The 70,309-nt window shown below is 37.0% G+C and overlaps 4 protein-coding genes, 1 long non-coding RNA gene and 1 pseudogene across 5 annotated transcripts; all 6 read right to left on the reverse strand.

Moving 5' to 3' along the window:
* Positions 1-467: 467 nt before the first annotated feature.
* Positions 468-2,076, reverse strand: LOC136071006 (uncharacterized). Its single transcript, XR_010632290.1, has 2 exons — positions 1,654-2,076; positions 468-1,296 (listed from the first exon to the last, which is right to left on the reverse strand). It is a non-coding gene; the product is annotated as an uncharacterized LOC136071006 (long non-coding RNA).
* A 17,565-nt stretch (positions 2,077-19,641) lies between these two features.
* On the reverse strand, positions 19,642-27,317 carry LOC112028826 (uncharacterized). The gene is made up of 19 exons (XM_065782213.1): positions 27,236-27,317; positions 26,570-26,637; positions 26,084-26,156; positions 25,806-25,914; positions 23,637-23,811; positions 23,430-23,548; positions 23,216-23,319; positions 22,952-23,114; positions 22,380-22,494; positions 22,213-22,295; positions 22,007-22,131; positions 21,783-21,912; positions 21,122-21,218; positions 20,884-21,009; positions 20,408-20,500; positions 20,203-20,308; positions 19,980-20,122; positions 19,808-19,894; positions 19,642-19,692 (listed from the first exon to the last, which is right to left on the reverse strand). Exons 1-19 carry the CDS (start codon positions 27,315-27,317, stop codon positions 19,642-19,644), a joined length of 2,049 nt encoding a protein of 682 aa, XP_065638285.1.
* A 5,328-nt stretch (positions 27,318-32,645) lies between these two features.
* On the reverse strand, positions 32,646-34,064 carry LOC136071201 (uncharacterized). The gene has a single exon (XM_065782215.1). It carries the CDS (start codon positions 34,062-34,064, stop codon positions 32,646-32,648), a length of 1,419 nt encoding a protein of 472 aa, XP_065638287.1.
* Positions 34,065-35,519: 1,455 nt separating this feature from the next.
* On the reverse strand, positions 35,520-36,263 carry LOC136071203 (uncharacterized). The gene has a single exon (XM_065782225.1). The coding sequence runs from the start codon at positions 36,261-36,263 to the stop codon at positions 35,520-35,522; it is 744 nt and encodes a 247-aa protein (XP_065638297.1).
* Positions 36,264-41,725: 5,462 nt separating this feature from the next.
* LOC136071206 (plant UBX domain-containing protein 2-like) lies at positions 41,726-42,489 on the reverse strand (annotated as a pseudogene).
* Positions 42,490-59,066: 16,577 nt separating this feature from the next.
* Positions 59,067-59,570, reverse strand: LOC112027076 (uncharacterized). The gene has a single exon (XM_024059743.1). The coding sequence runs from the start codon at positions 59,568-59,570 to the stop codon at positions 59,067-59,069; it is 504 nt and encodes a 167-aa protein (XP_023915511.1).
* Positions 59,571-70,309: the final 10,739 nt, after the last annotated feature.

A 70,309-nucleotide genomic window follows, 5' to 3' on the forward strand; every position in this document is an offset into this window, starting at 1 on the left:
CTTGCTGGTACCCAGAAGCAGGCCCGAGACTAGAGGAGGCGTCTGACTGAGGCGGAGGAGCAATTGGTGATAGCAAAGGAGCTGATTGCAGACCTGAAGAAGAAGGCGGCCGCTGCTAAGGAGGCCAAAAATTTGGCTGAATGGGCCAAGGATGACGTTGTGAGGGCTAAGGCTGAGGCGGACTTCGGAAGGGAGGAGGCTTTGGCTTCTAAGGAGGAAGCCGAGGAGGCTGCTTACGCCGCGGGGGTAGCTGAGACGGAAGCTGCCTACAAAGCCCAAGTCCTTGGGGTATGTAGGCACTACTGTTCCCAGGTTTGGGGTGAGGCCTTCAAACAAGCCAGGGTCGAGGCCTCGTCCGACCTGTGGAAGGCAGAGAGCGTGTACTACTCCCCATCCATCCGCGAGGTTGCTCTAGATAGCTCTGAGGCTGAGGTGGCTACTGAGGAAGATGGTGCCACTCTGGGTGAGGGAACCCAACAAACTCTTATGCTTTTGTCAAGGCTTCCACTATAAAGCAAGAACCCACCACCAATATTACTTGGTGATGCCTGCAAACATTTGACTGGACCTTCATGGCCACTTATGACTCCAACTTTACTAAGCATACCACAAGCCCCTCTTTCCCATATACCAATACTCTTACCAGCAGAGCCACTGCACAAAAACTCCCCCGTTTGACATGTACATAGGACAGCCATTTAATAAGCTTTTGTCTCGCTAACTAATTTCCAACTCTCAAAATTTATGCTCCCCTCCCACCCCATCACAAAACCATCTGACCCTCCTCCATAAACCCATTTTCCATCCTCGGAAACTATAACTGAATTAATTGAAACCTCCTTATGACCCTTCAAAATTCCTTTTGAAGCATGTGAATTCTTCCCCTCCTTGCACCAAGCGTCTCTTTTCCATATACCAATACTCTTACCAGCAGAGCCACTGCACAAAAACTCCCCTGTTTGACACATACATAGGACAACCATTTGATGAGCTTTTGTCTCATTAACTAATTTCCAACTCTCAAAATTCATGCTCCCCTCCCACCCCATCACAAACCCATCTGACCCTCCTCCATAAACCCATCTTCCATCCTCCTTATGACCCTCCAAAATTCCTTTTAAAGCATGTGAATTCTTCCCTTCCCTGCCCCAAGCTTTAATCTTCCCACCAGTTGAAGCAGAATACACATCCCGTTACTTGCCACCAACCCATTAATTGCATCATCATGTGCCTTAATTGATTCCAAGCACTTCAAATCTGATAGCCTCCACACCTTGAGGTTCTTATCCCATGACCCTGAAATTTATATGTCAACTTTATAATTCATGTGCAATTGGAGAACCATCCAAATTAGTGGAAACATTTCACAAGGGATCTCATTAAAAAGAAAACACAAACTCTTTACTAATTTAGTGGCCACCATTCCTTACAGGTATGAGCTTTACAATAAGGGGAACCATTCAAAGAGTGGTAAAGAAAAAGATAGAGACATAGTAACAAATTCAACACCCCAAAAAAAATTATTTAGAAAGTAAATGTAACGTAATAACCATCCACACCACAGCATGAAATAGGCAGAAACAAAAGCAGAAAGGGGAAAAAAACCATCAACCAAAAGAATACAGCACAAAAGGAATTGGGATATAGGAATACCTCAACTGAACCACCCAGCTTACATTAGTATTTATATAGATGTGAAAAGAGGAAGGAAGACAGAGAGGCTGCCATTAGAAGCGAAAATAGATGCTGAAACCATAGAACAGGAAGATGAAACCGTGAGTGAAACAGTAGAACAAAAGCTGAAACCGTGATATGGTGTAGATGAACCAAAACTTGAAACGATAAAACAGAAGCTGAAACAGGTGGGGAAGGAGAAAGAACTAAACTTGAAAAGGAATAGCATAAGTTGTAACTGTGAAAAGCATTCAGGTTTGACAAAAGGAGTTAGCTGAAAAGGCTTTGAGTGTAGGCTGGAATTTAAAGTAGAGATAGGGCTCCATGTAACAGAAGGAAAGGGAATAGCATAAGTTGTAACCGTGAATGACAATCAGGTTTGACAAAGAAAGTTAGCTGAAAAGGTTTTGGGTGTGGGCTTGGGTTTTATTGTGGATTTAAATGTATAAGAAGTGGACTTTAAAGTAAAGATATGGCTGGAAATTGAATTAAAAATTAGCAAAAACTATTTTCAAATTGAATTAAAAATTAAGAAAAGAGGATGAGAATGACATGACCGCTGACGTGGCTTAAGGTGAGCATAGCAACATTAAATGCTACGCTTCAGCTTTTAGTAATATATAGATATAATGAATTGATAAAAGTGGTCATTATTTTGCAAAATAGCACTCAATAGTTGCCCGTTTACCCATTTTAAGAGAGATATTTAATAATAATAATAATAATAATAATAATATCTATTCATTGAATAAATTGGGTCCAAATATGAAAATATAAATTACTTTTATTATGTTCTCATTCTGTCATTACTAGATTAAAAATATTTTTATCAATTTGGTTATCAAACGGGATAAGTTACCACTTCAAATAATTTTATCACATGTTAAGAAGGAAGAAAGAAGGCTAATGAAAATGGTGTTGTTTTCTTTTTCAGCAAAGACAAAGGGTTCAGTTGTGCTACATGATTTCTTCTATTCTAAACATGCATATTAAACTTCTTATCAATCAGATTATTTACCACTCAATCAAATAAATTCTTTTTTTTTTCTTTATAATTTTAAAGTACAAAAAATATTGAAATTTAAAAAGATGAGAGAGTTATTATTTGTTTTAATATTTTGGAAGCATAATAAGATATAAAAAGATAATGCAATCCTGTGGTTAGGGAAAATAATTTAATAAAAAAAAATTTGACAAATAAAAGAACAAAGTTTGGCTACAAATTTAGTGGTGGCTTAAGGCTATAATTCCACTCAATATCGTTTTATTAGATATAAATTTTGACGAATCTACTATTGGACTACATTTTCTTCTTATATCCTTCATGCTTGCAAAATTTCTAGGAGATTAAAAATCAATATTTATATCATCAATCATTTGTTTGAATTGCAAGTTTTTATAGTCTAAATTATACATAAAAAATAATTTTTACATACGGTTAGATTTTCAAAATATGTATTTATATTCATTTTTTTAATAGAAGTTGTAATCTTCGGGTGGGTTTTGAATTTTAGCCAAATAAAAATAATAATAATTATTAAGTTATGCAATATTTAGAGTTAAGTGTAACTTAATCCCTCTGCTCAAAAAAGAAAAAAGTTTAACTTAATCCTGTCATTTATTTTAATGGTTGTATGTTTTCTATGCCAAAATTCCGCACACGTGATTGACTACTACAAGCCAACTACTCTTGTCTTCTTTGTCATCCTAACACTGGTTCAAGCCATTTTTAGTCTTTCTCGATGGCTAAGCAAAGAAAAATGACGGGACCACACGAAGACTTGTCCATCTCAATGGTGCACCAAGTCTTCGGCTGTTTCTAACAATAATGGATTGGTCACGTTGCATTTGATATTGGTGGATTCACTGTGATATCAGAAGAATTGAAAGAAGTAGCTGGGCATGCGCATGTGGTACTGTAGGCAGCACAATGGCCTTGTCTCAAGCCTACTTAAGCAAAAAGCAAAATATCTATTAATGACAGGGAAGGAAAAATAAGTAACATTTTGGATTTTTCCCAGAAAGCAATGGATCACCAATCCTTTAGCTTTCATCAATAAATTTGAAACAGTTGTCGAAATACTGTTTATTATTTAATATAAAAAAAAAAATATTCTCTATCGGTGACTACCTCAAACTACAAAATGACCAATTAGAGCAAAAAGTTTCTATAAACACAGGGATAGATTTTAGATCAGTGTGTGATCTACTTAAAATTCTCCTTACAAACACGAAAAGAACAATTAGAAGATAAACTAAGAACAATTTTAAAGACTAATTTTTCAAAATTTTCTAACATATATTTTAATAGACTTTTTCTGTGCATTTCTAAAATCAACATCAAAATAAAGTAATAAATTATTATGTGTTCGTATGTATACTTTCCCTCTCATACAGGGTAGGTCCTACTGACCCACCCCGTGTGAAGGGGAAGACCAAAATATACAATAATTGTCCTCAACCTAAATAATGCACTGCATCATTGCTCGGATTGATTATCTTTATTGTCCTAGTAATCGTATGGAGATAAGGATGAATCAATAAGGCGGATTCATGCCTTCAAAAGCCATGTGTAATGGAAGAGATATGGAGGGTCCACCAAATATGACTTCCTTTTGTCAAAGACAAAAAAGTCGGACCAAAAAGATTAAACTTCATCAGCCACAAATACTTTGTGAACTGTAGAAAGCCTCACATGAAGGATAATAATCTCAAGAGGAGGTTTTGAGGAAGTATTGAGTAGGTATTGAGATTTACTGAAGGTGACCTATAAGGGCTTTATAGATCGAGAAGATATCAAGAAAGTATAGAGCCAACTATTGAGATATATATATATATATATATGTTAAAAATATACTTTTCTGCTTTTCTTGAGCAGACTGTGTTTTCAACTTCATCTTCAATTACAACTTTAAAACACATCAAAATTTAATAAAAGACACATAATTTGGCATGATTTGAGAATACCTAAACACATAGACCTTACAATTTGCAATTAAATACTTCATGGATTTATTCATTAATTCAATGGGCAGATCTTGAGATAAATTATCATGTGCTTTGTGATATTTGTTTCATTCAAAAAAGTTTTGGGCTTTTGTTGCCCTTCTCGATATTTTTTCAAAATTCCGTTCCATTTTATTCATCTAGTGATTTACACGGTTTCCTGTGCTCTTATAGTAAGAGGTACAAGAAATTTGTAAGTCAATTAGATGGCTGAATAAGGAAAAGATTATTTCTATTTATAATGTCAGAAGTGCAAGAGGTTGAGATGCACCTCTACTTTAATTAAAACAAACCTACAAAATCACAACTTAGATCACCATATGTAGAAATGTTTTCATAAACCTGTTTTAAATACATTGTTAATCAACATACTCAACCACAATCGTTTACAAGTTTCTCAGCAAAAAAAAAAGAACCATTTACATGTTCCTTACTCAAATTATTTCTCGAAGTTATTGCCAAACGAGCTGAAATAGTACAGTGAGACTAAAAAATAGTATAGTGAGATATATAAATAGTATTAAAAAGTGCAATAGAACCAATGAATAATAGCAAAAATAAGCTAAATAGTAAAAAAAGCTGGCAAAAGCCAATGCCAAATGCAACCAAAGTGTCCATTTGGGAACAGCTTATTTAGCTGAAAATGAAATTTTTTTGCTAAAAGTTCTGTAGATAAGATTAAAAGATAGTTGAAATAGTACAGTAAGACCTATGAATAATATCAAAAAATACAATAAAACTTATGAATAATAGCAAAAATAAGCTAAATAGTAAAAAAAATTTGATTTTTTAAGTTAATGCCTCACGCACATGAAATAACTTAAATTTATGAAGTACAAAACTGTTGACAAACCTTGAATATTCTAAAATTTATTTAATCACTTTGTGTTTAGTTTATTTGAGAAATCCTTTACACCACAACATGGGATTTCAATCTAACCGATTATACCATTTTTTTTTTTTTAAAATGTCTTCCGCCTAAGCCATCTCAAATGGAGAATGTAACTGTTTAGAACGCCAGTGTTTGCTCGAATGTGAAATGTAATAAAAGATAACCTTCTAATCTCTTTCCTGTGTTGACTTGAGACAAGGAATAAACCTTTTTTTTTTCCTTTTTTTTTTTTTTAATGAACAGATGGGTCTTGCATACGGGGTGAACTATTTGGCTAGAACGAAGAAGATTAATGAAGGCATATGTGGGCTAAAGATCTCAAGACCACACTAGATTTAAAAAAAAAAAAAATTCAATTAAAAAAACATAATAATTTTTAGGCAAAAATGCACTTTTTGTCCTTCCATTTTGAGCTTATTCCGATTTTGGTATCTATGTTTTAAACACACCTACCTTAGTCCCTGGAAATTGAAAATCATTTCTATTTTGGTCTCTGCCTTCATCTTAGTAACAGAAATATCTTACATTGTAAACGGAGTGCTTTGTTGGCATTTTTTATGCAAATGTGGACGTTAAAATAATATTAAAAAAAATTTGTTGGCATTTAAAGAATACCATGTCAGTATTTTTTTTTTTTTTTTAAATCGCCACGTCAGTATTTATAATCTTTCTCTACTTTATTGTATTCTACTAATATTGATTGGAATGGGATTGATAAAATGGTGTGGAAGCCTGCAAAGAATGGATCTTTCAAAGTTAAAATCTTTTTATAGAGCCCTAACGACCGGAGGAAGTCATGCCTTCCTTTGAAAAAGTATTTGGAGGGTGAAAGTTCCTTTTGGAGTGGCTTATTTTACTTGGACAGGCTAGGGGAAAGATTCTCACTTTGGATAATTTGAGGAGGAATATTTATTTTGTCAACAGATGTTTCATGTGCAAGAACAGTTGGGAATCAGTGGGCCACTTGCTCCTTCGCTGCTCTTATGCATATAATTTGTGGATGTTTGTGTTTAGCCTCTTTGGGGTTTCTTGAGTGATGCCTAAGCAAGTGGTGGATCTACTAACTTGTTGGAATAGAGGGGTGGGCGGTAGGTTTTGGGCAGTAGTTATTTGGGGAGCAATTCCACAATGCATCATGTCGACTATTTTACGAGAATATAATCTTAAAACTTTCAATGGGGAGGAACATTCCATCATTGAACTGAAACAGTTTTTCTTGCTTACTCTATTTGATTGGATGACTGCATTGAGCGGTCCTTATATCCCCTCTTTTTGGGAATTTTTAGATTTGTGTTCTTTTACTTAATATTTTGTTTCCTTTGGTACATGTCCTGTGTACCATAGGAACAATTTGTGTGCTTCTCTTCTTCTATTAAAAAATTTATTTTACCTATCTAAAAAACAAAGAAAGCTTCTCATTGTTTATATGTTTACAACTCTAGGTTGTCTGCTATCACCAGTATTTAGGTGCTAATGGTGCAGCTGAAGTTTGCAACTTTTTTTTCCCTAGATCATTGCTACTTAGTTTTGGGTGCATGAATACTAATGCTTTTAGATGTGGAATAGTTTCATTATTTATTTTTTAAAATGGAGCTTTTCATTTTAAAAAAGGGTAAGATAAGGAAAAAGGTATTGTACTTTGGTTCCACAAGCCAATGCAATGCAAAACATTTTGGCAATATTAGGTGCAGACCACCTTGAACTTTGAATACCAAACTCCCTATGGCACTTCAAAATTGATGTCCATCTTATTACAATTCTGTCCTATATCTAATATGGGACTATCTAAGAACTAGATGCTATCTCTGTGATGGTTTACCCATCAAATTTCAAATTCCACCTGTGGAAGAGCTCTCAGTTGCTTTGGCATAGGGTGACAAATCCTTCAAACTGATTTCCTATAAAGCACGGGTGTGTTTCCGGATTTGGGTGCGGGTGCGGGTGCGGGTGTGGGACTCGGCAATTTTTGAAAAAATAGGGTGCGGGTGTGGAGGGGTGTGGCGATTAAAAAATTATTAAAAATATTTTTATTAATATTTTCAGTACATTTGAAAGGCAAAAATATACTTTTATTCTAGGAAAGCATGCAAATAACATCCTTTGAAAGCATGCAAAACAACATTCTGGGAAAGCATGCAAACAACAAATGATAACAAATATATTTCACTGCTAGGAAAGCATGCAAACAACATCCTTTTCTATATATTTTCTATATGTTATCCTTTTCATTTCAATTATATTTTCAAAGACAAGAAACACAAAACAAAACACAAAACAAAAAAGAAAACACAAAAGAAGTAACAAATATTCAGAAAAAAAATTGAGGAAGGATAGATTTAGGATGTTTCGGCCTCATTCAAAGCTAATCGCCGGTCGATACAACCCATTTGGCCGATAAAACCCAATTCTACCTGGTTCGGCTTGAATCGAAGCCGAGTCGACGCGAATCAGGAAAAAAAAAAAAAAAAAAAAAAAAAAAAAATATATATATATATATATCTAAGAGAGAATGTGTGTATGTTTGATACTAATTGTGTGCATTATTATTATTATTATTATTATTATTATTATTTTGATATAATGTTATTTGTGCGAATTGTAAAGTGTGTGAATGTGTACATGGTATAAATATAGTATAACTTTATATAATTTAATAATCAAGAAAAACAGAGGATTTGTTACATGTGTATATTGTTATCATGTTATAATATTTTTTTGTATATGTGATTTCTTTCTTCATGCTATAACAAAAATATTTATATCTGTGATTTCTTTCTTCATTCTCTCTATCTCTCTTTCTCCAATCTATATTTTCTTAGCTTTTATCTTTTTTTGATCAAGTAGTTTTCTTTGCTTTTATCTCTGTTTGCTCCAATTCTAAGAGAGTGGCCATGTGTATGGTTAAAAAACCATACACTTCAATAGCAAAAATTTATATCAATTTTTTTTTCTTAGTTCACATTTACTCCTAGTCCTACTCCTAGGTTTGTTATTATTCTTCTTTAACATATATTTTTATTTAATTAATATTTCATATAAATATAATAAGTTATTATGCATTCAATGGTTGTTATCTTACTGATCTTTAAACTATTAATAAATTTTTTAGACTATTACACGATATAGTTGTATTGTGTACTAAATTATATTTATTTTAGATTATTGTATATAATATGGAAGTTGTATATACAAAAAATATATATATATATATAATAATAATAATCATCATTTTATTTTTTAATTGCTCCCTTAACAAATTCCTAGCTCTGCCACTATTGACCCCCCTAGAAAAGAAATCCTGGAGCCGCCATTGATGAAGGTTTCTCAAAATTCACATCCAATAAAATTAAAAAAAAAAAAAACATTTAGTAGTGTCACATTACTTTTTTTTTTTTTTTTAACATCAATTGTATAATAAAACCCATCTATAAATTATTTCAAGGAAAAAGTATGGCTCCAATCATATTTGGAGTTATCTTTTTCCGTGGCAATAGAAGATATCATCATTGTGTAATTTTAATATATGACTTAGTTAACAAGTCACGTGACTTGTTTAAATAATATATATGAATAGTCATATAAATTTCAATGTAATGAGTTAGAAAAGATAACTCCAAACATGTTTGAAACTTAGCATCTTTTACAATTTGAGTTAGTCTATAAGATAAACTTATATATATATATATATATATGTTCACACAATATATTTGAAGCTATGGTATCTACTCCTTAATAATTATTTTTTTATGGGATAATTACAGTAAACCCACTTGTGGTTAAGCCCGTTTTCACTTTGCCTACCCGTAGTTCAATCATTTACACTTTACCCACCTGAGGTAACTTCCGTTAAGGGTCTGTTACTCACAACTCCTTTTGCCGTTAGAAAAACACATTTTTAGGGAAAAACAAACATAACAAAAATAAAAAAAAGTTAGGGTTTTGATTGCTTAAGAACTTCTATAAGAACAAAGTGTAGGAATAGCACACAAATCCCACTCTGATCTTGGCTTCTCTCCCCACTATGGCTCGGATTCAAAGTGGGTTTGAAGTTGGAATTGGGGGTGGGTTTGCTACTATGGTTGGGTTTCATTTGAGCTGCTTCAAAAAAATCCCTTCTCTCTCTTCTTCTTCTTCTTCGTCTTCTCTTTCTCTCTCGAAGGCCACAAACTCTTTCTCCCCAAATCCCCCTACTCCCCAAAACCCCACTTTGGTAGAGAAGAGAAGAGAGGCAAAGGAAGCTTACAAAGAAGGAGGGGCTTATTTGTGGTATTGGGTGATTGTTGGAAATGGTTTCAGATTAGAGGAAGCTATTCATAGGTGGGATTTCATGGGAGACCACTGAGGAAAAGCTAAAGGAGTACTTTGAGAACTATGGTGATGTGGTCCAGACTGTGGTCATGAGAGATAAGACCACTGGTAGACCCAGAGGCTTTGGCTTTGTTGTCTTTGCAGATCCTTCAATTCTTGATAGGGTTCGTCAGGACAAGCACAACATTGATGCCAGAACGGTCTAACTCACACCTATAATGGGGTTTTCTTCTTTTTTATTTCCTGGGGTTTTATTGTCTGGTGGTAATTGTAATGATTCGGCTTTTGGGTCTTTTTTGTTTGTTTGTTTGTTTGTTTTTTTATTGGGTTATTGTGGTTCTGCTTCAATTTTTTTTTATGCTTGTTTGTGTGGAATTTTTGAGTTTTTGGGTATTTTGGAAATCTTATGTTCTTGTTGCGAAATTGTGGTTCTATTTAATTTATACTGCCACTGATTTTTGTTCTTGGGATTTTGTTGTTTCTGAGTTTAATTGTGATGGGGTAATGTGGTTTCTCATTTTATTTTGTTCAATAATGTTTTTTTTTTTAACTCAAATTATCCCGTGGTTTGCTATTCCTACACTTTGTTCTTATAGAAGTTCTTAAGCAATCAAAACTCTAACTTTTTGATCTTTGTTATGTTTGTTTTTTCCTAAAAATATGTTTTTCAAACAGTAAAGGGAGAGATGGGTAACAGATCCCTAACAGAAGGTACCTCAGGTGGGCAAAGTGTAAATGATTGAACCACGGGTTGGCAAAGTGAAAACAGGCCTAACCATAGGTGGATTTACTGTAATTATCCCTTTTTTATTATCAAACTAATATACTAATTGGTTTTTAATGTAGGTGAGATTTGAACCCAAATCTATTCAAAAATAAATAATTTTACTACTTCAACTTTTTTTTTTTTTTGAAACAGAATCATTCCATTCAATTAATTAGAAAAATTAGCACCTTGATACAAAGTTTCCCTAGCTATTAGAGGTAAATCTTCCATCCAATACATATCATCAATAATATTTCTTGCAAATTGAGCTAACACATGAGCCACCCTATTTCCCCCTCTCCTAGTACATTCAATGCTCACCCAATGCAAATTTCTAATCAAATGCTAAATATCAACTATCACATTCCCAAGCATTAAGTGATCATCCCTCGAAGCTGAAATAGCTTTCATTGTAGAGCTATTATCCCCTTCAATGACTAACTCGGAGAAGCCAGCATCCACTACGAACTCGATGGCCTTTCTACATGCAAGCAATTCAGCCTCCTCACTACAAAACACCTCGGGTCCCTTGGCAGCCATGGCTGCCATTACCTCTCATTTTCCATTTCATATGACTGCTCCAAAACCTAATCTGTTTAGGCCCGAAAACAAAGCTACATCAAAGTTAAGCTTGAAGATGGAGGAGGCTACTAGGTATCCCGACTAGTCTGCATCTCTGGTTCAGCTCCCATTTGATCTATTGCAATCCGATACTCCTCTAGATAATCCTTTGCACGATTGTTCAACCAACCTTGGTCAAGAAACTTTCCTCCATGAACAAATCGGTTTCTTTGATTCCATATCAACCATGCTTAGACTAACACTAACTCCAATTCCTGTGACTCTACTCGATCCAACAAATACTCCATTAATTGAAGCACATCAGTCATACCCGAAACCCCTTTCTGCAGAATTTTCAAGCTTCCAACCCAAACATCCTGAGCCGCATCACATTCCCATAATACATAGATATCTAACTCCGAGAACCTCATGCATATTGGACACACAGCATCATCAATAATTCTTCTCTTTGTCAGATTCAGCTTTGTTGGCAAAATATCATTTCAAGCTCTCCAACCAAACACTTTAATTTTATTTGGAATTCGAAGCTTCCAAAGTGCAGTCCAAATTACTAATTGAATCCTATTCCTATAGTATAAAACAAATTCTAGTGTGCATTGATTTTGCAAAAACATACTTAAAATTAGATGATTAATGCTGGAAAAAAGCCAAAACCATATGACCCAATCCAAGAGATATTTTAACCAAAATTTACTTAAATGCTATCCTATTTCCTTCATACGCAACCTGATGTCGCGGAAGCCTGAAGAGAAGCACACACGATGCTTTCTTGATGGAACAGAAACTAAACTGTTAGTTTCTGGTAGTAAACCTCAAATCCACGAGGGGTTCCTTGAATCCACAAGGTGATAGGTCTGGAATCCACCAGAGAATACAATAGACACAAGTCTGAATTTTTATTGATAATAAACTATGAAAAACGTTTACAGACTTAGGGGCCTATTTAAGGGCTCCTTAAAACTTGACAGACAAGAAAATATAATCTAAAATAACTCCTAATTGATACCTAACCATAACAGGAATCAAATTTGACCTAAAAAGCATTAAATGCACCTAAAAACAAGAAAATAAATCACCTAAACCTAAAATAACGTTTTTTTACATAAAAATACCAAAAATAATAAATTACAATAATTAAATAGTAAATTGTGTCCTACATTAGACCCCTCCACTTGAAATAAACTCGTCCTCGAGTTCATCTTTGAAATCTGGAATCTCCCATGCCAAGAGAACAAATATGTTGAATACTTCATCTTCTTTGTCTTCTTGCCAAACTTGAAAGTCATTAATTGGGCAACTTGAACTTCTTCTCCCTTGATCTTCATGTAATTGACAATATTCACCAAATAAGAGTCAACGATCAAATCAAATCTTTCCACCCCAATAAAATCAATAAACTTTGTTTCGGTGTCTTCTAATAAAATAATAGGAGTTTGAATGTTGCAATCATCTAACTTGATTTCATCGAGATCGTTGACAACTTCCTCTATAATTTCTTCTTTAATGGTCTCTACTATCTCAACCTCAAGATCTTTCTCTATAATGTGGTCCTTATTAATCTCCTCCACAATCTTGATTTTAAGTTCTTCTTCTATAACAAGGCCTTCATTAATTTCCTCAGAAATATCTATATTTTCTTCTTTGACTTCTCCATATTCTTCAAGAACAATATTTTCTTTAACATGTAATTCTTCCTTTAACGGTGGAATATTTGTCTCTTCAAAATAATTCAAGTATGAACTTCTTGGCCAATAATAATCTTGTATTGTATACGACAAGATTTCTTCTCAATCCAAAGGATAAAATTTGATAGCAAGCATCTTTTTCATCCTTGGCCACGATCGAATTTTGTCTTTACCTTGTCGAATTCTATCAGATTGTACTTGTTCCCACCAACGTAAGGCATACTTACTAAGTTTATACAAAGCAAGTCCAACTTTTCTCTTATAACAAATATTCTCATAGTCAAATAAATCCTCTAGATCAAGTAACCAATCAAGAAAATCTTCTTTTAAAAAATAACCATTAAAACTTGCAATTCTCTTATAAGGTCTATATGAAATTTGCTTACCAATAGGTTGCCCGTTTGTTATGTCTCCACTGCAGTTATCCCTATTGTTTCCATTCTTCAACGGCGCCATTCTAGCATAGATATTTGTGAGTGCTTGTTGTACGTCACGTAATACTCGCTAAGTTATTCGTCGTTGTTGTGGTGGTGGTTACCGTCTCGTCGGTTAGCAATCAGACCAGGGTAAGTCAAGGCTCTGATACCAACTGATGTCGCGGAAGCCTGAAGAGAAGTACACACGATGCTCTCTTGATGGAAAAGAAACTAAACTGTTAGTTTCTGGTAGTAAACCTCGAATCCACGAGGGGTTCCTTGAATCCACAAGGTGATAGGTCTGGAATCCACCAGAGAATACAATAGACACAAGTCTGAATTTTTATTGATAATAAACTATGAAAAACGTTTACAGACTTAGGGGCCTATTTAAGGGCTCCTTAAAACTTGACAGACAAGAAAATATAATCTAAAATAACTCCTAATTGATACCTAACCATAACAGGAATCAAATTTGACCTAAAAAGCATTAAATGCACCTAAAAATAAGGAAATAAATCACCTAAACCTAAAATAACGTTTTTTTACATAAAAATACCAAAACCCTTAAATAGGCTCCTAAGTCTGTAAACGTTTTTCATAGTTTATTATTAATAAAAATTCAGACTTGTGTCTATTGTGTTCTCTGGTGGATTCCAGACCTATCACCTTGTGGATTCAAGGAACCCCTCGTGGATTCGAGGTTTACTACCCAGAAACTAACAGTTTAGTTTCTGTCCATCAAAGAGAGATCGTGTGTGTTTCTCTTCAGGCTTCCGCGACATCAGTTGGTATCAGAGCCTTGACTTACCCTGGTCTGATTGCTAACCGACGAGACGGTAACCACCACCACAACAACGACGAATAACTTAGCGAGTATTACGTGACGTACAACAAGCACTCACAAATATCTATGCTAGGATGGCGCCGTTGAAGAATGGAAACAATAGGGATAACTGCAGCGGAGACATAACTCACGGGCAACTTATTGGTAAGCAAATTTCATATAGACCTTATAAGGAATTGCAAGTTTTAATGGTTATTTTTTAAAAGAAGATTTTCTTGATTGGTTACTTGATCTAGAGGATTTATTTGACTATGAGAATATTTGTTATAAGAGAAAAGTTGGACTTGCTTTGTATAAACTTAGTAAGTATGCCTTACGTTGGTGGGAACAAGTACAATCTGATAGAATTCGACAAGGTAAAGATAAAATTCGATCGTGGCCAAGGATGAAAAAGATGCTTGCTATCAAATTTTATCCTTTGGATTGTGAAGAAATCTTGTCGTATACAATACAAGATTATTATTGGCCAAGAAGTTCATACTTGAATTATTTTGAAGAGCCAAATATTCCACCGTTAAAGGAAGAATTACATGTTAAAGAAAATATTGTTCTTGAAGAATATGGAGAAGTCAAAGAAGAAAATATAGATATTTCTGAGGAAATTAATGAAGGCCTTGTTATAGAAGAAGAACTTAAAATCAAGATTGTGGAGGAGATTAATAAGGACCCGTTATAGAGAAAGATCTTGAGGTTGAGATAGTAGAGACCATTAAAGAAGAAATTATAGAGGAAGTTGTCAACGATCTCGATGAAATCAAGTTAGATGATTGCAACATTCAAACTCCTATTATTTTATTGGAAGACACCGAAACAAAGTTTATTGATTTTATTGGGGTGGAAAGATTTGATTTGATCATTGACTCTTATTTGGTGAATATTGTCAATTACATGAAGATCAAGGGAGAAGAAGTTCAAGTTGCCCAATTAATGACTTTCAAGTTTGGCAAGAAGACAAAGAAGATGAAGTATTCAACGTATTTGTTCTCTTGGCATGGGAGATTCCAGATTTCAAAGATGAACTCGAGGACGAGTTTGTTTCAAGTGGAGGGGTCTGATGTAGGACACAATTTACTATTTAATTATTGTAATTTATTATTTTTTATTTTTATGTAAAAAAACGTTATTTTAGGTTTAGGTGATTTATTTCCTTGTTTTTAGGTGCATTTAATGCTTTTTAGGTCAAATTTGATTCCTGTTATGGTTAGGTATCAATTAGGAGTTATTTTAGATTATATTTTCTTGTCTGTCAAGTTTTAAGGAGCCCTTAAATAGGCCCTTAAGTCTGTAAACGTTTCATAGTTTATTATCAATAAAAATTAGACTGTGTCTATTGTTTCTCTGGTGGATTCCAGACTTATCACCTTGTGGATTCAAGGAACCCCTCGTGGATTCGAGGTTTACTACCAGAACTAACAGTTTAGTTTCTGTTCCATCAAGAGAGCATGTGTGTGCTTCTCTTCAGCTTCCGCGACATCAGTTGGTATCAGAGCCTTGACTTACCCTGGTCTGATGGCTAACCAGCGAGACGGTGACCACCACAATAATGACGACGGTGACGACGTCAACAACCCAGTCCTCACTAGGGCTGAGTTCCTCAAGTTTCGTGAAGAGGCTCGTGATGAGCAACAATTTCATGAAAAGAGTCATAAAATTATGGGTGAAATCCAGCAAAAGATTGCTATTCTTCTTGCTAGGAAATCAACTTGCAACAACAATGTTCGATATATTNATGGGACCAATTGATATTGGTTGATGTTATGGGTTATAGCGGAATCCGGAAAGCTAAAGAAGACAAAGGTTTGGCATAACCTCGTTGAAGCAAGAAGCTTGAAGGGTTTAGGTACACTGGGTAGATTAGGCTTGGATGGTCTTCTGCTATTCATATATCCTAACTTCATTCTCTAGTGGATTATTGACCGCTTGGAGGGCGGCGGAGAGGTTTTACGCAAGGACTTCGGTTTCCTCTTCGATAACACATTGTTGTGTTGCCTTTGTGTTTCCATCTCTCTTTCCTTAATCTTTGCCATTTAATTTCTGCTGCGGTTGTAATTTTATTTGGTTTAAATTGTTTTATCAATTCTATTTTTAGCTTATATTCATATTCCGCACATACATTGTTTGATAATAACCTTGAATTGATAATTTGTAATTTGGGGGTCTAAATGTTCAAGGTGTTTTACACACCATTTGAACATTCAGAATAAATTTGCAATATCTCTTCATCGGCTTGTAAACAACGATGGTAAGAGACGCGATTTTGAAAATTCTTTAGGTATATAAAGCATTTAGCATGCCACTTTGCAAAACAATAATAAATATCAAAATTCACATCTTGATGAGAGAGATGGTGAGACAAAGCTGAAGAGGGGGGGGGGGGGGAAGAAAGCTATGGGAAGGCCATCTGTTTGTAGTACAATTTGGTATAATTAGAATGAACATCATTGTTATCAACACAAGTCTCCTCATACTAATTTCATCCACAACTCCACTCAAATATATATATATATATTTTTTTTTTCATTTTTTTTTGTAATGTGAAAGTTTTTTATTTTTAATTTTTTTTTTGGAGTAAATTTCTTAATGTGAAAGTTGAATACAAAAGGATAGAACTTACATTATGCAACTCAGAAAATCTTTCTTATAGAATTTTCAAAGTAAAGATAGCTCAGTTTAAAACTTAATTTTATAGTTGTCATTTTTTTTTTTATCAAGTTATATTCTTGACATTTTTTTACTCACACAAAATGTTTTATTTAAATGAATAGTTAGATTTGGAGGTTGTGATTAGGACACAATTTACTATTTAATTATTGTAATTTATTATCTCCTTAAAACTTGACTGACAAGAAAATATAATCTAAAATAACTCCTAATTGATACCTAACCATAACAGGAATCAAATTTGACCTAAAAAGCATTAAATGCACCTAAAAATAAGGAAATAAATGCCCTAAACCTAAAATAACGAAAATTACAAAAAAAATACCAAATATAAAAGATTACAGAAATTAATTAGAATATTTTGTCCTACATCAGTTGAGGATTCAAGAGCTGAATTTGTACTGCAAATTTGTATTCATAGTGGATCATTTCTAGCTTAAATGCCGCAAAAAAGTTTTCCTGCCTAGTTCTTGGTTTTTTTTCTTCAATAATAGATCTGGTATTATCTTGTAGTTTTTTCCCCTTGTGGTCGGCTTCTTTTATGTACTTCATATGCTTTTAATTGTTTACCTTGATGTCCATGAACATTGAAATCACTTAAATTCAGCATTAATTTTTAATTTAGCTTAAAAGTAATTAAGGCATAAATTTAAGATTTGGGGTCTAAATCATTACTTAAGTTGGATTAGGTAATTCTCAATCTCAAAAGAGAAAGAGCTGCAAAATCTTTGCTTCGAAAACTAGTTAGACTAGTAAAAGGTAAAGCAAAACATATTTAAAAATATGATGCCAAAGCCAAAGGCTTATTCCTCAAAGAAATATAAAAAATTTCAAAGGCATCTTTACTTAAAAAGTTTGAAAAATCTTGTTCAAAGTATGAAAAAATATGCTAAATGAAAAGCTTCAATCAATGTATATCCTTTTCATGAGGAGTCATATATGTTCATTTATATGCATACTACGGGTCTCTTAACTTCATGTCATTGGTATATGACTTGATTAAATTAATCATTGAAGTCTCGTACCAGACTATAGACTAATTCATACTTGATATTCACACACAACACACAAGTTTAACGTTTAATGAATATCTATTCCACTTGTATGATTGGAAGTGATTAAATCAAAAAGACACTCGCGAATTTGATTTTCATCACTCATGTTTTGAAGTTTTTATAGTTGTTTTTGTGTTTGAAAAACTGTTGTTTGGGTGTTTTCACAAATAATGTTACGAGTGTCTCATGACTCACCCAAGTTGCGTGCTACTAAAACTTTTTCCTAAAAACTTCAAGTTTTGGATAGTAGCCTTCGTGAGTCAGCCGCAATTGTGTCACAAGTAAACCCTAACTCGCGAGATTTTCCAAGTCTGTTGTTTTCGTGAGCAATGTCGCAACTCTGTCGTGAGTTGCCTGACTCACGAAATGCATAGAAATTTAATTTTTAAAGGACACTGTAGTTTCAATTTTTGAAAATTGTCTTTTTCTCTCACTACTCCAACTTCCCAAAACCTTGTTCTTCATCAAAACTCAACCAAAATCATTTGCACTTCACATCTTGGACAACTCTAATCTCTAACACTTTATCTCTTTTAAATCCTTAGAATTAGTTCTAGATTTCTTAAAATTAAAGTTACTCAAGTCGCCACAAACCCACTGAGTTTGACTAAGTTTGATTAGGTCATATGCAAAATTATCCATTTAAATACCTGGACCGATCTAGGTGCCGAGTCATTAAGTTTTCAGTCCAATCGGCTAAGTCGATCTGGGTTTAATAACTATGCTCACAAGTCATAACCCATTGTCTTCTCTTCACTACTGAACCCTTTTTTTCTCCGCTACTTCATAGAATGAATTTGACCTATTCTCAATTCAATTCTTTAGGGTTTTTTTTTATTTATTTTTAGCATTTTTTACATTTCAAAATTACATCATTTTAAAAGACTTAACAATTTAGACAAAGAGCCTACATTGGAAACCAGTCAAAGTTAAAAGGAATGACTTGGTAACATATAAATAAGATGTAATTTATAATTTACCTTTATTTTTTAAGAAATGTTATGTTCATAACATTTTCAAAACAAATTTTAAGTGACAAGTTGTTTTTTACTATTATTGATGGGCAAAAAAAGTAATTTCAACAATGAGTTTAAATCAAAACTAGTAACAACTTAATTATAATTTAAGATTTGTTGTGAAAGTATGATAAAAATGTTGTGAATATAGCATTTATCTTCTTTTTAAAGCTTCAGTACAGAGTTTTGATTGAATCCGTATATTGGTGGAGGTATTTGATCACAGCCCCATAGTAATGCATTCATCAAGATATCTCCATATATTATTTCTAAGAAGATATCGAATAGAGCTTAATACTACAAATCAAATTAGTTCTCTTATGAAGCAAAAGTACACAAATATTGCCGAACGGTTTCCCTTTTTCAACTCCTGCGTGTTGCAGTCACCAGTACATGTAGCATGGAAGGTAACCTAGTACAGTTGTACCCCCTCCCCTCTCTTTCCCCCCTATTTCTTATTTCTCTAACCAACCAAAAACTAGAAACAAGAAACACAAATCACAGCACAATGCTCCTCAAAACTATTTTGTCAATTGGAAAATGGGGAATACTACTCAACTATAAATAAATAAATATTTATATATTAAAAATAAATAATAATAAAAAACTTACAACACGCTATTTGTGATTTCTTTACTATTACTCATTTTAGTACATAGTTAATTCATAAGCCTTGGAGACTTCAGGGAATAAACGCTCCTCACAAATCCTTTACCGAATTGACCAACGGATTTTAATACATCAACTGGATCTTCTCCTTCCTCTCGACCCCGTTTCTAGAAGACTAGAATAATATATAAATTCAGGGCAGAAGATTCAAGTTAATAAGATCAGTACACTATACACATTGCATCTCATCAAGTTTCTCATCAGAACTTAGGAAAGATATTGAACTATACCTTGGAAGAAAATCTGTCCCACGTTATGCCAATAGCATCTCCTCCCAGAGAATCATACCACACCTTGAACATGTTGGAAAACTCTTTCTGCATGTGTCAAAAGAAAATGTAATGTAAATAATAAGGAGAGCAATGATTTCAAGATTAACATCAAACCAGTGAAAATGCTTACCTCTAAGTCTCCAACAAAGAACCTCAGTGGATCAAAGTTCACCAATAGCTTATTTTTCAGTTCCTCTGAGCTACCCTTAAAGTCTCCGGGTGACATGAAGGGTTGGAAAACCTTGCTAGCATTCCCCCGAGCCACATGCTTCCCTGCCCAGGATGTGCATGTTATGGAACTTAATTTACTAAAAAGTTCAGCAATGCTAGTGAAAAAGGCTGCAGAAGTTTACCTTGGTTTAGTTCAGAAGGAAAGAGAAGACGTTGGGGGTATGGTAAATTGTCCCTGTGGAGAAGAATGACAGCATCATAGTTGTTCAAAGGAGTTCGGAGAAGGCACTGCAAGAAAAAAATGATGCTGTAACAACTCATGTACATAGAAATCAAAAAATTAAAAAACCATAACCCTCTAAAACCTGACAAATGTTTCAGACTCACCTCCCATTTATAGGAATCAATCTGGTCCTGCAAGATGAGTTTGTTCAACAAGTTTGCACTGCTTCTAGCATAAGCCACCAACCTTTTAAGTTCCTTTTGAGTAAAACAGTTTCCATGTGTCAATATAGAATAGGACACAATCCATACTAAATCGAACACTATTTGCACATACAAAAACAAGAACTGGATGCAGGCAAGTAGATGTTGAGAGTGTCTCCACTGAGCAAAATCTAGATGATACCAAAGAATGTCTTCTTGGCTAAGTCAATGTTCGCAGGAAAGCTACCAAGATACTCTCACAATACAACTCACAAGAAATGTTTTAATGGAAAAGGAATATCCATTAAAAAGGTAACAATATTGTCAAATAAGCACAAGCAAATTGAATTTAAAGGAACTACCAACTGAGCATATGAGAGGATGCTTCAGCTTTTAAACAATTAGGCAACCAAGTTGAATTTAAAGGAACTACCAACCGATACGTTTGGAGAGAATCTGGTCCAAGCCTCAGATGCCTTGTCATAAGCTGTAGCCAGGAACATTGCTGCACTTACATTTTGTTTGTTTTCTTCGTAACCTTTTCTAGTCAACATAAAGTTATTCTGAAAAAATGACAATGGACATCCAGTGAAAAATAAGATCACAAATTTAAGAAAGAATGAACCAAAATTATTGTATACTATTCAATAATAATTCACTCAATACAGAACTTACGCTTATCTCTTTCTCATCTTTTGTGCTCAAATCTTCGTTTATGTCAACAACCAAAGCAGAAAAGGTCCAATCATATTCTGATAGTAATCGGAGGAACCTATTAATGAAGTTGGAATGCATATGACAGAACACCATCAGGCCCAAGGAGACTAACTAGTTTGCAGATATAATAGTCTGAGCAACCCATATATTAAATAAGCCCACATATGGAGCCATCATAGTTTATATTAACCAAAATTGAATTCAGAAATATTTGTTTAGCTGTTTCTATTTCAATAGAGTTACATGTTATAAAGTCCCTGGAAGAAAAGTTTCTTGAAAATCTATTTCTTCATAATGTTTTAAGTTAATATCTATGATTTAACATGCAAAATCAAGCATCTAATTTACATAGTTACTAATTAGTTAAAATTCCTTCTACGCAGGAACAGATAACCCAACCTTAAAAATCCAGTGATGCGAGAGCAAGGAGCATTAAATGGCAAAGGTTTTAAAAAGAGATGAGCGACCAATAGCTCGACTGCCTCTTCTACTAAGCAAGATGAAAATAGATGCGAGGCAACCCATCGTTTTGCAATCCTTCACAAATAACAAAAGGAAGTTATTCAGAGTTGGGGGTTGAACCAGAAAGATAATTTAGCATGCAAAAATAAAAGCTCACCTAACTACAGGTCCATATAGCTGATAACGACCCTGTAATGCATTAATCATGCTAGAATGCTGACTGTGAACAAAGAGTTCTTTGTCTATAGAGCAGACCCACTTAAATTGGTCACTTGACTCACTTCCATCTGCAAATTAATTGGTTTAATCAAGTCAACATCATAAAAGTCTGACAAGCAGACCCATATATACATAGCCATATGTTAGACTTAGAGTTCTTACCTTCCCTTTTCAACAAACTCAGGCCCCTCTCATGCCAAATTTTAAGACGATATACATATCCAGACACGAAAACATCAACATCATCCTCAGTAGCAGTACATGTCATCCCCCAAGAATTCTGGAGACTGCCATAGTAGTATTATTAGATAAACCTTTCAAAAAGAATATAGCCATTATTGTGAATAAAGAACCCCAGCAAGAACTACCTCTCTCCAATTTTAAGAAGGAAAGCAGTTTTAGTTTTCTCAATCGCTATATCATCCACTGGCCAGTTCCTAGAGCCTTCCAACTGGATCAGAGAAAATTATAACTTTCAGAAATTAAATAACAAGAATAAATAAAGAAAGCAAGACAGATAAACAAGATATCATGCCTGAATCATAACTTCCAGAGGCTGAATGCAGGATGGCATGAGCTTTTGTAGCCTTGTAACATCACCCTTGTCAATAGCCAGTGGATGAGGTTCAGGAGGGAAGACAGAAGTAAACCTGAAAGTTGCGATTTATTTAAGTGCACAGGACAATAATTCTTGGTTGAGGAGGGTTAATTGGCTATAAAAGATAAGTCAAATCAAGAATTTTCCTTAATAACAAAATAAACTCTGTATAAGAACAATCCAAACCCAAATTCTCGATAGAGTTTTATGAGCTAAGCTACCATTATAACTTCTATAAGCAACAAAAAAATCTTTTAAACAAAGATAACAAAACATGAACAAAGATTTCCAGCTATGAAAAGGTACCTGGATCTAAGGGCTGCACACTAGATACCTTCAATGGGATGTCTTGGATAAGATGCAGGCGCTTTGATAAAACTTCAAGTGCCTCAAGCAAGCTTCCAGAAAATGATATAGGATCTAATAAAATTATCACTTTCTTATTACAAAGCATTGAGCAATTCCAAGAGAAAAGAACAATAAAAAGAATTGGCAAAATTTAAAAGTACTCAGCGGCCAATTCATTACCACGAACACCATGAAGTAGAGAGAAATCAAGTTGATCCACAATATGCACAATATTCTCCTTTGATGAAGAAAGATGCCGCAAAAGTACATATTCAGAAATTCTTTTCAAAATGAGATGTCTATTCCAGCGCTCACTTTCCCATACTACAAAAAATGGGAAAAAAAAAACCATCAGGTTTATCATCTTGACACTTGATCTTAGCCAAATGGGTAAAAAGCATGCAAAACCTCCAGAATCAACTAACCTTGATTACCAGCAGCCAAAAGAAGCATGAAGGAATACCTCACCTGTGCTTTCTGCAATTGTACCATCTTTAAATCTCCTAAGCTCAGCCTTCTCCCCCCAAAACTTTCGGAATTTGAGAGCCCAGTGCAAATCATGAGTAATATCAACAAACATCAGAACTGCCATGAAATCCCACCCCCCCAAAAAAAAAAAAAAAGTCTAAAAGAGAAAACCCAAATAACTCCTCCTTATTTTCAACATTTGGGCCAATATCAACAACCCTGAAAGCATTCTCCATAGAGCTCACTGAAACTCCAACAAGCAATGGCTCTCTATCTAATATTGAAAAGCCCTGGAGTGACAAGCTGATTAGAAGATGTCGATCCAAAACAAAAGCAAACTATGGAATGGGAAGTTGAAGTTAAAATTTGATTCCATACATTCTCTATACTGCATTCTGACAATGCATTTCTCCAGGTAACACGAATCAAGTTTGCTCTATTATTCAACCCCTGATTCAGAAGACTCTGCACCTTCTGCTCATATAGTCTCCAACATTCATCATCCAAGCAATATCCCGATGCATGAACCTCACTTTTCCCCTTTAAGTCCAATCTGAATAAGCAAAAGTGTAAAAGAAAACGACAATGGAGATATAATGTAGCTTAAAAAATTCCAAGCAATAAATCACAACAAAATCCAATGAATGCAATGACTATTAACAAGAATAGATTGTGCAAAACATAAAAGTTGTAGACATAGACCACAGACTTTCTAGAACTACTAGTCCAAAATCACATGCATGGAAAATGTGCCCAGATTGAGAAGTCATAATCATACTATACTAATATTTTATTAGGGGAGGGGGGAAGTAATCTACTACAATATAAATGCCCCAACATTATCCATATTCACTACCAACCTGCCTAAATTTTCAAAAACTGAAGGCATTAATAAAAAAATTTATTGAAGAAAGAAACAAGTGGAAGATCAAAGAAACATTTTCTTGACTTAACTAAATTTTGAGGAGAAATAAACCATAATTTAAAATTTTGATAATCTACACTAGAGTTGACTCCATAACCCTGTGAGGGGAAAAAAAAACCCAACTAAACCAACAAAAGTGAACAATTTAAGCTGAGATTAAAAGGCAGCACCCTATTTGACCATCACCTTAACAAAACACAGACATTCACTTAAAGTTCAAATGTTGGGCAATCATTTCTCAGGATGAGGGCCATCTGATCTTCTAGCTTCTGTTGGGGTTATTTTTTTACTCCAATATAAAGACAATGACTGTAGAGCAGGTTTAATAAGCTCAATATAGATTCCCAAAGAAAGTCATAATCTTTGTTAACTCCTTAAATGACATGCCTTTTTTAACTACTATTAATGGTATTTTAGGTCTTCTTCTACCTTTTTTTTTTCCATTGACTTGATCCAATCTCTTACTAGTGCATTAATCGCTCACCTTTACATATGACCAAACAATCTCAAGCAACCCTCCTCTTCTTTTCGTTAATAGGAGTCATACCTATTTTTAAGCAAATTTCCTCATTTTGAAGCCTATCTTTTCTTATATTTTCAGTTATCCATCGTAACATTCTCATTCCAGCTACACTCATTTTATAATAGCCCATCAATTAGTAACAAACAATCTTCTACCTTTTTTTCCATTGACTTGAATCCAGGCTCTCACTAGTGCATTAATTGCATGCCTATACATATAACTAAACAATCTCAAGTGACTCTCCTCTTTTCATTAATAGGAGTCATACCTATTTTTATGCAAATTTCCTCGTTTTGAAGCCTATCTTTTCTTGTATTTTCAGTTATCCATCGCAACATTCTCATTCCAGCTCACTCATTTTATAACAACGCATCACTTAGAACCAAATAGTATAGCTAATCTTATAACGTTCTTATAAAACTTCCCCTTTTAACTTAATAGGAATTTTGGGATCATGCAATACTCCTGATGTGATTTCTTGGTCAATAAAAACCACATGTAGATCTTTAGAGGCTTCTCTATATCTTTCATTAGACGTCTAAGTAAAAAAAATAGCTTCCATGGTAGATAGCCCTGGCATGAAACCAAATGATTCTCTAATATTTTTGTTTTGTGTCTTAACCTATGTTCAATCACCACATAATAAATTCCATGCAATTATATTTTTCTAAAGTAGGAAAGCACAAAGCATGCTTGCAAAACCTAAATTATGCATCTTTCTTGGTTGATAACTTGATATTAAGAAATATAAAACCTCTTTCAATTTTCAAGAATAACATTTAAGAAACTATTCAAACGCAAGCAGGAACATTAAGAAAGTATAATTCATCACTTCACCATTCCATCTTTTTTTTTATAAGTAATAAAAATTTATTAAAAAGAAGAGGGGTGTCACCTGAGTATACAGGAAGTATACATCAAGGACAAAAACAAATCAAGTGCATAAAGTACAAAAGTCCATGAAATCATGGATTGAAGAAAAAGAACGAAAGCCTAACACTGTAACCCAATCTAGAACACTTCACCATTCCATCGTTAAACAAGTCTTCTGTTAAGCAATAAATGACAAATGTTACAGATATTAGTTAAACAGTTTTACCTTATGCAATAGTCATATTTAGCAGCAGAGTCAACCTTGGTCATAAAAATTTCCTCAAATCCACCATCTTTGCATTTCTCTATGCACTGAAGTGTCAAAGCAGCCTCGTCTTGGAGTTGAAATGTTAAAAATGTGTGCATATATACATATTTTTCATCAAAAAAGTATATTGTGGGTTAAAATAAAACTTAAACAAGATATTCAAAATTTTGATTTAATACATATGGACCACAATGTCCTGGCAAATAGTGCCTAAACGAAACCAATCCTTGATATACGAAATGACATATTGAAGGGTGCTGATGGATCACAAATAACAATTGGAAAAGCTTCTTTATATGAAACCCTTTCCTGCAACACCAAAGTGCATAATTACAAATATATAAACAATAAAGAAGATGAGCAATATTGCATTTTCCATGACACTAATAATGAAAAAAAAAAACACAATGAAAAATACACAAAGAAAAAAGTAAATCTTTAATTGTTCCAAGTGATCAGACACATCAAAAGACTCCATCATGAACCTATTTCTCTCATGTTTCAATGCAGAAATATGCCAGAATATAATTTGGCTCATAGTGGCACTCATGATAATTCATAATTCACCCTTGCTTGTAGTTGCTTCTTTGTTTTTGTGTTTTTTAAAATCTTCAACAATCAATTTTTGAGAACATACAAAAACAGAAACAAGAGATGATTTATACTTGCAATACAATAAGAAAAGTAAAAATTATATCACATAGGATCAGCAAGCAGCAGACCTCCGGTGGAATACCCTTCTGGCCTTCTCGTCTGAAGTAAAGTCCATTGTTCCATATTTTTGCAGTGGCTGCAAATCAATTAGTAGACATTATTGTTGTGAACATGCACAAAAAACTAAATGAAAGCAAGTTACATCCCAAAGAGGCAATAATTAGTAACAAGAATACCAACCAAAAGAACTTCCACAGATGCACAAAGTCAACCCAATCCTAATGATTCCAAATTATAATACTTAATATTTAAACATGTACTTCCAAACCATTTATGCTGCATTGTTCTCCCATATTGACCATGTACAACACCTAACAGGAAAGAAATTGGTTTTCCTTATTTCATTAAAAAGATAGCGGCCTAATTACAACACTAATAAACACTTTAAAGGCTAGTTAATCTTCTGCAATAACTCTGGTTACTGGTCATTTGATTTATTTTATTCTTTTCCCCCTTTTTCTGTCCTGTAAAAGGAATTAATGGGTCTAAGTGTTCAAACTGTGAAGCCTGCATCAAATTAAATCTAGCTGGAAACTGAAACTGAGAAGAAAAGTCTTGAGACAATTCATAAAGAATATCACAAAAGATAACACAAAATCAAAACAAGTTGCAAAATAATCCAATACAGCAACAAGCACCCAATTCATTCTTTTTCCCTCATTGACAAAACAAACAAGCCGCTTTCTCTTTCAAGTACAGCTTAACATTTTGCACACCTAAAATCACTTGCATGAACAACCAGACTGATATTACCATCATATTAACCACTAATAAGCACCACTAGTCTTAACACAAATTACAGTTTAGTCTATTGAACTACATACCAATAAGTTACTTCATCTCATATATAAATTCTACAATTAAAATATACTATTCGTTTCATAGCTTCAAGTTCAATATGTGAATGAATTTCACTATACATATGACAACCACCATGAAGAATAAATATTACAGAGTCAAAAAAAGAAAAACTTTTGAACAATAAGGGCATAAAGAAAAATAAATTATACCAATGAAGTTCAATGTAACACGAAATATCTGCATTGCCCTTGATGATGAACAGAATCAATAGGCTGAACAACTTGACTTCGATGGGCTGAAAGCGATAGCGAAAGCCTGAAAAACGAACACGCTGTCAGAGGAGACTGGGGTGGACCGGCCTAATACCCTCCGATGGCTAAGTTAGTATCTTCTCACTAATGGAGTTCTAACTGTATTAGGAGTAAAAATTTCAGTATCTCATACCTTTGCGTGTTTCAGACTGGCTCTTATATAGAGAACTTTGGGGCGGTTATTGGCTCGATAACTTCCCCCAGATTTGTAGAATCCGGACATAACTTCCTCAACGGCTATAGAAATTATAACCGCTACTGGAAGTTACATACTTGGGAGGAATTGGTGGCGATGAATACGGGTTGATTAGCTGCTCCAGAATTTGCCAATTGTTGTGTGGTCGTCCATGTGCAATGCCCATGGACGACTCTTTGTCCGACTATTGGGGTCGTCCATGCGCTTTGCACATGGACGACTCTTTCAATTTTGATTCTGAGGATTTCATCGATCCATACTCAGGGATGAGATGGCTGGACGAATCAGAGATGTTTGGCTGTCGTCAAGCTAACTGGTGATCATGAATGACTCTTTTGGACGAACCATAGATGTAATTTTTGCTACACCATCAGTTGCCCCCTTGTCTAGGGTGTCGTCCAAGGGCATTATAGGGATTTAATTCCCTTTATGTAGCCACGTGTTGCTATTTAATTCGTTGAGTAGTTAAGTCGATTACATTTTTCCATGCAATTGCCACATGTCATCTTCTCAGTGGATGGTGTCGCTTCACTGACCCTACTCCTGGGCCCTATAAATAGGCACATTTTCTTTCTTACCCTTTACCTTTCTCATAGACTCCCTTCTGCTATCTCGTCCAAGATTCTCGTCTAGCCTTCGTCCTAGTTCAGGTATTTCTTCTTCCTTTTAGGTTTTCGTCTTAATCTTTATTTTAGTTATGTTTTCGCCTAGTAGTACAGAGAGAGAAATAGACGAGTATCAGGACGTCTCGTCTGGGAGTTTTGAGAGTGGTGAGGGTAACACTAGTTATAGTAGTAGTTCCTCGGACGAGCATTATTCGTCCGGGGTTCCTGGCATTTCCTTAGAAGAATTCTAGGAAATGCAATGTAGGACGGCCTCTGGAGCTGGGGCTAGCTCGTCCAGAGCGTCACCTAGCTCTTCTCAGGACGAGGATGAGGAAAAGGAGAATGTAATATACAGTTGTGCACCCGAGGTAGCGTCCACCTTAGATGCCCCTAAGTTAAAAGTTTTAGTAGATAGATACCAAATTCCTAGGGAGTTTGAACCTCGTCTACCCAAGGAAGGAGAGTGGTGTTGTTCTCCCTCTTCTGGCTTGGGAGTATACACATCTTACCTCTTAACTGGCCTTAGGTTTCCCTTAAATTCATTTTGTAGAGGTCTTCTTTATAGGTTAGGCATTGGTCCCAACCAGCTTAACCCCAATGGTTGGAGGACGATAGTTGCCATGCAAGTGTTATGGCGTGAGGCATTGGAAGGGGAATGTCCTATAACAGTGGACGAGTTCCTCTACTGTTATAAGCCCTTAGAAATAAAGAAGTCAGCTGGTTTTTACCAGTTGTCGTCCAGAGACTCTCATTATAGCTTGATAAAGGGCCGTAGCTCGTCTGACAGGCTCTGGAAAAAAGAGTTTTTTATAATTTCTAGAAATTGGGTTGGGGACCCAATTGATGTTGGTCATGCCCCCTTCCCTCCTTTTACCAGCCTCATAGGTCGCCTTCATTCTGAGGGTATGTTTTCTTTCCATGTTATTTCTTTTATTCCTTAACACTTTTTTTTTTTTTAAACTCTCAATCATCCTAACCACCTTTCTTTTTATTGGTGCAGCTGTTATTCGTCCACGTTTGGACAGATCTTACTTGGATCGAATTGACCAAGTGCGTGCCTTCCCTAGAAGGACTTTTCACGATTTGGTAACTTTTAGTAGTTTGGCTACGTGGGGGCTTGGTCCAGAACCAACTGCTGAGAACTTAGGCCACGAGGAAACTACCCACAGAAGTAAGTATCGTCCATCTCTACCTTCTTTCCTCCCTTTTTTTTTTTTTTTAACTGATTTCCTTTGTTGTAGGAATAATTACAATGAGAGAAAATAAGGAAAAAACAGTAACCAGTGGGGACGACGATGCTCTCGTGCCTCCTATCGTCCAGAAGACTGCCGTCCAAGCTGGGAAGAGAAATTCTAAGAAGATTTCAAGTGCTGTGGACCTGGACGACCTTTCTAGTCGTCGAGGCTCCAAACAACAAAAGACCACTCAGACTTCTCTTTCCAAGGTCCCCAAATTTACTTCGACGGTGAATCTGGACGACCCTCCTACCATCGTGGAGCCCGTCCAGATAGTTCATCCTGTTCAAGCTGATCCTACTCCCCCTCCATCTAAGACTGCTTGCAAGCCTCATCCGTCAGAGGCATCTGATCGTCCCTCTAACTTGGTGTTGGACGAGGGCTATGCATAGAAAACGTTCAAAGGAATCGTCACTGACAATGAGGTTAACGAATGTTACAATATGTCAGTGAAGGAATTTGAACGTTCTGGAATCCACGACCTCTTCAAGGTAGGACCTTTACTTGTCCTTGTGTGCCTTTAATAAATTGTTTGTTTGTTTGTTTTTTTTTATTTTTTATTTTATAGAATCTCTAACTTTCCTTCGTTCATGCACAGGCTATGTCAAAATTTTATACAGCGATATGCCAGGCCAAGGAACTTGCTGAGGAGGCCAAGACGGAAAAAGAGAAGGCTAAAGAGCTGAGTAATGAAGTTTTGTTGAAAAAGGGGGAGGTGATTAGGCTAACTGATGAAGTCAACCGTTTGCTAGCAAGTGAGAAGAAGTTAAAGGAAGAGGTGGAAGAACTCAAGGCAGATGGTGTCGAGAAGGACACTCGTATTGCTTACTTGGAGTGAGAAGTTTCAGGATTCGCTTTGTCCTTGGAGAAAGCAAGTGAGGAAGCCATTTCAGCCTTCAAGAAGTCTGACGAGTACAAGAATCATCTAGACAGCCACTATGCTGCTAGTTATGAGGACTTCCGTGCTGATGCCAAAGAAGCTTATCCTAACTTAAACTTTGATTCCTTCAAGCTTCCCCTTGCCACAGAGAGTTCTTTGCTGCAGACGAGCTCCGAGGATGTAAATGTTATGGACGATGCTAACACTGAAGTTACTCAGGACGAGCCCAAGTGATTTTATTTTCCTTAGAAAATTTATGTTTTATCTTTTCTGGAGATGCCCATTGTTTTGGGCTTTTATTTTCTTCTTTTTCTTTTTCTTTTTTTAAATTTATTTAAGTACAATTCTCTCGTCCAAGTTTATGGACGAGCTTTTATTAACAATTACTCGTTACTTTCAAGGGTTTTTGGACTGTGGTGGTCTACCCTTAGATTTCATGAATGAATGAATGAATGGTTTTCATTTATATTGTTTTTATCATTTTTGACCATGTTTTAAGGATTTATGAACATACCTTATTAGTATCGTCCATGCTGTTAGTAAAACATTTCACTTCGGCTTAGGTTTATGGGCGAAGTTCCTTCATCACAAAGCTGGAGTGAAAATGAACCCTTAAAATACAATCTCTAATTCGTCTATGAATATCATCTTTTGGCTAGTTCAATCATTTATTCAAACTAGAGGCGATTATTTATTCGTCTTTGACGATAATATTCTCAGTGAACTCTCGTCCATACGATGGATTTATTTAGCCCTTTGGGCTCGTCCACGGATTGTGTTTCTTCACACTTAGCATTCGTCCATGGTTTGGACGATGATAATCGAATTTCTCTTCGTCTTGAACTTGGACGGGTATATTTGGAATTTTATCTCGTCTTGAGCTTAGACGGAGATACCATGAGTTTTATCCTGTCCTGAGTTTGGACGGACATACCTTAGGTTTTATTTTTCTTACTTTATCCTTATTTGAAGGAAAGCACATAGACGATACATCCTTGCGTCCAAGGATTTTACTCGTCTTTGGCCTTTCGCCTTCCGTGGATCATCTTGAATCATAGAAAATTAAGGATTCCCATACAATCATACATATATTTAAAAATATCTCATATATATATTTGGAAATCCATACTATGTGATCATTCGTCCACAATATTAGCACATGCTGGAGAGCTAGTGCTTTTTAGGAAACTAAGAATATTTAAACATAACTTCGTCCATGAGCAACACAAAATACATACACACTTAAAACGCAATAGTAGTAATAAGCAAATCCAACATAATACTATTTCTTCAAATCGTCCATTTCAAATCGTCCATGGTACTCGTCCTGCAGCAACACTCGTCCATGATCACCCTTTATTGATAGTACCTTCTCAGGTGTTCAACATTCCAAGGGTGTTCCAGCTTCCTTCCATCCAGGGCTTCCAAGTAGTAGGATCTCTGCCTCTTACAGTTGATTACCCTGTAAGGTCCTTCCCAATTTGGTTCAATTTTTCGTGGGCCGAATTTTTGTGGCCAAAGAAACCTTCTTCAGGACGAGATCCTCAATGTTGAAGCGCCTAGGTTTCACCATGGCGTCATGCTGCCTGGCCATGAGGTTTTTGTCCCTTGCTGCTCTTTGCTCCGCGTCCATCCTTACCTCGTCTATAAGATCGAGGTTAAGACGAATTTGTTCTTTGTTTTCTTCATCTTGATACTTCATCACCCTGTGGCTGGCCATGTGCACCTCTGCAGGTATGACTGCTTCACTACTATAAGCTAGTTTGAAAGGAGTTTACCTGGTAGGGGTCCTTGTTGTTGTTCTATAGGCCCACAAAACACCAGGTAATTCGTCTAGCCATACTCCCTTTGCTCCTTCAAGCCGAGTCTTGATAATTTTTAATAAGGATCGGTTTGCTACTTCTGCTTGTCCATTGGCCTGTGGGTGGGAGGGTGAGGAGTAGTGATTCTTGATTCCGAGTTGTTCACAAAATTCTCTGAAGGGTGTGTTATCAACTTGTCGTCCATTGTCAGACACTAACACCCTTGGTACTCCAAATCTGCATATAATGCTCTTCTAAACAAAGTTTTTGACATTTTGCTTTGTGATTTTTACTAAGGTTTCAGCTTCCACCTGTTCAGTGAAATAATCTATCCCCACCACCAAAAACTTCATCTGTCTGGTTCCAGTTGGGAAGGAGCCTAAAATATCCAAACCCCACTGTGCGAAAGGCCAAGGGGACATCATTGGGGTAAGGTATTCTGACGGTTGTCTAGGAATATTACTGAATCGTTGACATTGGTCACATACCTTAACATATGCCTTAGCATTAGCTTGGATGGTTGGCCAATAGTATCCTGAACGGATAACCTTGTGGACGAGTGACCTAGCTCCTGAATGGTTACCACACGCTCCTTCATGAACTTCTCTAAGTATGTAATTCGACTTATCTAGGGCCAAGCACCTCAGGTATGGTTGTGAAAAACCTCTTTTGTACAGCACTTCGTCCATAAGGACGTATCTAGCCGATTTAACTCTGAGCTTCCTGGCTTCGTCCTTCCCTTCTAGAAGCCTTCCGTCTTTCAAATATGACACTATTGGGGTCATCCAATTTTCTTCACCTTCTATCTGTAGTATTTCTGGGAGGTCTATACTTGGCATGTATTGTATTTCATCAATCTTGTCCATCGCTTCATTAGCGGAGGCTTCCTTTGCCAAGGTATTTGCTTCTATGTTCTCTTCCCTCGGGATTTGAACAAAATTAGCTTCTTTGAATTTCTTCACAAGGCGTAACACCTTCTTCAAATACATCTTCATTCTATCTTTCTTGGCTTCACATGTTCCATTTACTTGCCCTATGACCAACTGTGAGTCTCCCAGGACAAGCACCGAGCCCGCTTCTATAGATTTAGCCAACTCCAACCCTTTAAGAAGGGCTTCATACTCCATTTCATTGTTAGTTGTCTGGTACTGCAAGCGAACCTTGTAATTCAACTTATCTCCTTCTGGTGATTGCAAAACAACTCTTATACCCCCTGCATACAGCATAGACGATCCGTCCACATGGACGACCCATTTTTTATTGCCTTCTATCTCTTCCAAGTCCTCATGGTTCGGAGTGAACTCTGCAATGAAATCTACCAGGGCTTGGGCCTTGATTGCATTCCTCAGCTGATACCGAATGTCAAACTCACTGAGCTCAACTGCCCATTGGATCAGTCGTCCCGCAGCTTCTAGTTTGTTCATTGCCTTCTTGAACGGATGGTCAGTCATGACATTGATGACATGAACCTGGAAGTAGTGCCTTAACTTCCTAGAAGTTGTTATCAGTGCAAACGCTAACTTCTCTATCAATGGGTACATTCCTTCTGCTCCTCTCAATGCTCGGCTAATGTAATACACAGGCTTTTGCACCTTTTCTTCCTCCCTGATCAACGCTGAACTCACGACATGCAGGAAAACTGCTAAATAGAGATATAGTTCCTCTCCTAGCATGGACGGACTTAACAATGGAGGCGTAGTAAGGTAGTACTTCAGGTCCTAGAAGGCCTTCTTACACTCGTCCATCCATTCAAATGCCTTCCTAAAAATTTTGAAGAAGGGCAAACACTTGTCTGTGGCTCTTGAAACAAACTTGTTAAACGCTGCAACTCGTCTAGTGAGGGATTGGACTTCCTTGATGTTCTTCGGTGGCTCCATGTTCAATATGGCTTTGATCTTGTCTGGATTTGCCTCAATTCCTCTTTGTGAAACCATGAATCCTAGAAACTTTCCTGATGAGACTCTGAATGCACATTTACTTGGGTTCAGTTTCATCTTGTATTGCCTAAGTGTTTCAAAGGTTTCCTGAAGATCGTCCAAGTTGCTTCCCTCGTCTAAACTCTTCACTAGCATGTCATCCACGTACACCTCCACGTTCCGTCCTATCTGTGGACAAAACATATGATTCACCAACCTTTGATAAGTTGCCCCTGCATTTTTTAGACCGAAGGGCATCACCTTGTAACAAAACAAACCTTGACTGGTAATAAAAGAGGTCTTTTCTTGGTCAGCCTCATCCATCTTTATCTGATTATATCCTGAGAAGGCATCCATGAAGCTCAGCAACTGATGGCCAGCTGTGGAATCCACCAGTTGGTCAATGCATGGTAAAGGATAACTATCCTTAGTGCAGGCCTTGTTCAAGTCAGTGAAGTCTACACACATCCTCCACTTGCCATTTGCCTTCTTTACCATCACTACATTTGCTAACCAATCCGGGTAATAGACTTCCCGGATGAAATGCGCTGTAGTCAGCTTCTGAACCTCTTCCTTGATAGCCTTGTCTCTTTCCGAAGCGAAGACTCTCTGCTTTTGTCGAACAGGCTTAAAAGAAGGGAACACATTTAACCGATAAGTAATTACCCTTGGATCAATACCATGCATGTCATTATGACTCCACGCAAAAACATCGGTATTCTTCCTCAGAAACTGGACAAGGTCTTCTTTCACTTTCTCTTTCATCCCTGTTCTGATCCTAGTGAATTTCTCAGGATCATTTTCTTGTAATAAAACATCTTCCAATACTTCAGTTGGTTCTGCGACAATTCTTCTTTCTTCTATACTCATAGTCTGCATTTGCTCGTCCACAGCCAACATGGCTAGATAACACTCTCTGGCTGCCAACTGATCTCCTTGTGCTTGTCCAATCCCATATTCCGTAGGAAATTTAACTGATAGGTAGTAGGTGGATGTTACTGCCTTCCAACTGTTTAAAGTTGGTCTTCCAATGATGGCATTGTATGAGGATGAACAATCCACCACAAGGAAATTCACTTCCTTAGTTATCTGCTGCGGGTATGACCCCACCACTATAGGTAATGTAATGGTGCTAACGGGTTGCACTTTCATTTCTCTGAATCCTATCAGTGGTGAGCACGTTGGACGAAACTGATCTCGTCTAAGCCTTATCTACTGGAAGGCGGGATAATACAATATATCCGCCGAGCTTCCATTATCCACCAACACCCTCCGGGTTGTATAACCTGCAATGAGTAGGGTAATGACGATCGCATCGTCATATGGATGATGAATTCTCTCAGCTTCTTCGCCCGTAAAAGAGATTGTTGGCTCGTCTACTTCTTTCATCCTTGGGGGTTGTCCAGTGAGTTGGACATTCTGCACCGCTTTGAGATACATCTTCTTTGCCTTGGAAGATTGTCCTGTCGAAGTCCCACCAATGATAACCCTTATTTCTCCGAGTGGGGGTCGTGATGACTCTTCCATCTTCACTTTCAATTTTTCATCCTTATGATCTCTTCCAATGAAATGCCTCAACTTTCCTTGTCTAATGAGATTCTCAATCTGCTGCTTCAAGTTATAACACTCGTCCGTATCATGCCCATGATCTCTATGGAAGCGACAATATTTATTCTTGTTGCGCTTGTTAGGATCTCCTTTCATCTTCTTTGGCCACTTCAAGGAAGGATCATCCTTGATTTGCATGAGCACCTGATCGAGTAGGGCATTTAAGGGTGTGTATTTCTGATTCCTTGCTGATGGGCCTGCCTTCCTGGTATCTCTATCTCGATCCTTTTTATCTTCTGTCCGTCCCTTCTTTGGACGAGGCCCTTGATCAGGGTGACGTGTGGGGTTAACTTCCATTCTCTCAGCTCTCTTCCTCTTCTTAGCTATGATTGCATCTTTGGCGTTCATAAAGTTTTGGCTGAATGGACGAGTTCAGCCATGGATTGGGGCTCCTTTTCATACAGCTTGTGAATGAATAAGTCTGAGTTAACCCCATTATGGAAGGCTGCCAATAATAGCTTGTCATCCACTTCGTCCACTGTCAGGGCTTCCCTATTGAAGCGTGTGATGAAGGAACGCAGGCTTTCATTCTACCCTTGCTCTATAGTTAACAAACTGGATGAAGAACGCTTGTGTCTCTGTCCCCCAATGAAATTATTAACAAATAATTTGCTTAGCTCCTCGAAAGAACTTACAGAATTTGGGGGTATTTTGTTGAACCACACTCGTGCTGGTCCCTTAAGTGTGGTAGGAAAGGCTCTGCACATAATCTCGTCTGGAACCCTTTGGAGATGCATGGTAGTCTTGAAAGTAGCGATATGATCGAAAGGATCACGCGCCCCATCATATGAATCCAGGGAAGGCATTTTAAACTTTGGAGGCAATGGATGGCCATTAATGGAAGCCGTGAAAGGAGAATCTGTTCAGTGAACCAAATCCTCTACGGGATTCGTCCTTCTCATGTTCTCCTTCATCTCGTCCATAACTTTCCTCATTTGATCCATCTCTTTTTCCAAATATGGCACCCTTCATGAAGTGGTGCCCCTTGACTGGTTCTCGTACTCAGCATTTCCCCTTCTATCTTCTTGACTTTGGGCTTGTTCTTCTACATGTCCTTCACGGCGCTGCCTCTCTATCTCCCTAGTTAACTCTTGATTCTGATGGGTTAACTCCGCCATGGCGGCTGCCATGGACTGTATGTGTTGGATGGAAGGAGATTGTGTGACAGGTGCTGATTGGCGATCTCGGTTGGGATGACTGGAAGCATCCCTACTCTCTTGGTGGCCTAGGCTAGTGGCCTTTGATCTAGTCCGAACCATACAACCTTTTGTCGGAGAAGAATAAACTGTCAAACTTAAAGTTTTCACAGATATTTCTTTTCCCCACAGACGGCGCCAACTGATGATAAACAGAATCAATAGGCTTAACAACTCGGCTTCGATGGGCTGAAAGCGGTAGCGAAGGCCTGAAAAACGAACACGCTGTCAGAGGAGACCGGGATGGACTGGCCCAATACCCTCCGATGGCTAAGTTAGTATCTTCTCACCAATGGAGTTCTAACTATATTAGGAGTAAAAATTTCAGTATCTCATACCTTTGCGTGTTTCAGACTAGCCCTTATATAGAGAACTTTGGGGCGGTTATTGGCTCGATAACTTCCCCCAGATTTGTGGAATCCGGACATAACTTCCTTAACGGCTATAGAAATTATAACCGCTACTGGAAGTTACATACTTGGGAGGAATTGGTGGCGATGAATATGGGCTGATTAACCGCTCCAGAATTTGCCAAGTGTTGTGTGGTCGTCCATGAGCAATGCCCATGGATGATTCTTTGTCCTACTGTTGGGGTCGTCCATGCACTTTGCACATAGACGACTCTTTCAATTTTGATTCTGAGGATTTCATCGATCCATACTCAGGGACGAGGTGGCTAGACGAATCAGAGATGTTCTGGCCATCGTCAAGCTAACTGGTGATCATGGATGACCCTTCTGGACGAACCATAGATGTAATTTTTGCTACACCATTAGCCCTCATAGAATTGGCAATCTTGTTTTGACTTGCAAGGTATGACAATATGACAGATATTAAAAACCCATTCAGGCAATCATGAACATAAATCGAGCATCTTTGCCGAGCCCAAACCTACATCAGTAGGAAAAACTCTTATTTCCATGTCCCAATACAAAGCTACTACGTTAATTGTTAAAATGACTAATACTCTGGAATTATACCTTCAGTAAAATTGAAGCCTCTCTTAACTCCTTCCATCAAAGAAAAGTCTTCTTAATAAGTTCTGAAGTATCTTCTAAAAACATGTCTTCCAAAATACTACTATTGTACTTGGGTGTAGCCTGTGGAATACCCCCTTTAATAAAATCACAAAACTAGTTAACAGTTTATGTGAAAACACCACAACAATAACATACTTAAACTGAAGAAAACTCATTACCATGAGTCAAAGCACTTATATTGCTCCGTTTCAGGTTCAACTTTTTTATGGTAAACAGGGAGTTTGTTGTAGGGATTATCCTTACAAAAAACCCAGGAAGTCCAACAAGCTCCGTAGCTGCAACACAAATAATATTTGCTCACTTGGATTAATAGAAAAAAAAAATAGAAACAGAGGGGAAAAACATTGTACTCATGGTGTGTATACAAAGCTACCCAAAATAAACCCACAATATTTGTTCAGTCCAAATTTGCAAGATTAGGTGTGGCAGTAAAATAACAATCCAATAACTCAGATAAAGTAAATGCCAGAGGAAAAATAACAGTTAAAAGTTATACTTATAACATTAGAAAAACAAACCTGGATGGACAAGCAATACAGGTTTTCGGGCCTCGTTTTGTAGGGTAGACCATTCAACCTTAACTGAGGAAAATTTCAAGTACTTCTTGATTATGGAAAGGTATAGGCACCGTTTCGCATGATACCGATAATTCAAATAATCTTTCTCATGAAAGCACTCCTGCCAGAAAAGAAACATTATAAAGAAATAGTAATATGCTTATATTGATACATATACTTAACAATGTATATCATGTATACCCAAGAGTATTGGAAAAGCAGATTCTGTAGCTACTATCTGGTAATATAGTACCCAATAAGTTTTGTAGCTTACTATCCCTAAGCTTTAACTTTTAATGGTCAAAAGAAAATATTAAAAGCAAGATGATCCCTTCCCACCCCAACAAATGCTTCATCACCGAGTTATAATAGTTTGGATCCATCTTATAATCTATGTAACATGTACTCAAATATAATTAATTAATTGATGCTCTATGAAAAGTTCCATGTCTTCTCAAGGCAATTACCACTAGATATAAGTCAAGGTGAGTAACCAAACATCTTTCTTTACATGCTACTTTGACCTTTGATAAGTAGCCATTACCACTATTTATTACATATATTCCACCCCATCATGACATAAAAGCACTAATTCTCTCATGTTGGTAACAATTGGTGTGCTAAAACCAACTTATGACAATTGTATACACATCTAAATTAATAAAATCAGCGTCCTAATAACACAAAGCTCATCCATTTGCAGCATGGGATAGCTTGTTAGCCTACATCAACAGTATGCACATGCAACTACCTATGCTATAATTATAACACAAAGCCAGTTCATTTGATCACGTGTAAAATAAGTTGAAAAACAAAATCAATATACACAGTTACAAGCCTAGTTTTTATTTCATTTTATTATTTAAGATTTTATTTTTGTTATTAGGAGTTGGGTAATTAGATAACAATGTTAGCCTAGAATAAATCTTATCTACTTGTAGTATATTAAGATTAGGTTTTTTTTCTTTAACTTAAATGTTAGCTTTATCTTGTAAAGCCATCTATGTTAATTAATAAAGGAAGCTGAGTAAGCTGAAAAATATTATTATTGAGTGAGTTCACTTTGTACGCTGGGACTCCCTTGAAGTAGTCCATTTATCAATTAGGAGGTCTTGGATCCCTCAAAGCAACCAACAAACCAATTGGGTTTGTATCATACATTGCTACGTTTTACCAATAAATTTTTATATGGTACGTTTACACAGGCACTCAATGAGTTTTGAACCTATGATCTCACCATCCATCCATTCTTAATTTCTTATTAGAAAAGGAAGTAGCATTTGGGCTATAGCTCGTCAGCACATGACATGGAGCAGATATGCTATGCACTATGCAAGATTGCTACAACATAATAATGCACTAAACACAAGTAGAAAACAAGTAACACAAATGATAAATTAGTTATACATCAATCACAAAATTAATCAATTTTCATCAAAAACACATAAAGGAGATTAGCTATACAAGTACCTTTGGTAACCGAATAAAAAGATCAACATTTATATCAGGCTTCACTATGCATTGTATCGTGTAACTCCCACCGATTTCAATAGAAGTTGGCTTCTTGAATTTGAACTCAACTTTGTCCACCCCAATGTCTCTCACAAAAAAAGGAGCTTCATCCGCTGTTACCTGTCCATCAAGTTCAATTAGTAACTTACAAAGCCTTTTTTATCGAAAATTTATTCCGTTTCTTTCTGGCAGCCAAACAGAGAATTAGGGCCCTAGGGTTTTGGAAAGAGAGTAGCGAAAGAACATTACCTTTAAGTCATCGGGGATTTTATCGATGGTGTCTTTGATGGCCGAAACAGTGTCATTAACATTCTTGGATAAGGTAGGCAAGTAGTCGAGGGTGACCTCCTTCAACAGCTCCCTCACTTTCAAGTCCATGGAGTCTGACTCCATTGTTGTTCACTCTGGTTGGCGATAAGGACGTACCAAGGATTTAAAGTTAGGGAGGCCTGGAGATAAGCGAAAAAAAAAAAAAATCAAAAAAATTCACAAACATTGTAGTTGATTTTCTCATGATCTATAAATAAAATAAAAATTATATTTATTATCTCACAAAAGGACTAATCAAATGGTGACAATTTTATTTCGATAAATTTGTGTCACATATTTATTATATTTCATTTATCTCTTTCTGTCTCTTTATCTCTGCTGCCTATTCCCAATATTGCCCCACTACCTACAAACAACAATCAATCAAATTCTTTATATATTATCACTTTATTATAACTATATATAAATCATGGAAAATGCTAATAATATTTTATGAAAAGAGAAAAAAAAAAAACAAATAATATTTTAACAGCTTTTTTCATTTCTCATAAAAGTTGTGTTAAAACTTTCCTAAAATAGATTGTTAATCATTGCCTAAGGGAACTCGATAGCGTGACCCATAAAAAAAAAAAAAAAAATCTAAGACAGACAGAGACTCCCAAGCCCCAAACACAATCACACATATTCAAATTCAATTCACAATCATACTCAGCAAAAAAAAAAAACGACAACACAATCACAGATTCCCACAATCATCTTCAGCCAAAAAAAAAAACAACACAATCAGTCAATCACAAATTCACAACATAAACATTATATCAATGTTATGTTAGGTTTTGAAGTTTACCTCCGGAGACAGCGGTGGGGTTAGGCAAATTAAGCTGCCGGAGGCGACGTGGGTCTGTGGCGGTTGAGGCTAGGCGGCGTCGTGCGTGGCTGATAGTCTGTGTGGCGCCGTGGCTGACCGCTCACTCCAGTCAATACTCTCTCTCTCTCTCAGTCTCTCTCGGTCTTTTATCTCTGTTTCTCAACTTTCTCTCTCTTTTTTGGTTAAGGGTTTAGTGTAGGGTTTTAGTGGAGAGTGTCCAGCTAAGGGTTAGGATCTGCTTAAAAAGAATCTAAGGTGTACAAAGTGCCACCTCAATTAAAAGTTTTTCATTTAACCAAATAACAAATAACTATGGTAACCAAAGTTAACTATGGTCTAAAAACAAAAGAAAGCACCGGACCCTTGTATCTGCATTTTGGATCCCCTTCAAGACTCTGTTCTTCAATCCCAACTGCCCATCAGCCACCGGCCACCATCTTAGCTATTATCACGCTACTGATAAGTTGGAATGGTGTTCTTAAGCTTAAGAACAACTTCGACCGAGGGCTTCCCGTACACAAAAGCACCAACGCAACACTCCGATTCACTCCTAGACTCCGCCCTATTATCGGGCAAATCCGAACCACCACCACTACCATTAGCTTCAACTGAGTCATTGACACAAGTATCCACATGTACAGACACCTCTTCTTCAGACCTATAAGACTGCCCACAAATCGGACATTCATACACATTCAGTGAATACCCATTTTGTGATCTCTTTCCAAAAGTGATCATCGAGTCAAATGGATCGAACCCGTTTGCCCGCTTTGCGATTTGGGGTCGAATCATTCGTCAAATCCGACCTATCGTTGTGATCAGAAATGGGTGATTTCTGAGGCAAAGGCTTGGGTTTGGAATTTGAAGTCACAGAACTAGGTTCTTTCCAAGGCTGTGGAGATGGGTTTGAGTTTGGGAAGAAGGGCAAGAGAGAATTGGATTTGTGGGTCCTGAAGAAGAAGAAGATCCCAAGACTCTACCTTGGCCCTTGATAATAGCGAAGATGGTGGCCGGTGGTTGATGGGCGGTTGGGATTGAAGAACAGAGTCTTGAAGGGGATCCAAAATGTAGATACAAGGATCTAGTGCTTTTTTTTTTTGTTTTTGGACTACAGTTAACTTTGGTTACCATGGTTATTTGTTATTTGGTTAAGTTAAAAATTTTTAATTGAGGTGACACTTTGTATACTTTAGATTCTTTTTAAACAGATCTTATCTCTTAAATGGACGCTCTGCATTTCAAATAGAAATGGAGAGGATCCATATCTTTCAAACTTGAAAGAAGGAGGGGGGTATGGGGTTTAGGGACCTTAAGGCTTTCAACTTGGCGCTCCTTGCTAAACAAGTTTGGAGATTACAACATAATCCTAACTCGCTGGTTCAGAGTCTATAAAGTGAAATATTTCGTGAAGAGCTCTTTTGGTCAAGCTCACCTTGGTAAAAGACCCTCGTACACTTGGAGGAGTATCATGGCAGCTAAGGGGATCATTGAGAGGGGTTCGAAGTGGTGTATAGGTAATGGTCGTAATGTCCATATCTGGGAGGATCGATGGCTTCCCAAACCTGATTCTTTTAGAGTGGACAGCCCAGGAATGCCCCAAGGAGAAGCAGAAATGGTGTCGAATCTCATGGATTTTGAGAAGAGAGGGTGGAATGTGGATAAGGTGAGGAGAACCTTCCTTCCCCATGAAGTTGTATCAGTTTTGAGTATCCTGGTCAGCCCTCGTTTGCCAGAAGACTCCGTTGTCTGGGGGTGGACTAACAATGGTAGTTTTTCCGTTAGAAGTGCATCTGGTGTAGCGCTGAAGTGGCTGAAGGACTGTAGTAGGAGACCCGAGCTTGGAAGCTGCTCCGATAATTCCAAAATGAAAGCCATCTGGAAGGTGGTTTGGCAGCTGCAATGTCCTAGTAAAATCAAACACTTTTTGTGGCGCGCTTGTAAGAACATTCTTCCAACAAAGAATCGGCTTATGAGTAGAGGGGTGGGTCAGGAGGATGGTTGCAATCTGTGTGGCTGTAGTGAGACATCTGAGCATATTTTGTGGGGCTGTAGCTACGCTGAGACGGTGTGGTATGATACAAAAATTAAGCTGCCATTGGTTCCTGTGTCAACGAAGGAGTTTGTTGATGTAATATGGGAAATTTTGAAATTACGGCCTACCATTGATTGGGTGGTGTTTGCGGTTACAGCGTGGAGTTTGTGGAATAACAGAAACTTTGTAACTCACGGTGGACAGTGTAAAGGGCAGGGGGCGCTAATTAAGGCGGTTGTGGAGTATGTTGAGGAAATCAAGCAAGTGAGACCTTCACGAGTTGGACTGTCCCCCCTTCCCCCCTCTCCTCCTTGCCCTTGGCTGCCTCCTCAGAAGGGCTGGTATAAAGTTAACACTGATGGTGCCGTGTTTAGCGAGGAGGGCTACTGAGGTATTGGTGTTGTTATAAGGAATGAGAGGGGCCTTCTCATAGGGTCGATGAGTAAAAAGATTGAGGTGCCTCTGGGTGCTTTAGAAGTTGAAGCCAGAGCAGTGGAAGAGGGTGTCCAGCTTGCGTGGGATCTAGGCCTAAAGAAGATTGTTATCGAAAGTGACTCACAGTCCGTGGTCAATGCCTTGCGCGTCCTCAGTATGTCTCTAAGCAGCATCCTTAAAGTGGTCGAAGGTACAGTTTCGGAGCTTAGGTGCTTCGATGAGTGGGATATCTCCCACACCCGTAGGAGTGGAAACTCTGCGGCTCATGTTATGGCAAGATATGCCAAGTTGGTTTCTGATTGTATTATCTGGGTGGAGGATACTCCACCCTCAATTGCTGCTCTTGTGCAGCATGATGTACTTTGTTTGAACTGCAGTTCAATTTAATGAAAGTTGCTTATGTTGGATATCAAAAAAAAAAAAAAAAAAAAAGAAAGTCTCAACCAAACCAACTGAAATAATTGGAAATCGTTGGCTTAGTGTAGGGTTTTCGGTTTTTGGGCCTTGGGTTTGGGCGTTTGGTTTTTTTCAAAAAATTTCTATTTGGGTTTTTTTTTTTTTTTTTTTTTTTTTTTTTTTTATATGCATAGATTTTTTTTTTTTGGTTTTTTTTTTTTTTTTGATGAGAAATATTGCAATTTTTATTCATTTGCTTAAAACAGTACATCTTGAGTCAAAGCAGACTCAATAGGTGTAGGGATATCCTCAATCCATGTTACAAAAGTTTCTAAATCTTTGGCATGTTGTGACAACAGATGGGCTAGCTTGTTTCCATTTCATTGATTTCATTTTTTTGTGACAAACATCTAAATTAAAGTAGATTAATGTATAAAGTCATTCTATTTATATATTTAATATTGTCAAAAAAAACTAGAAATAAATAATAAAAAGAATGATTATGTGGCCAATGATGTGACGGATTAGGTGGCACAACAGGAGAATAGCAATAATAAATACTACATTTTCATTTTTTTTTTTTTTTGAGATCAACAATAAATACTACATTTTAATTTCTTACGTTTTAACTTTTAGATATGTATAGATAAATATAAATGTAAGACATGTGAAATTTAATAAATTCAATATTCATAGAAAAAAAAATACTCATGTAAAAAATATACAAATTTAAATAAATGTCATGTGTCTTACATTTTACCAGAAATTGGAATACATTTGAGGATTTAAATGAAAGGGAATCTCCGACTAACAAACTCAAACATTGCATTCATCAGAGATGATTAGAAATGACAAAAACTATTGATAAACACAAAATATATTTTTTTAAATAAGGATCCAAAATTCTAATTAACCACTGTGCAATTGGAAAACATTTGAGGATTTAAATGAGAGGGAATCTCCAACTAACAAACTCAAACATTGCATTCATCAGAGATGATTAGAAAATGACAAAAACTATTGATAAACACAAAATATATGCTCTGGAACCCTAGTGCACGAAATCAAAAATAGGTCAAGTCACATATATATACATACAAATGAGTTGAGTTTATGTTACATTTGGTGTAATTTCAAGTTATAATACATCACCCAATATTTTTTAATTAAATATGAATTTTGACAAATCCATCGTTAGATTACATTATCTTTGTATATTCTCTATACTTGCAAAATTTCAAAGTGATTAAAGATTAATAGTCATGTCATTAATCAATTGTTTAAATTTAAGTTTTTATAGTTTAAAATAATGTATAAAAGATGGGTTTATGGATTGAATGGTAAATTACATCCGATTGGCATGAGAATTGGCATGATGTTAAGACCATATAAAACATATAATTCAATAGTTAAATTTTCAAAATATGAATTCAATAACAAGTTATTAGATGATGTAACATTGCTTAGAGTTTGTTACATCAGGTGTAACTTAATCTCAACTCCATATATATATCTATCTATATAATAACTAATAGCCGAAACGTTTGACCTGTTGTTGACCACACCTCATTGCGCCACGTGGCTACATAAATTAATGCCACATCTGCCATTAAAAAAATAGAACAATGTGTCTTTTCGGTGATTTCCTTATTTAGTTTCAGTTGGTAACTGCTTCAAAACATATAACTACTTATTTACCTTTTGTTTTCTTCTTATCGTTTTTCCGTTTTCTGTTTTTTTTTCCCCGCTGCGAGAACAAATTCAGCGAACGTCGTTGACAAAAAACAGAGTGTCCTTGCTGCTACTGCTATTGGTAATTCCTTTCTTCACAAATATTAGTAGGTCTTGCTAATTCTTGCATTAGTTGGCCTAACTCTTTCAAACCCACACCGTTTCAGTGGGTAACCATTTACAGCGAACGTCGTGGACAAAAGAACGGAGTGTCCTTGCTGCTACTGCTATTGGTAATTACTTTCTTCACAAACATTAGTTGGTCTTACTTCCTCTTCCATTAATTGGTCTAACTCTTTCAAACCCACACCGTTTCTGTGGGTAACTCTTTTCATTGTATGTTTTGATTTATACAACTTTAGTAAATTTTCCAAATTATACCATGTTTGCTTTGGCGATAGAAAAAACCGAATGTTAGATAGGCTAAGAAATATACAAACCACGGGAGGGTTGGGTTTCTGCCTTTAAATTATTCATGGCAGAATTTGATTGGTTTTGTAGTTCCATATATCGAATACTCTTCAATTTATTTGATATATCATAATATAATTTACACCATATTCTTTTAACAGTATTATATGAGTGATGCTACAAATGAATCTGTCAACAACTTACCAAGTGAAGAAGATGCTAATCCTACAAATGATGCAACTGATGTACAGCTCACACCTATTGCAGATCGACAAAAGAGAAAGAGGAAACAAAAAGTCCTTTAATCTATTGAAGCTTATGTTACAAATTATTTAAACTTTTCTTACAATAATAGGTGACCTTACAAAATAGGTGATAAAGGAATAGTTGGTGTTAAATATTCTCAGAATTTGGGTTTTTTTTTTTTTCCAACATGTTTTGGATTTATTTGATGGATGCATGATTATCCACCTGTCATTTTCTCATGTTTTTGGCAGTGATATTGGTTCTGTCTACGTGTATTGGTGTGTATTGGTTTTATTTGACGGATGCATGGTTGTCCACCTGTTGTATTGGTTTTGTTTGATGGATGCATGTTTGTCCACATGTTGTTTTCTCATTTTTTTTTGCGCAGAATAAACCAATTGCCGATAAAGTGTTTTGCCTTTGTCATATTTGCTGTGTTTGCTCTGTGTCTGAGATATTTTCCAACCATTGTATAAAGTTGTTTTGTCTTCTTGAATCTTTGTTTGATTGAGCATTGGTCTATATATTTACTGGTCAAAGCAAATGTTTTATTTGCATCTCTTGGTAAGTGGTGATTGGTCATTGTATACACGATAGTATATGGTAAGGCAATGAATAACTGCCTTAAGATTGTATGTTTCATACATTGTATGGATAGTTGAGGATATTTAAGATTTAATTCTTCATTTTATTTTAAACTTAAGTTTGATTTTTATTTTTCATTAAGTAAACAAAATAGTTTCCCCGTGCATGTTAGGGCAGTTGGGCAGATTGTGGAATCCACATTAATTGCTTGCACAATCCCTCCATCCTGCAGTCTCTCTGGTACTGTGGCAGCTAACTCAACCCCAGCATAACCACAACCAACAACAGCCATACGAATTGGAGAGCCCTTACCAAAGTTCGTCCTCTCCAGTGTTCTTAGCTTATTGTCAACCTTCTGCCTTGCAAGAATATTATCATGCGAAGCCAGGGAACACTAATTTGTTGCAACATAGAATGAAAAAATTTATTTTCAGTCAAGCACTCACGTGTGCATCCTCCAGGGTGGAGAATGGCAATGCAAACTCTAATGCTTCTGGTACAACATCAAGTTTTGATTCAGCTCCCAAGGCAAGAACCAGCCTGGCTGTCCAGGGTAAAAGACCAATAATTAAAAAGAAAGAAAAGTCAAATCAGTAGGGCAAAGCAACCTTTACATTAAAGCCACGAGAACAAAGTAGAGTAAACCAATTGTTTGAGAAAATTTTGTGTAGAGTAAACCAATTGTCGATAAAGTGTTTTGCCTTTATCATATTTGCTCTGTGTCTGAGATATTTTCCAACTATTGTATAAAGTTGTCTTGATATTTTCCAATTAAATTATATTATATTAAGATATTTGTCTTCTTGAATTTTCATTTGACTAAGCATTGGTTTAAATATTTGCTGGTCTATGCGTATTGTGCCTCCCCTGCATTGTTTGGTTTTGAAATATAGTTGGCTTATAATATATTATATGATATTAAGCCTTTTTGTCTCTTACGATTTATTGCTTGGCTGGGCATTATTTAGATTTTGTGGTGTGTTCCTACTGTGCTGCTCTTTTTCTGCAATTCGGTGATGAAGTCAAAGCAAATGTTTTATTTGCATCTCATTTTCAAGAGGTTATTGGAGTGAGTTAAAGGTTCTTATCATGAAACACGAATGTGTCATCTGTGAATGTCTTCATATATTCTTATATCGTAAAGTTCAAAAATTCTATTCATTTATAGGTTATGGTCTAGGTATAAAAGTTTTATACTAGATTGTAAAATTTCTCTTGACATAATTGATTGCTTTCTTAGGTAGGTTATCCCCGTAGTGATTTTGTCCTTTGGAAACTTTTTCCATTGATTTTAGACTTTGTCACCAAATTGTGTGTCTATTGCTTTAATTATTTATTGCTTTCCAACTTGGTGAGGGCAGATTGTACTATATTTGTTTCTAAAATTTGAAAAGGCAATTGGCATAATTGGACACTAATAAAAGAATCTGTTACATAATTGTTGTGAGGTCAAAAACTCAAAACCTTCTTTTCATACAACATTATATATACTATTATTAAAATTGATAAAAAAAAAATTATAATATATCATATGAATAAAATCATATAATGTGTATTTGGTTATCTGTTTATGTTTTTTTTTTTCTTTTTAATAGAATATATGCATTGAAATTTGAATGTTCTTTTGTCTATTTTTAGTGATCTTTAACTTATTAATAACTTTTTATCCTAACGAGTTATAATCTAATTTGAAACTCTAGGGCCATGTTTAAGTTAAAAATTATTGATTCATTTTTCAAAAGAAATGAAGATGTTAATTTAGAACATAACACACTTTTTGGTTCTAATGTTGAAATGTCAACTTCCAATAAGCACACTTTTTGGTTCTAACTGCCTTAAGATTTTTTGTTTCATACATTGTATGGATAGTTGAGGATATTTAAGATTTAATTCTTCGTTTTATTTTAAACTTAAGTTTGATTTCTATTTTTCATTAAGTAATTTAATGTTTCATCTTTATACAAAATAGTTCTCCCGTGCATCGCACGGGTTAGCGACTAGTATATATATATAACCGAAACCTTTAAATTTTTATTAACCTCTCCAGAGCTTGCTACATTATTATTATTTTTTTAAAAAAAAAAATTATATATATATATATATATAACCAAAACCATTAACTTTTTATTAATCTTTCCAGATCTTGCCACAACATTATTTTTTTTTTTAAACAAAATTATTTTTGTTTAGTATAAACTTAACAAGGAGTAAAACTCTATCTCTCTAACAAGTCCAACTTAAACTTAAACTCAAACTCATCATTATCATTTTTTTAAAACAAAATTATTTTGTTTGGTCCAAACTTAACAAAGAGTGAAACTCTATCTCTCTAACAAGTCCAACTTAAACTCAAAATCAAACATTGAAAATTTATCTCCATATTTGCGAGGTTAATCATGAACATTATAAAAGCAGTGCAAACTCCAATATTTTTTTTTAAAGCCGAGTAGAGGTATAAACCCTTCTTCTGTTATTTTCTTCTCCTCTACTTTGTTAATATATATATTATGGATTTTTATGTATTTTTTAAAAAGTAATTTTCATACATGAACCATCAAACTTTTTTTAGCCTTTTTGTACAAGATAAAAAATCTTGCAATAATTGAAATATTAGGTTGCTGCTGCTGCATATGTCTTTACTTTACCTCACAATATGAAAGTATGTTAATTTCTTGGGCAGAAATCTTATATACAATATATTAAGAGGAGGGATGGCTTTCATTATTTCAACGTGGGCTCCTGCTCAACATTTTTTAGCGTAAGCCACATGCTGATAAGGTTCATTTAAAGTTTAGACCCGTTAAAATTTAAAACTTATTGTTTTATGGGTTCATGTACTTTTTTTTTTTTCCTTATATTTCTCTTTTGAATAGTCATATATTTTTTGAATTTTTTCAATAACTTAATCTTTAATTATATACTTTTTTTGGCATTTTGGAAGTTTTAACATCTAAATTTATGTTAGTTTTTGTAATATTTGAACATGTTTAGCATATTTCAATGACTATACCATGTATTATTTTTTTGAAGGTAATCAATTTTTCTTTGATATTTCTCTATTGTGTAATCATATACATTTTGTTTTGTTTCAAAAATTTATAGGAAGTAAATCTTATGATTCTTTGATATTTTTTGGCCTTTCAAAAATTTTAACATCTAAATTATTCTTTTGATGGTAACACATCTTTCTCTTATATTTCTCTGTTGTGTAGTTATATATATATATATATTATCTATAATTTGTAGACTCTAAATCTTTTGATTCCTTTCAATAGTTATAGTAATGGATTATTCTTTTGAATATAACCCATCATTCTCTTATATTTCTCTATTGTTTAGTCATGTATATTTTGTTTTATTTCAATAATTTTTAAACAGTGAATCATCTGATTCTTTAATAATTTTTGGTCTTTCAAAAGTTTTAATATCTGAATTTTTGAATTTTATAAGCCATTGCACGTTTAAGCAATGACTTCTTCATCAAATTGTAACACAAATTGAAGTTTTAGGGTCATAATTTGCAGCTTAAGCCTAATAGATATGGGATATAGGCCCAATGAGTCAAGTACAATAAATTTGTAGAAAATGGGTGAAAGAACTAGGCTTTTTATGAATTTGACAACGGCGAATACAGATTCAAATGATGAACAAGCAAGTAAAACAAGTAAAACTAAATGAAATTATCGTCCAAGAAGGTAGATTATGATATAAATCAGTAGAACTAAGTGCTAGTATGATTTTTTCGTGCCTCCGTCTAGCGTGGGATATCCCTCACAATATATAGTTTCTTTCCAGTCATCTTGATCCTACACTTTTTAATCATCTAAGCCTTCACTTGGGTGCATGTCCTATTAAACACCTTTTCTGGCTTTCTGTGAGGTGTGGTAGCAAAGACTGCATTGTTCAGGAGTCTTCTCCACATAAATGCGGTTAGAAAAGTAGTTGTAGTGCATTTAATACGGTGATAGCAAATTTTCTTTAGATATTTCTGAGTTTTTATCGTTCATGTACGTGTATGAGGCTCATCCTTATCATGAAAATCTCCTAGAAGATTGCCTAGCTTGTTGCAATACGGACTTGATTTGTGTTCATCATATCCAAGGGGGAGTTCATCCTCAAATTGTCCTCCCCGCTCCTTCCGTATGTGCTTCGAAACTGGTGGTCTCTCTCTCGATTACTTTTCCCCTCCTCGGACATGCCCACATTCCCAGATAAGGCCTAATGCCCAATATACAAATTTGGGCCTCTATCCCTACAATAGCCCCTCAAAATTTCAATTTTTAACTCGCATTAGAAGAGAAAAAGTGGGATTTTGATTTGACAAGAAATGGGGACATCAAACCCCTGAATTCACACGTGTGGGAGTATGGTTTTATGCACCTCAGAAGTGCTACTGACGTTTCAGAGCTTGTGAGACATCATTAATTGCTTCAGGTGGCGTTATGTCTCTTACATCTAACGATGAGGCGCAAATCAAACGGTTGACATTTTTCTTAAAATTTTAAGCGGGATAACTCCTACTTATTTTTACTTTCTACATAAAGCTTTAAGGGAGACCATTTTTCCTTCATTTTATAAACTCTCAAACTCTCTAGCATCCTCAAGCATTCAAAACTCACAAAGCCTACTAAATTGTTAAGCTTTGCACACGTTTCCTCTAAAAAATCTTTGGGAGTTTCTCTAAAGATTTCAGGGATCACCACGCACTTTCGTTCGTGTAAGTTTATTATGTTTAAATCTTTCCTTTTCTCCTCGGCTGACCTTCTCGGCCTTACAATTTTTATTTCTCCCCTTAGAAACTTTGGTAGCTCCCTTTTAGTTTGTCAAGATGGGTAGATTTAAGAACTTACTGGGCTCCCCCACCAAAATAGAAGCCTTTAAGGAGAAGTATCACATACCACGGGAAGTCGCACTATGATACTATCCCCTAGACCAAATAGAAACAAACTGAGAAGAAGGAGAGGTCCTCATTCCTATGATAGCATTCATAGAAGGGGGAATGACCCTTCTAATGGGTAGGATAACCCAGGATTACCTATTCAACCATAGGTTATGCCCCCACCAATGCGCGCCCAACCTATTTAGGGTCTTGGGTAGCGTTGATGCTCTTAATGAGCACATGGGTCTGCGGCTCGCTTGGCATAATGTAGTTCACATGTATGAGGTTCACTCCTAAAAAGCTGCGGGATACTATCTTAAATCCCACTCGGATGTGGTGAGATTAATATCGTGTCTACCCAAATCCAACAAGGGTATGAAGGACAATTACCTTATAACTTCGGGAGCGTGGCACGATGGCGTTCACTGCCCCGTCCGAATGGGAAAACCAGGTGGGGTGCCTTAGAATTAGGTTTCTTAGTGATAGATTTGGACTCTTTAACCTTGATCCTGTCTTGCCCCTTTTTGTTTTACTTTCTTTTGATAACGGACTATAATTTATAATCATATTTCTCTCCATCTGTATTTATAGATAAAAGGCATGTAGCACCTAGGCTCAGCTTAACCAACGTTGAAGCCCTTAACTACCTACTGAGGTTTGAGGTTTTTGTAAGCGAAGATAGGCAATTGCAAGCCGTTCACCTCATATTGGGTTTTTAGCCCATCTCAGACATATTCCAAGAAGTCAATCACGCCATAAGGGTGGGCAACCCACAGATAAACCAAATTGATGTATCTTGGCCCCAATTTTTAGCTCAACACGACCTTCCTCCAGTAGCACACCCCTTCCCACAAGGCATTCCTTTGATCATCCAACCAATTTAACAAATTCCTTTTGAAGCAGCAGCCAGAGAAGGGGTTGCTTCTTCTAGTTCCTCACTTGAAGAGGAAATTGATAAATTTCATTTCAGTGAGGAGGAAACTCAAGGAGTACAAGTGATTTCAGTATCAGACGCTGAGGAGGAACTGGACAGACATTCTAGTGTTCACACCCCTATTCTTGTGGTCACCCATTTGGAATACACTTCAGACGAGGAGGAAGAAGAAATGGCCTTGAATACAGGAAGTAAAAGTCTAAGGGACCTTATGAAAAGAGAAATAAAGTATCTGTATCAAAAGAGACCAATAAGTCTTAAGTCTCAGCTAACCTTCCTCCTCCCCCTCCTCAGATTCCCACTAACCTTGGGCCCAAGCCAATTCCTAAGTTAAAGAAGAAAAGTACGAACGAGACGCTCGACGAAGGTAAGGTTGGCCCTATGAAAGGAAATAAACAACAGAAGGTGGTCAAAGACCAGTGAGGCAAAAGGTCTGCTTTCGTTGAAATCCGAGAGGATCCTCTCGGGGCTGATGTACGCCAACCATCGTGCACTTAATCCCCTAAGTTGGAGGTAGATGGTGCCCCTATCACTTGGGATGCTTTAGTTCGAAGCTTTCAAGGAGGGCATTCGGGTTACATTGCTGAAGCCTTAGAGCAACCATTTCTTCTCCCAAAAGACATGGATGCTTACAGGCGCCAAAAGTAGCCCGATCTTTTCCTATCCCTGAAAAGGGATCTTGCTATGGTAAGTGATTTGATCCACCCTTCTAATTGAATACTTAGTCACTTTCATTCATTCTTTTCCCTTGTATTACATGGAATTATTCTGTTCTTGTTATGCAGATTACCCAACAGGTTTACGTGGCCAAGGAATGGGTTAAGGATACCTGCAAAGAAGTTGAGGTAAAAGCCCAAGCTCACGCTGATATCGAGAACGTGTTAGGGAATCTTAGGCAGAATCACTCCAAACTGTCCGAGAAATTGAAAGAGGAGATTTAGACCAAGGACAGTGCTGAAGTAGACCTTAAGATCGTGGAGAGGCAAGCCAAGGACCAATGCCAGAAGCTATATGTGACTGAAACGAACTTGGCCACAGAAAAGCAGTTGGTTAAAGATCTCAGGGCTGAACTCCAGAGGGTTAAGAAGGTAGCCTAACTAACCAAAGAGGCAACTGAGGCTGAGAAGCAAGCATCCTATCAACTTAGTGTAGAACAGACACAAGTTAGACTTGCTGAGGAGCTTTCTGCAATGTTTAGGGACTACTGCGATGTGTCATGGGACAAAGCCCTTGACGTTGTAGGGGTCATAGCGAACTTAGAGTGAAGGCAACCTAGACATAGATATTACCATCAAGAGATCTGTGAAATCCCAGGTTCTCCCCCTTCTTCTCCTGCTCATGTTCCAGAGACTTCAGAGCAGCCTATGACCATTCAAACTACTTTTCCTCCTCCCGAGGCTTTGAAAGGATCTAGCATAGCTACTGATCAAAGCCAAGGGGTCGAGGTGGTTAAAGATAAGAGTAAGGATGAAGGGAAGAGGCCCTCAGCAGAAGCTAAAGGTGCTGCTAAGGCCAAAGAAGCTGAAGCCAAGGCATAGGATGCCGCCTCCTCCCAATCGAGCCAAAAAGATGATGCCCCAGCTCCAAAGACTTAGGCTTAGCATTTAGAATTTTCTTGCTATAGTTTTATTCTCCTACTTTTTTTTTAAGTGGCACTTTGTCACTGAATGTAATGTACTCTTCTTTTGCACTTAATGAATAGATTTTTATTTCTGTTTCTCGTGTTTTCTTTTATATGCTTTTATGCTTATTGTTATTGCAAATGATTTTGAACTGCTGCCACTTTAGTTTCCATAAAAACCAACTATAATACCGTGCTAGTCATGCTAGAAATTTTTAATATCACTAAAGGCTAAATGTAATAAAGATAAATAATCAACTCCATAAAGCAATAACAAAGTGGGAAACATTCTTCTCCCTGCTTAACATTTGAATAGATAATTGAGGACTTTACCTCACTTAGAGTTATAAATCTGAGGGTTTTAGTCATAGATTTACACATGTTTCAACACATGGTAGGTAATAAATAGATATTATGGTGTGCTAATTTCCCTCAGATATGTGGTCTGAAGAAACTTATACACCTAAGGTTCTGTTTAAACATTTATAAAAAATGACAATGTATTAATTTTCCCAAAGCAATTGGTTCGAGGACTTCAGACATGACTAAGGTTCTGTTTAAGCATTTATAAAGGTCTTATTGAGTGTTAATTTCACCTAAATACATGGTCCGAGAGACCTAACATGACTTAGGATCTGTTTAAACTCTTATAAAGATGCCATTGAGTGTTAATTTCACCTAAGCATGTGATTCTAGAGACTTGACATGACTTAGGATCTGTTTAAATTCTTATAAAGATTCACTAGTGATAAGTATAATACCTTCAAATAAGAAAAGAACAAATAGAAAAAGGAAATTTTCATTAATAATAATACATTTTCAGGTTGTTTACATTCCAAGGGTGCGGTATTACATGCTCATCCAAGTCCTCCAAAAAGTATGCTCATATACCAACCATCGAGGTGACGTTGTAGGGTCCTTCCCAATTGGGCACTAGCTTTCCCCATGCTAGATTTTTTGCATTACCTAGAACCTTTCTCAGTACTAAATCATCAGATACTAATGGCCTTGGCTTTACAGTGGCATCATAACCTTGTTTAAGTTTATGTTGGTAGTAGGCTAATTGAACCATTGCATTTTCTCTTCTTTCCTCAATCAAGTCTAGGATTTTTTCTTGCAGCTCGTTGTTATTGCTTAGACTGAATGTGTTGGTTCTTAGTGTTGGGAAGGCAGTTTCTAGGAGAATGACAGCCTCTACTCCATATGTCATTGAAAAAGGAGTCTTTTCAGTAGACCTCTGAGGAGTAGTTCTGTATGTCCAAAGGACATGTGACAACTCTTCTACCAATTTTTCCTTTGCATCATCGAGTCACTTCTTAGGTCTGTTCACTATGGCTTTGTTTACTGCCTCGGCCTGTCCATTTCCTTTAGGATAAGCCGGGGTGGAATACCGATTCGTAATTCCCAGATCACAACAATATCTCCTAAAAGATTTGTTGTCAAATTGAAGGCTGTTGTCTGAGATGAGAGTACAAGGGACCTCGATTTGCGAGACAATATTTTTCCAAACAAATTTCTTGGCATCCACATCCCTGATATTTGCCAAGGGCTCAACTTCAACCTATTTGGTGAAGTAGTCTATGCCGACCAACAAATATCTTTTATTCCCTACTACTTTAGGGAATGGACCAACAATATCCAAGCCCCATTGGGCAAATGGCCAAGGGCTAGACAGCAGATTAAGAGTTCCTCCCGATTGGTGTATGTTTGGCACAAATCTTTCACATTGATCACATTTCCTAACATATTCTAGGGCTTCTTTTTGCATGCTTGACCACCAATAACCTTAAGTGATGGTTCTGTGAGATTAGGATCTGCCTCCTGTATGGCTTTTGCAAATCCCTTCATATAACCCCTCGAGAAGTAACTCGAACGCCTCAGGATGAATGCAAAGTAGGTATGGTCTTGAGAAAGAGCACTTGTATAACTTTTGGTCCTCAGATAACCAAAAACGAGGCGCTTTTCTCCGTATCTTCTCAGCTTCAGACTTATCCTCTGGTAGGACATCGTCTTTCAAGAATAATGCTATAGGGTCCATCTAGCTAGGACTTACCCTGATTTGATGAAACTGGACCACTTCTCCCTTCTCTTCCCTGGGTCCGCATAAGTCTTCTATAATGATAACCCAAGGTAAACTTTGAGCCGAGGAGGTTGCTAGAGTGGCCAAGGAGTTAACATGTGTATTTCCATTTCTAGGGACGTGAAATAAATTGAATGATTCAAAATTTGATCATAGATGTCTAGCTTGACTTAGATACCTTTGCATTCTCTCATCTCTTGCTTCTATTTCACCATTTATTTGGCCAACAACCAATCTTGAATCAGAGAACATCGTTACCACCTTTCCTCCCATTTTTCGTACCATGGACATTCCCTCAAGCAAAGCTTCATACTCAACCTCATTATTAGTGGCCGAGAAGTCCAATTTTAATGATTTCTCAATAGTGAGCTTCTCGGGTGAAATTAGAACTAGTCTCACTCCGGATCCCCTTTGATTTATTGCTCCGCTGATATAAACTTTCCAAGGTAGGGGTACTTGTAGAGATATGGTGCCAACTAATTTTCCATCCATGTGCTGTATTTCCACTATTTCTTCTAACGAGGGTTTAGCGAATTCAGCTACTAAATCTACAAGGATCTGGCCTTTGATAGAAGTGTAAGGCATGTATTTGACATCAAAAGCTTCTAGGATGGTACCCCATTTAGCAATCCTTTTCGTGTAATCAACACTTTGTAATATGGACCTGAGTAGAAGTTGAGTGAGGACAATCACTGTGTGTGCCTGGAAGTAATAAGGAAGCTTTCGTGTAGCATGTACCACTGCTAAGATGGCTTTCTCCAGTGGCAAATATCGGACTCGGCCTCTTACAGAGATTTACTTACATAATAGACTGGCTGTTATATGCCACTGTCAACTCGTATCAACACTAGGCTTATTGTGTGAGGAGCTACAGCAATGTAGGCAAACATGACTTCATCTGCCTCTGGACTAGACATAATAGGCGATCGGGATAGATATTCTTTAAGCTCTGAAAAGCTAATGTGCACTCCTCGATCCACTCAAATCTCTTCCACTTATTCATTAAGAGGAAGAAAGGTCGGAACCTATCAGCTGAGTGAGATATAAACCTGTTGAGGGCAACGGTCATTCTGGTAAGTTTGTGGACCTCTTTGGGGTTCTAAGGAGGTTGTAGACAGTTAATGGCTTTGATCTGGTCAGGGTTAACCTCAATTCCCCAGTGAGTGACTATGTAACCTATGAATTTGCCTGATCCCACACCGAATGAACAGTTCGAAGCGTTAAGGCGCAGTTTATGTTTTCTTAATATTTCAAATATACATCCAAGGTCTCTCATGTGCTCGAACACCACTTTACTTTTTACCACCATGTCATCTATATAAATTTCAATAGTCTTACCCAGTTGGGGCTCAAACATTCTAGTCATCATTCTCTGATACGTTGATCCTGCATTTGTCAGACCAAAAGGCATCACCTTGTAATGGTAGTTTCCGATAGGAGTAACAAAAGCCGCCTTCTCTTGGTCGTCCACGGCTAATGGTATCTGATGATATCCTTGAAAGGCATCCAAGAAACTCATCCAAGGATGTCCCACAGTCACATCTACCAATTAATCAATCCGAGGCATTGGGAATGGATCATTCGGGCAAGCTTTATTAAGGTCTGTGAAGTCCACACATACTCGCCACTTCCTGCTCTTTTTCTTCACCACTACAGTATTGGCCAGCCATTCAAGATAGAATATCTCTTTGATAGCCCCTGCTTGCTTAAGTTTAGTCACTTTGTCTTTGACGGCATCAACATGTTCCTTGAAGGGGCGCCGAGGTGGTTGCTTCTTGGGACAGATGAAGCTTAAGTCCACTCTTGAGGCTTCATAATCATTCCAGGAAAACACATCTATGTTTCTTCTGAGAAATTCTAACAGCTTTTCCTTCTCCTTAGTGGGTAATAAAGACCCAACCTGAAAGAACTTCTCAAGGTCATCGCCAATAACAATTTTGAATAGATCTTCACATCTCGCCTCCCCAGTTGGAGCATCAGTGGGCAGGACTAGAACCATTAATTGCTATAAGTTTCCTTCAACATGAGTTGAGGATTCGGCCTCAAGTTGATACCAGATGGTAGCTATCAGGCATTGTCTAGTCATAGACTGACTCCCAACAATCTCTTCGATCTGGTCTTTGGACGAGAATTTTACCTTTTGATGTAGGGTAGAAGAAATAGCCCCTAGGGCATGAAGCCAAGGCCTGCCCATTATGGCTGTGTAGGGGGAATAAGCATCCGCCACTATGAAATCCACCTCCACTGCTTCTGACCCAGTCTATATGGGAAGCCTGATTTGACCCTTCGGAATGATAACTTTCCCGTCAAAGCTTACCAACGAAGAAGTGTAGGCCGTTAAATCCTCAAGTCTCAAGTTCAGCCCCTTGTACAAATTAGGTACATGATCTTAGCACCACTGCCTTGATCCACCATTACCCTCTTCACATCGTAGCCTCCTATCCTCAGCGTAACCACTAGTGCATCGTCGTGAGGCTGTATGGTTCCAACCTTATCCTGATTTGAGAAACCCAGGATCAGCTGAATTTCTGTTTTAGCTCTCTTAGATTTTAACTTTGAGTCCTCGACCAGTAGCCAAGCAGCAGACATGACTCTGGAAGGACAGGAACCGGTTCTTCCAGGAATGACAAAGATGACATTGATTGTCCCCAAGGGGGGCTTTGTAAAATTATCTCTCATGGGCTCTGAATTAGTTTGACCACCCTGATTGCTGGAGTGATGCAAAAGGTGCTTTAACTTTCCTTCCCGAACGAGTTGGTCTAGATGGTCCCACAAGTTTCTACAATCTTCTGTGGTATGTCCTTGATCTTGATGGTGCTGGCAATAAAAGTTTTGATTGCACCTTGCGGGGCTTCTCGCCATTTTATTCGACCATTTGAAGAATAGTTCGTGCCTAATCTTTTCCATAAACTATTGCATCGGTTCTCGGAACACAGCATTAACCACCTGGGGGATAACCTTCTCCTTCCCTTTGCCTTACTGCTGGTTCTCCTCTACTCTTTTATACTTATCAATCCAATCCATAAGTTAGCACACACTAGTCACGGGTTTTCCGGTCAGAGGTTTTCTTAAACCATGCTCAGATAGGAGTCCAAGCTTAAATGTGCTTATGGCCACATCATCAAAATCACCCTCAATCTCATTAAACGTTTCCCAATACCTATTCGAGTATGCTTTCAGATTCTCTCCCTTTCGTTTGCTCAAAGATAGTAGGGAAGCCAAAGGTTGAGGGACTCTCCTACAAGTAACAAACCAGGAACCGAATGCCTGGGTGAGCTCTCTAAAAGAACCCATAGACTCTGCCCTTAGACCGTCAAACCATCTCATTGCTACAGGTCCCAGACTGGATGGGAAGAATTTACACATCAAAGCCTCGTACTTGGCATATACAGTCATTCTCTGGTTGTAGTGGCTCACGTGCTCCACAGGATCTATTCGGCCATTATAAATGGTGAATGTTGGCTGATGAAAATGCAGAGAGAGCCTTGCATCTTCAATTTTACGTATGAAGGCGACTTGGAAATTTGGTTTAAGGCCTTGCTCATAGCGTCATTTCCTACGCCTTTACGTGGCTGGCTCTTACGATGCTGCTCACGATGCGGCTTTCCTTAGTAGGAAAAAGACTCATTGCGTGGGGTTCGAGACCTCCACCTATAATCCATGTCCCTTCCATCCTCAGAGGAAACATCCTCGTTAGGGGAAGCTCTCCTCCTCCTTGCATGGCGTAAGTCCCTTTTTAGTTGGTCGATCTCCAGTTGCATGATCCTGTTACTCTTCGAATGAGAAATATGACTTCCACCTCGAGATTGACTCCTATCAGTATGTGTAGTGTGTACACTTCCTTCACGATCACCTCGCTGCTTAAGGTTAACAAAAGGGTCACTATGCTGGGAGCCCCTTGATTCTATTGGTTGTGGACCTAGTTCTGCCATAGGTGACCGTTGCCTTCACTATCGCACAAGTTCTTCTCACAGACGATGCCAATTGTAAGGTCATGATTTGCAGCTTAAGCCCAACATATATGGGATATAGGCCCAATGAGCCCAATACAATAAATTTGTAGAGAACGGGTGAAAGAACTAGGCCTTTTATGAATTTGACAACGACTAATACGGATTCAAAAGATGAACAAGCAAGTAAAACAGGTAAAACTGAATGAAATTATTGTCCGAGAAGGTAGATTATGATATAAATCAGTAGAACTGAGTGCTAATATGATTTTTTTGTGACTCCCTCTGGCATGGGACATCCCTCACAATATATAGTTTCTTTCCAATCATCTTGATCCTACACTTGTTAATCATCTAAGCCTTTATTTAAGTGCATGTCCTATCAAATACCTTTTCTAACTTTCTGTGAGGTGTGGTAGCTAAGAATGAATTGTTCAGGGGTATTTTCCACATAAATGTAGTCAGAAAAGTAGCTATAGTGCATTTAATGCAGTGATAGTAGCTTTTCTTTAAATATTTCTGAGTTTTTATCGTTCCTATACGTGTATGAGGCTCATCCTTATAGTGGAAATCTCCTGGAAGATTACCTAGATTGTTGCAATATAGACTTAATCTGTGTTCATCACATATGAGGGGGAGTTCATCCTCGGACTATCCTCCCCACTCCTTCCATATGTGCTTTGAAATTGGTGGTCTCTCTCTCCACTACTTTCCCCCTCCTCGGACATGCACACGTTCCCAGATAAGGCCCAAGGCCCAAAACACAAATTTAGGCCTCTATCCCTACAGAAGTCATACAAGAGCAAATCAGGCAATTGTGTAGTTTTTTTAATCAATTTAAGATTTTATAAAATTATTTTAGTTTACCTCACAAATAGGTAGGTTCTCATGTATAGCACGGGTTAGCAACTACTCCCTCCGTCCCACTTTGTTTATCCTCTATTCCATTTTGAAATGTCCCAAAATATTATCCTGTTTCTAAAAATTAAATTCATTAATTTACTAATTTTCCTATTATACCCCTTTTGTGAACCAGTGATTACTATTAGATCTAAAGGTCAAAAAACACTTATAGTAGTATCATTATTACTCCCTAGAAATTAGTGATTTAGGCATTAACTCTTCTTCTTAAAGGAGAATTTTTTTTTTTTCGTACATATCATCATCTTCTTCCTCTTGTCTTTCTTTTTGCACTATACTTTCAGGCCTCCACCATTCATAAAATTCTCAAGATAAAATTGTAAATACAAGCTATCTTTTTTTTTTTTTTTAATAAACATGATTACCATTTTGCAAACTCATTTATTTGTCCATCTTTGTATTATGTAGCCAATATGATGGTAAAGAAATAATATCACATTCAACCCTCAAAAAGCTAAATGTGACTCTTAAAACCATTTTCTTATGTTCATTGTGGGACTAGTTGTGTGCTTCAACTTTATGTGATGTACATTGTAATTCTTTCTTGTATTCCTTATTCTAAAATTTTCCTACAAGTCATTTAATAATCATTTGGTGTATTAATTCGTTTTTTTTTTTTTTTTTTTCAAGTATCTGTTGAATGAATTCTTTTATCCTTCAATAATTTTCTTATTAATTCGTTTTTTTTTTTTTTTTTTTCAAGTATCTGTTGAATGAATTCTTTTATCCTTCAATAATTTTCTTATTAGTAATTACTTATGACAAGAAACTTAAGAACAACAAACAAGGATTCAAGAAGGGATTCAAACTTACTTGCATTATCTCCCAGATAGCCATTGCCCATGGCCTCAGAATATCATAATACTCAATCATTTCTCCATTCACAACTACCTACACAAGCCAAAAACAAAGATTAATTAATAAAAAAGGGGTGCGGCTTAGGAATGGCAACGAGTCGGGTTCGGGCCGGGTTTTTCCATACCCGGACCCGACCCATGGGGCAAGACCCATGGCCCAGACCCAGCCCGTTTAGGGTACCGGGTTTTTTTCCGTGGCCCAAACCCGCCCCTACCGGGCCCCGTTTAGGGATTGGGCCCAATTTGTGGCCCAACCAAAAAAAAAAATTAAGCCCAAATTTAAGCCCAATTCGCCTTGAATCCCTTGTCGTTCTCACTGCTCTTCCCAGTCTTAGACCTCTGGGAAACAAACACAACCCTATTCCGTTAAGAAAAGAGAAAACACAGAAGCCACCGCCCCATGGCTTCTCCATTCCATTACAGGTGAGGATTCCATCACTCCTCGCTACATACTTTGGTTTCTCCGCCATTTCGTTTCGCAGCTTCTTTTGAAGATTATAGATTAGTGGACTCTACTTATCATAAATCATAGAAACAAAAAACAACAACAAGAAGATATGATTCTCACAGCATCGACTCACTTTTTAATCACTGTTCCAACAAGCCCATCTCACAGTCACACAAAAAAAAAACTTGTTGCTCTGTATGTACCCATTGGTGCCTGACCCTCTCGGAGTCTGTAACCCTATTCCGTTATACATCTCTGAAGAAAAAAACCAAACCAAATTCACAATAATACTTAGATTTCAAATTCGAAGCAATAGAAAATTTTGAAAAAATCCTAGTATATGGAATGAAATGAAAAATCTAGATCTATCATTGTCAACAATAACAATAGATTTAAGGAAAGAAAAAGAGAGAATTGGAATTTCTATATATTTTCCAGGTAAACAAACAAGATCGAAGAATCTACGGTTACCTTTGGTTGGCGAGCAATGAAATGGTGCGATCTAGCTATTTGAGTGAGAGAGTGTCGGAGTGAGTTGTTGAGAGAGAAGGAGTGTTGGACTAAGCTGAAATGAGGAATTGAGCTGAAATGAGGGAGAGGGACTTCGAATTGAGGGAGGGAGGCTGAGTGAAGAAACGAGGAGAGGAATTAGGGTTAAATACTTAGGTATATATATAGAGGGTATTTTAGTAATTTCAGGTACTGGGTTTTTAAATGGGGCGGGTTTCGGGCCGGGTCTCGAGTCGAGTCTCGGGTTTTTTTGATAAAACTCGGACCTGACCCGGACCCGCTTCTTGTTTTTTTTTTTTTTTTTTAAACCCATACCCGACCCTATTCCTAATCAGATCGGGTAAAACCCGGCCGATTAGGGTCGGGCCAGACTGGGTACCCATGAGTCAGGCAAAAATTGTCATCCCTAGTGCGGCTTTTCAAATCAACAAACATCAAACATTATACTGATGTCAATTGGAACTATATGATCTACAACCCTAGAGTTTCCCTAAGATTTTACATGGTTATGAACTACAAAGAAGGAAAAAAATGCAAAATAAGTTTCTTTGCACAAGAAAAGGCTAAAAGCGACCCATGCTAATCTAATTGATCTCCTGTGAAAAGCCACTAAATAATTGCAAAATATCTTGTGCAAAGAAGCTTGCTAAATCATGATGAGAACTTTCCACACTAAATTTGAGAAATTTGAAGTGTTTGACTACAAAAATCTAGCCCTTGTCAGATACTAAAATTTTTAAATAGATAAGTGACTCACACTCCACAGGCCTTGAAGCAAGACCTCTCTTGACATCCCCTAGATAATGGGGTGAAAATTCTGGTTGACCCAAAGGCCATTGGCATTGGACACAAGCAAAACAAGATAAAAGCTTACAATTATAGTAATTTGAGAGAAACTGTAGAGAGATGATGGAGGCCTGAAAGTATAGTGCAAAAAGAAAGACAAGAGGAAGAAGATGATGATATGGACAAAATAAAAATGGAGTTAATGCTGTGTTTTTTTTTCTTTTTCTTTTTTCTTTAATAAGAAGAGTTAATGCCTAAATCACTAATTTCTAGGGAGTAATAATAATACTACTACTATGAGTGTTTTTTGACCCTTCAATATAATAGTAATTAATGGTTCACAAAAAGTGTAACTCTTGTGAAGTTATACCAAGTGTAACTTGAACCCATCTCTCTCTCTCTCTCTCTCTCTCTCTCTCTCTCTCTCTCTCTATGACGATTCGAGGACGAATCCTTTTGAAGAGAGGGGGAATGATGAGAATCAACAAGCATTCAAGGATCCATTGCATGTTCCAGTTGGGCCTATTACTAAAGCAAGATCCAAGAAGATCAAAGAAGCACTTAATGGGCTTGTTCAAGAGATTTGGGCTGATTCTAACGGAGGACATTCCAAGCTTGGCCCAAAGGAAGATGAAGGCGTAATAAATTTAATCCAAGCTATTGAGGGCTGATCTGGCTTAATTGGGCATGATTTATGGTGTGGATTAATGGTTGATTGATTTTTCAGCTCCATATCAGTTAATAGATATTTTTCCTAATCTGGAGCATCTAGTTTTGGACCAGATCTACCTTAATTTTAGGTTTTTATTATTTAGGACGTTTTTAGCTATTTTTCCTATTTTGGATCTGCTAATTTCAAACCAAATCAACTTTTATTTAGGGTTTTATTATTTAGTACGTTTTTTATATTTTCTATTTTCAGTCATGTCATATAAATAGCATGCACTCATTGTAATAGAGAAATTAGTGAATAAAAATCAGAAAATGTGAGGCTTTGCTCTTCTTTTGATTCTTCAAGAACTATGAACTTATCAGGGATTCTTCCTTGTGGCGTTCAAACTTTATACCTTTGGTTTGTGATTCATTATAATCATTGGGTCAAGGTCTATTACTTATACCTTTGGTTCGCGTTTCGATTATAAACGTTGGGTCAAGGTTTCTATAAAAAAAAAACTGAATTTTTAGCTTTCTTGGGCAAGTATTCCAATATTTTTGTTGGGTCTCAAAGCGTGTCGATTGAGGTTCGCATCACTGGATCAGGAGCGCGATAAACGCCTAAATGCCATGAGGACCCTTAAGACATCCGAGGCTGATCTCAAGAAGGCAAGAGAGGAACTGAAGGAGATGACCAGGGCCAGAGATAGCGCGGTATCTAGCCTAGCTGGCCCTCAAAAACAGGCTGAGGTCCAGACAGAGCGCCTGCTGGAAGCCGAGGGTCAACTGCAGATCTCCAAGAAGCAGATCACTGATCTGAAGAAGAAGTTGGCTGAGGCAGAGAGGGCTAAAAACGTCGCCGAGTGGGCTAGGGACGAGGCCTTGAGAGCTAAGGAGGAGGCTGAATTCGCCAAGACTGAGGCCAAGACCTCTAAGGAGAAGGCCAAGGAGGCGGCTTATGATTTAGAAGTGGGCTTCACCACCTCGTGTAGTGCTTCCCGGTTACTGGTCGTCTCTTTCTCTAGCACCCCAGATAGCTCACCCTCTTCGGCTGGCTTGTCAAGAGTAGTCATCACTAAAGCAACCTCAGGTCGAGCTGCCTTAGCCTCCTCAGGGGCAACCTTAGCCTCGGAGCTAGAGGGGTAGACTCCACGATGGCAGGAGGGTAGTATACATTCTCCACCTTCCAGAGGTCAGATGAAGTCTCAACCTCAGCCTGTTTGAGGCTTCATTCTAACCTAAAAACAGTAGAGCCTACATACCCTAGGTACTTGAGACTTGAGAATGGCCTGGGTCTCAGCCACTTCTAAATCATAAGCCGCCTCCTNAAAGAATATGAGGTCCGCATTATAAACGTAAGTTCTTTTGTGGCCTACCTAACAGAAAACAAATTTCGTTGTTGAGGATGTCCAGTTATCCATTTAAGTTTGAATTAAAATTTTTTACATGGTGAGTCCGATTAATAAAGAATGGAGCATACTACTACGAATAGCCAAGTGTCAACAAAAGCGTGAAAACATAACAAATAGTAGGACGTCATCATTAAGAGAAATGAACACATTCCATTACAAAAAGAACTAGCTTCATTACAAAAGTTCGAAGTACACTAGAAGAGAAAGAAATGTGAGGCAAAAGCGCAATAGAGGCAGCCTATTTCTTCAACTTTATGGTCAATTTTCGAAGGGAGTTGTTGAGAGGCTGTGTCAGGAGCTGGAGGATCTTGGCTTGGGAAGTGACCTCAAAGGGCGCAATAGAGGAAGCTAAGTCTGATGCCTTTTCAGCATGAGGAGCTTGAGGGTCGGCTGGAGGCTTCACCACCTCGTGTAGTGCTTCCCGGTTACTGGTCGTCTCTTTCTCTAGCACCCCAGATAGCTCACCCTCTTCGGCTGGCTTGTCAAGAGTAGTCATCACTAAAGCAACCTCAGGTCGAGCTGCCTTAGCCTCCTCAGGGGCAACCTTAGCCTCGGAGCTAGAGGGGGTAGACTCCACGATGGCAGGAGGGTAGTATACATTCTCCACCTTCCAGAGGTCAGATGAAGTCTCAACCTCAGCCTGTTGAGGCTAGACTTACAGGTCATGGTAGTATGTGTTAACACACATTTCTCAGGGACTTACTGACCATAAGGGAATATTACAACGTTGATTTAAAAGGAAAAGTAATTAATGTTTTAAGTGATACCTTAGGTGAAATGACCAAGACATACCTTGAAATGCTTTAAGTGAGGCTCATGGATAAGCAGGGTAGGTGATCCGAGGAGTCGAGCTCCATTTTGGCTGCATTTGTAACTCGGACGAATATTCAAGCTCGTTAATTTCCTCAAAGGTATGGTCGAAGGAGACTCACAACACTCGGAATCTATTTAACGCTCAGGCTTTTGTTGAAAATAGTTAGTTTTCCCATAGGTTTAGGTCTGAGGACCATGTAAGACCTTGGTTCTGTCTAGTACTTAGATTTTTCTTGAAGTAACTAGTTTCCCCATAGGTTTGAGTCTGAGGACCATGCAAAACCTTGGCTCTGTCTAGTACTTAGATTTTTCTTGAAGTAACTAGTTTCCTTATAGGTTTGAGTCCGAGGACCATGCAAGACCTTGGTTCTGTCTAGTACTTAGATTTTTCTTGACGTAACTAGTTTCCCTATAGGTTTGAGTCCGAGGACCATGCAAGACCTTGGTTCTGTCTAGTACTTAGATTTTTCTTGAAGTAACTAGTTTCTCTACAGGTTTGAGTCCGAGGACCATGCAAGACCTTGGTTCTATCTAGTACTTAGATCTTTCTTGAAGTAACTAGTTTCTCCATAGGTTTGAGTCTGAGGACCATGCAGGACCTTACTTTACCCTATAGGTTTGAGTCCGAGGACCATGCAAGACCTTAGTTTTGTCTAGTACTTAGATTTTTCTTGAATTAACTAGTTTCCCCATAGGTTTGAGTTCGAGGACCATGCAAGACCTTAGTTTTGTCTAGTACTTAGATCTTTCTTGAAGTAACCAGTTTCCCCATAGTTTGAGTCCGAGGACCATGCAAGACCTTGGTTCTGTCTAGTACTTAGATTTTTATTGGAGTAACTAGTTTCCCCATAGGTTTGAGTTCGAGGACCATGCAAGACCTTGGTTCTGTCTAACACTTATGTAAAGTTATTATTTATAACTATGTATTATGTTGGCTTTTATTCCGTGCCAAATTTGATTGTAATTATTATCAATCATTTATACCCTGTATATATTGTGAGATTTGTTGTAAGGGTTGTGTGATAGAGAGAGAGTGTGAAGACTCAAGCATTTGGAAGCTGAAGAATTCTTGCGGGTATGTCGCAACCTAGCTTCCTGCGAAGTGAAACATGTGCCCTGCACATGCTGGAGTGTGAAGAGTTAAGCCAGGTGGAGACAGCTGTGTTTCGCGAGTATCTAGCGGGTAAGGCCTTCTCGCTAGACACCCGCGAGGCTATCTGTTCTGTCAGCATGTACTAAATGACTCACAATTTCTGTGCCTATCCTATATATATCCTCTTTACCCACAATTGTTGAAAAATTCTTTAGAGAGAAAAACCCTAACCAAACACATTGTGAATTAGAGATTGTCATCCCCACCTTTCTCTATACATTTGCTTGTGGTATCTCCTCAACCCTTCCCTCTCCATTTCCACACTATTGAGAGATTGATAGCCCAAATACTTACTACACCCTTTGAGAGTGCTGTGTGACGTTTTGGTGCTGCTGGGAAGTATTGGAAGAAGTCTGGAATGGCAGATGCAATATGGAGCTGTTGCAGGATCCGGGGTGCTAGACAAGACATGATTCTGAAAAGCCTTGTTGGAGTAGGAGCTTGGAGGGCTTAGGTACATTGGGTAGATTAGGCTTGGAGGGTCTCTTGCTAACCCACGTATCCCAACTGATTGTCTAGCGGATCGATTTTCGCTTGGAGGGCGGCGGAGAGGTTTTTCACCGAGTTCTTCGGTTTCCTCTTTGAGAACCCGTCTCGGTGTTTTCTGTGTTTGCATCCTTCTTCCCTACTCTTATTTATTCCATTATACTACTGTGTTACTTAGTTTATGGATTAGAGTAGCTTATTTGTTTATCTGCTCATTTTTACATTATTTCGCACTTAGTCTTAAGTTAGTGTAAAATCTATCGAGCCGTTAGTTTAATTGGGGGGGTCTAAATTGCTCTTATGTTTTCAACACATTTTCAAGCTTTCAATTGGTATCAGAGCGAGTATACTCGCTATGGTTTAAATACCTGAGTGTGATCCTTGACCCTATTTGAGATGAACCGGTCTCAATCGCTCAATGTTCCACCATTTTTTGATGGGAACAATTATGTTTTCTGGAAAGTCAGAATGAGAGCATTTTTATGCTCTATAGATAATATCGTTTGGGATGCGGTTGAGATAGGTTGGACTAAGCCGACGGATCCTAAGTCCACTTGGGATAAGGTAGCTCTCGCAGCAGCCAATGCTAATAGTAAAGCGTTAAATGCTATTTTTTGTGGTGTGTCTTGATGTGCATGAAATATATACAATAAAGTACTCATATATCTACATATTTAGCTTTACTTTTATGTTATTTTGTTACTGATTATATAATATCTTTGTGTTACAGGTAACAATGGCTTTACATGCAAAGTGGGGCTAGGCCAATTAAATTCAAGTCCAATTGGAGCAAGAAATCAAAGGAAATTTGCTCCAAATTCAAGTCCAATTCGGATTAGGATTCCAGCCTGCACATCAGTTAGTAGTTTTGGCATAACTTTCGGCTTAGATATCCAATCGAGATGATTCAAGTTGGGCTGGAAAGTTAACTTAAAGGGCTACAACTATATAGTTTACCAAAAGTCCGAATTCTGAATTTAAATGGGCCAAAATCGTTGGTTAAATAAAGCCTAAAAATCTGGGATTTTCTCCAAACGGGAATTCAACTTGTAATAGGATTTCTTGACCTATTTAAAGGCTCTTTAGGGCAAAAAGAAGAGATGAGAAACCTGTGAGGAAAAGGGGGCTGTCGCATAGAAGAATTTGCTTTTGGGAGTCTTTATGAAGAGGAGGATCTGAGGACAAAGGCGAGAGCTTCATGTTGATCAACCAATGCAAATGAAAGACATAAGTTTTATTTGTTTTCTTTTCAATTTTATTATGAACTAAATTTTATTTTCTAGAGCAGTGATGTAGTCTAGCAATGAACACACAATTTATTTTCTGAGTTATTTTATTTTTAATATTTCCATGATTGAGTTTTTAATTCTTATTCTTAATGCTTACTATTTTTTACAAATTATAGTTTGATCAATTGAATTACAATGAGACCGAGAGGTGATTTGTTATTTTAGTTCTAGAATTAAACACCATTAGTTGAGCGAAAGTCGAGATGCTTTACCGCGACTAGTGTGATTTTTCAAAAAAATTCAAAGTACGTAATGAGTCTCCAATTAATTAAATTCACATAGAGATATGGAATTGTTAGTTGAAGATATTTTTGATATTATT

The sequence above is a fragment of the Quercus suber genome, unplaced genomic scaffold, assembly GCF_002906115.3.
Source record: "Quercus suber isolate HL8 unplaced genomic scaffold, Cork oak 2.0 scaffold_15, whole genome shotgun sequence".
Taxonomy (NCBI): domain Eukaryota; kingdom Viridiplantae; phylum Streptophyta; class Magnoliopsida; order Fagales; family Fagaceae; genus Quercus; species Quercus suber.

Coding starts and splice junctions, on each gene's coding strand:
- LOC112027076 (XM_024059743.1), bottom strand. CDS start 59,570: ATGGCGAGAAGCCCCGCAAGGTGCAATCAAAACTTTTATTGCCAGCAC.
- LOC136071203 (XM_065782225.1), bottom strand. CDS start 36,263: ATGAACGCCAAAGATGCAATCATAGCTAAGAAGAGGAAGAGAGCTGAG.
- LOC112028826 (XM_065782213.1), bottom strand. CDS start 27,317: ATGGTAATATCAGTCTGGTTGTTCATGCAAGTGATTTTAGGTGTGCAA. Junction 25,915..26,083: donor ACCCTTCAATATGTCATTTC/GTATATCAAGGA, acceptor TTCAACTCCAAG/ACGAGGCTGCTTTGACACTT. Junction 22,296..22,379: donor CTCTGGAAGTTATGATTCAG/GCATGATATCTT, acceptor TCTCTGATCCAG/TTGGAAGGCTCTAGGAACTG.
- LOC136071201 (XM_065782215.1), bottom strand. CDS start 34,064: ATGCTAGGAGAGGAACTATATCTCTATTTAGCAGTTTTCCTGCATGTC.